This window comes from Coffea arabica, chromosome 6c (genome assembly GCF_036785885.1).
Source record: "Coffea arabica cultivar ET-39 chromosome 6c, Coffea Arabica ET-39 HiFi, whole genome shotgun sequence".
NCBI lineage: Eukaryota > Viridiplantae > Streptophyta > Magnoliopsida > Gentianales > Rubiaceae > Coffea > Coffea arabica.
In genome coordinates, this window is record NC_092320.1 from 52,872,309 (window position 1) to 52,938,556 (window position 66,248).

Genomic DNA, 66,248 nt, shown 5'->3' on the forward strand with positions numbered 1-66,248 from the left:
GAGGTCCTACAACTACTCCTGTAACATTTACCCCAAATGATTTTTTGTGAGAACCCGAAATTTTTTTATTTTATTTTATCGAATATTAGTAGTTTGTTTAAATATTTATTTACTCATTTTTCTCCAAACTATTTATTTCGATCATTTAAAATCCATTTATATGGAACGACGCCTCTTTTATATTTTTAAAAGCGTTTTGTTGGAAAAATTCACTCTTCGAAAACTCGTTTAGTTCGGAATAACGAGTGCACGTTTTTCGAGAGTGTATTAATATTGGAGAATTAAGAACGATCAATAATAGATTAAGAAAGGATAATTGAGAAATTAATACTCAATTCACGTGAGAACTCGTAAAATTATTATTTTTAAACCCCTAATTTTGGCTCAATTAATTATCTATTTGGATTTTTGCGCGAATATTATTTTCTATCCTTATTAGACCTAAATATATGATTTTATAGTTTCGTTACATTTTTAAAGTGTCTCGTTTCAAAAAATTATTTTCTTAGAAGCTTGTTTAGTGAAAAAGTGAAAACGTGTCTGAAAACTTTAGCCAATTAGGAGTACAATAAGTTCAAAAATTTAAGACATATACAATGGTCCTAAAATAGGCAATTTTAGGTTTAAATATTGAAGTGATAGTTAGTGGTACGATCGTTATAAGAATTTCTCAAAGGTTTCAATTTTATTGCGCCTAAATTAGAAATACGTGTTTGCACGTGCGCGCTTAATTGAGGGACTTTGGACCATTATTTTGGGACAATTAAGAATGAATAATATTTATATGAATGTAAGTGCCCTAGAGGTTTAGTGCACTAGTGCAACAAACGTAAGAGAAATCGAACACAAAACGCGCCCGTAGGGCACTAGTTGTAATTGATTTGACGTATTTAATATATTAGACGTCAAGCGTCTTATGTACGCAAAGGAACCAGCAATCTCATTTCATTTCTGCAAAGCTTCATGGCCGGATAGCAGCAGCAAAAGGGACAACCGAAACCTTCAACATTTCTTCTTCCAAAACTCATGCAAATCACCACCAAATCTTCTAAAAATTTAGCACCACTTAGCCTAAGTCTTGGACAACATATTTAGCTGGAAAAGGGAGGAGCTTTCACGGTTCTTCAAGCTTCAAAGGGGCCGAAACTTCTGTCCTAACCAGCCATCAAAGTAGGTAGTAATCAATCACCTTAAACTTGTCTTTTGGAGTTTGATTTATGCATTTGAGCTAGAATCGTCACTTTAGTAGCTTGTATTGTTGGGAAAATTGTTAAACGTGGGCTCTATGAACTTCCACTTTGGGTTGATGGCTGTGATGATGTTTGATGATGGTTTTGTTGCTGAATTAGAGCTTAAGGAAGTAGATTAAAGGTGCTTTGTTACCAGAAACGTTATTGAACTCTTGAAACAAAAAGTTCCCATTTTACCCCTGCTCTATTCGGTCATTTTAATGCAGAAACTGAGGATTTAATGGCCTGATTATGCTATTTACATGTTTTAGCAGTTGTGTACAAATTTCCGTTGAAAAATACTGAGTTTTGGTGGGTCAAACGAATTTATTTCCAAAGCTAGTAATCTGGGAAAATGGTTTCGTCGTAACCCAGACTAGTGTTTGTATTTCATCCATAACTCCGTACTCCGATGTCGAAATCAAGTGCCGTTAGTGGCATTTGAAATTAGACGTTCCCATGTTTCCAACGGTGTATAATGCACATTCTGGTTTCTTGTGTGTGAGCCACACCATTCATCTGAAGTCGGCTGTCCTGTTTCTCCGTTCTGCCGAAATGATTTGATGATGCTGCAACTTTAGGCTTAATTTTGAGCTAGTTGCATGCTGAAACTTGAAACTATTTCTTCTGTGAAATTTTACCCCTGTGAATGTATTTTCTAACACTATCAACCATTCCCAATTCTGAATTAAATTGAGGGAGTTATGATCAAAATACGGCGACTGCCTCGTTTTTGAAACCTTAGATTTGGACAGATTGCCTTAAGGATTTTTCCAAACTTTGGTTGATTGGTTAACCACCTTTCCGAAGGTATTTTTCCATGAAATTTGATAGAGAGATACCCTTAGTGTGGGAGTATTATACTGCAAAATTTGGTGTCAATTCAAGTCCGTTTCGACACTTAACAAAAGGTCCAAAGTCGGAACCAAATCTGGAAATTTGTTAACAGTCTTGAAATTTACCCAACTTTGAGCTACCATATCTTGGTGCTCGAAACTCCGATTCTCGATCTGCTTGTTCTGCCCTAAACCTTACTTGCACCTCTAATTGAGCTACAAATTTCAAGGGCTGGTTTGCAACGAGTGAATTCTGCTGAATTTTCAAAATTAGCAAAAAACCAACCCCGGCTCAATCCTGGGTGATTTGGAACAGCAACTTTAAGCTCATTTTTGAACACCTTCCACTTAGATTCATGGAAAAATGTCTTCTAAGAACTTTTAGTACTTTGGAAGAGGTTTCCAACGGTACCAAGTTTTCCAATTTTCGACATGTGAAATCTGAGATACGATTTTTTCAAAATATCGTATCAAAACTGAAATTTTCTGAATTTCAAGGAAATGGAGTTTTTCAAGTATTCCTTATTCCTTCGATAATACTTGAACGTTTATGCTTGATTTCCAAGATAACAAAACTCGATTGCTCTTGTACATTAAGAAACTCCACTTGAACCTCAATTTACTAGTAATTGAGGTTCATTTTCATGAAATTTCCCCAGATTGTACTAATGCACAATCTTGCTTGATAATTGGGATGTGTGAATGATAATTCACTATTAAATGCTCAGGCGCTCAAGAGGACCTTCCAGAGGATCTCACGGGAGACGCCTAAACCATCATTTGAACTCGCTACTTGAATCACTGTGAGTGTCAAGTGCATGAACTTGTTGTTAAGTTGTTATCTGTTTCTTATCCGTTATGTAAATTTGAAATTTTGAGACGAGGGTGTACTTTATCGCACTCGTTCTCTTTCAAATGAAATTATATTCGAATTTTGCTATGTGAATTCGTATCCAATTTGTACATGGTAATGTGGATGTGATTTGTACTTGTGATCCGTATATGTGATCCGTATTTGTGATTCCTATTTGGAATCGTCGATTTGAGCGTTGCTCATCGACTTATATTCGTATTCGTATTCATATTCGGGGGACGCCCAAAACTCGTTGGCTAACTTTGCGAATCGAGCCAGCATGGGCTTGGTCGATAAGCTTAGCAAACCATGAGATATTCGTAGAGCATGATCTATTGGAGAGATCTTGCTCGGCATTACTCGTGCAGTATTGCCATGATATACTCGAGTATTATCAAAAACTTTGATGAGCGGGCCCGGTAAGGGGGTGTAACGGTGACGGGATTCGAAGAAAAGTGGTGTATCTACGGATTTGATACTTATGTGGTTGACGGAGTGTCAACGTGAGATGTGATCAAGACTTCGACTCGACTACGTGGAATTTAGCTCCTGAGAGCCACAGTATCCTTGAATTGTTTCTGTTTATTTTTCCTATTCGAAATGTGAATTATTCGAATTTGATAGCCTTACCTACAATGTAATTGTTGTTGCTACTTGGATTATGTGTTTGCATGTGTGTTTTCTTGGCCTCACTGAGTATTGGCTCATCCTATTAGTTTGTTTTCCTTAACAGGTTGGATTGGAAGATTTTGGTAAAGCCGACTAGATTATACTTTTGATTGGAATCGGGGCTGTAAATATGTAGTCGACTTTTAATGGTTGCATTTTGGAACTTGATGTATCTTTTGTGAACATGATGTAAGATTTAAATATTTAGTTAAGGAAGTGACTTTTCTTTATTTTAACTCGTAGTATTTGGTATGTATCGTTAAGTTCGATTTGATTTGTCTTGAGTCCTGGCGAGAGTTGGGCAGGCGTCCCGCGGATACCCTTGGGTTCGCCCTTGGGAGAAGTGGGGGGCGTCACATTTTTCACCTCTCACACTTTAATGGCCTTATCAACGCTGCATTTACTATTGTAAGAGCTGAATTAATGGTTCTAGATCTTTAAGGATGAAGAAGACAGAGCTTTTTGCCGTTACAATTCAAGCGTTCATCTTTAGCTTTAGTGCACTAATATTGTCTAATGCATTTCAATTGTGCAATCAATTCAGCTGAACATACTCGAGGGCAGTTCATTTTGCTTTTCTAACCACTTTGCTAAATCAATGACAAAGCAGCCAAATCATTAGCCCCCAAAGGATATAAACCATGCGAAATTAGGCTGTATAAACTCATGCATGCCCCTACAAATTTCAGATGAAAATCACCCAAGAATCATACAACTCCTTTATGTGTGTATATATATATATATATATACACTAGGAAATGAAGTCTGCTCGATACGCGGGATTTGGGTGCCTGTGTATATACAGGATACTAAAAGAATTAGATACGAAGTCAAATTATTTTAGATTAAATTAAATTGTTTCTTTAACCATATGCTTGAGAATGAGACTAAATTGACGAAACAAGTGTATGTAATACTAAACAGTTTCCTTCAAAGGAAAAAAAAAAACTAAACAGCCCCGACACCAACATCAATTTTCAAGACATCTGTCAACAATTTTTCATTGAAAAACTGCTCTGCAGACAAGGGCCATGCAACCATTGGCACACCACAACATACGCCCTCAAGAGTTGAATTCCATCCACAGTGAGTCACGAATGCTCCCACAACTGCATGCTCAATAACGGTAGAATTTGAAGCAAAAGGCATTCAAAGAGATGCAACTGAAACTAATGCCCAGACATGAAACTGGCATTAACTTCTTCCACTAATGTTCTGGCAAACCATGTTCTCCAAACCTTAATTGAAAACTAAGAGAGGTTCAAGTAATTACAACAACACAAGGGCTATTAGCACTTGTACCAATTGCTTGAAAGGTCACTACAACAAAATGACATTCCCAAAATGCCCATCCCTAGTTAATTCTAAACACTAATTATCAATAAATCACCCTCTCTTGAGTTTAATTACTAACTAAGAACGTTTACATAAATTCAGTTAAACAAATGCTGTTGTCACTTGTACCCACTGCTAAAAATACAATTAAAATAATGGTACATTCCTAGAATACCCTTTTCTTTTGCAAACAACACTTTATGGGCATTCACCACACAGAAGACCTTATATGCCAAAGCTAAAAATAAAAGATGTATCAACAATTGTACTCTATGCTATAACAACACTCCAAATAATCTCATAACCCCAAAATGCCCCTACCCTTGCGGTTGAAATCCAAAAGTTATCTTTGCCTTAGACTCATTCTTATATAGTATAAGGATATATATAGGAAACAGGCTATGGATGTGCTCCATTATATAACATGAGCTCTCCAGGGCAAACATATGTTGTGCTATATAAAGAAGACCACTCTACACATGAGACCAATGAAGGAAACAACTTATACCAAACATTAAATGCACTTCTTTTGAGGAAACACCAGTTATCCTACAAGCTTTAAATGCCCTTTTTATTAGCTAAAAATCCGTGAAACTTATAACTCTAACCAAAATGCACTCCAAACTTTTGTACATTAATATCATATTTTATCATCCACCATGAAAACTGTAATACTTATTAGCTATTAAACTTCACTCGATATCTTAAAAGTGATTAGATAGTTGTCATGTTTTTTTGTCCACCATATCTCTTGAAACTTAAGCATCTAGTTAAAGATGCACATGCATAAGATGAATAGTTTGTTCAACTAATGTATGCATATAAATGCCAGCCTAAATTTCTAATATTCATAGTGCAAGCTATAGACTTTTCACTACACTTAACTTATTCAATTATAGTTTTCTTCATCCGCAGAGACTATATTCACCCTTGCAAATACAAAACAACTATGAATACAAAGATAACAAATATTTTCTAAATAATGACTAATGCCATTGCCTAATCTAATGATGAAATTAAAAGAACCAAATAAGAACCATATTGGTAAGCAACGGATCTTTTATCCCACTTCTTATTAAATTACTATTTCTTCTTTATAAATATATTTTAGCTCTTTTTTGTTTCTATAAGATCCATTTACTATTAACTAAGTAAAAAATAAATACAACAGTCTCAAGAAATTAATACATGATAGAAAATTAAAAAATATAGCAAAAAATTCATTAAAAAACTCATTTTTTATGCATTTTGATTTTTGAGTTTGTTAAAATTTGTGTATTACTCAATTAATAGTTATTGGATTTTAAGGAAAAAAAAGAACTAAATTATGATGTTTGTGGAGGAAAGATAGTAATACAATAAAAAGTGGACAGAGAGTAGCACATGAAGTAGGACAGAAAATTCATTACGATGTTGGTATCTATAACATATCTTCCACAATAATGACAATTCTATCATCTTTAATCTTTCTCTCCTTAGACACAGTTATTAGAATCTCCCTATCAGATTAGGCCTCCATTTTTTGTGTTTTAACATTATTGAGTATCCCATAGTAAGATTCTACTAGTCCAAACACTACATACTCCATAAACAAGAATCATGACCAATAAAATCCAAACTCCAAATGCTTTAAATTGTACTTTTAGTAGAAGACTAAACCAATACTACATAAAGTAAGTCACCTTGCTTAAAATCTTTTTCTTATGTACTATCTGAAACTCTTTTTGGCATATAATATCCCCTTTCTATATATAATATCTGCAATGCATCCTTACTACCATCTTATATTTATTATTTTACCAATATTTTCTAATTATCTAATACAACAACTACTAATCAATATAGCACAAAATAAAACAAAAAAGCGAACAGGTACCCAAGCCCCGTGCAAGACCAAGTAGTCTGAAGCACAAGTTCTAGAAGCATTAATGGACTTGTCAAATGTGTTATGAAATAATTAAATATTGTGGATGTATATCACATTTATCTCATCTCCTAAATAGTAACAAGTTTTTCATATTCTTCAAGGTGATACAGCTATCATGACTTTTGAGGTGATAGAGATTGCACGACTTTCAATAAAGCTATACGACTTTTGATAAAGTTGCAAAATTGTCGATAAAACTATCACGTCTTACGAGAAAATTGTATCACCATCTTGAAGTAAGTTATTTGCTATACTTTTCTCTATAAACAGGGGTTATCCTTCTTTATATCAAAGTGATAGAAAACTGAAGTTTCATTTGAGTGAATGGAAGAATAGTTCTTTTTTACTTTTCCCTTTGCCTGATCTCTTTAATTTTCTTATTTTCTTAACATATTATCCACCTCATAAAAAACTCAAATCCTATATTATATTAGCATTAGTTTTATAATACATTATTAGTATGAGACTCTGTCGAAATTTTGTCGGTGTCAAATCAATTAATAGACATTTTTTTGGGTAATTCTTCTGGTAAATCTCGAGATGATATTTCTCACCTTTAACTCTTCATTTTTATTATGGCTAACCTTACAAAGCAAGAGTTTGTCCCTCTTGATATTTCTGCAAGAAATTACTTATTATAGACAATGGATGTGAAGATTCATCTTGAATCCATGGGTTTTAAAAAAATCATTGCCAAAGATAATGATGCAACAAGGCAAGGCTATGCAAAAGTTATGATATTCCTCTGTCATCATCTTGATGAAGGATTAAAAACGAAACATCTAACGATCAAGAATCCACTTGATCTTTGGAATAATTTAAAAGAAAGGTTCAACCACTTGAAGTTGGTTATCCTTTCAAAAGCTAGATACGATTGGCTTCATCTACGGTTGCAAGATTTCAAAACCATTAGTAAATATAATTCGGCCATGTTCAAATCACCTCTTAGTTAAAGTTATATGGTAAAAATGTAACCGAGAAGGATATGTTGAAAAAAAATATTTTTCACCTTTCATGTCTCGAATGTGCTCCTACAACACCAATATTGAGAGAAAAGATTTAAAAGATATGTTGAACTTATTACATGTCTTTTGCTGGCTGAACAAAATAACAAATTATTATTGAAAATCATGAGTTCCGACCAATTGGTGCTAGTCCATTTTTTGAAGTAAATGTGACTCAATCTTTGAATTATAGACATGACAATAGTCGTGGAAGAGACCGTGGATGTAGCCACAGTCATGGACGTGATCATAATAAATATGTGTCTTGCCACTGTGATCATAACATGACAAGAAACAAAATAATCGCCAGAAGTCGATTGATAAGAAAAATAATAAGAAGAAAAATTATGAAAATAAATGCTACAGATATGGTATGTTGATCCCGTACCTGTCGTATGACTGAGCATCTTGTTGAACTTTATTAGACATCATTGAAAATAAAAGATAAAATGCTTTTGATCAAAAGAATATTTGTGATGATGGTGATATCTATATTGAACTGGATTTGCTAATATTAGTGTAAATTTTAAATGGAAAATCTTGTTGTCAATGGAGTATTTATAAGGAGGTGTAGCAAATTTTTGCCTTGTCAGCTCATTTTTTGTAGGTTAGACACTGCTTTCGTTAGGCGAACCAAGTTGCCAATGCTTTATCAATGTAGGGTATTCTCATATTGGAGAGGAGATTTATCCGGCAATATCATCATTACCTCTGCTTGCTAGAGGAGTCACATGTCTAGATAGGTTAGGCATTGCGTCTATTAGGAAGATTCCGCACAAGCAGATAGGGGTGTAGACCTCTGTATCTTATGAAGCATCATCAATTGTAGTCACCCAATTTATATAATAAAATGGGGGTTGGCATCCCTCCCCGTGGCCAGGGTTAGCCCAAAAAAAAAAAGATGATAAATATTAATTTAACACATTTTGAAGTGGCCGATTTCTTTAAGCATTCTGAAGATGCAAAATGACCATCCTAAAGATGCAAAATGATGTGACATATATCCGATGAATGTTTAAATTTTTGTTATTTTATTATTTTTACATCTTTTATGTAATTTACTTTATGAGTTATGTAATTTATGAACTTTATTAATGTTTAATTTTATTTTCTTTGTTATTTTTTCTAGAGAAGAAATGGATGCCAAATATTTGGAACTAAATAATGATGATGACGAAATTTATCTCATTGACAGTGCAACTACACACACTATATTCAAACATGAAAGGTATTTTTCCTATTTAGATATGGGAAAAACAAATGTCAATACCATATATGGTAGTGCTAAATTGATTGAATGTTCCAGAAAGACACTATATCTTTCACTAAAGGAACTATAATTGTAATAAATAATGCATTATTCTCTACTAAATTTCAAAGAAATTTGTAATGTTTTAAAGATATCCACAGAAATGGGTATCATATCAAGATAATGAATGAGACAAATGGTGAATATTTATTAATTACAAATATCACTTCTAGAAAGAAATATGTATTAGAAATCCTTCACTTTTCTCTGACTTATATTATACAAATATAAGTACAGTTGAAATGCATCACCTAGTAGATTTCGCATGACTTTTTGATTTCGCATGATTGCTTTAGACATCCTGATTCCATAATGATGAGGCAAATAATTGAGAATTCATATGGCCATTCATTAAAAGGTTAAAAAGTATTAAATTCTAATGAATTGCCATGTGTTGCTTGCACTCAATAAAAATTAATTATTAGATCATCACCAGTCAAGTTAAGAATTGAATCTCCATTTCTAGAATTAATTCATTGTGATACATGTAAGCCTATAAATCCACCATGTGGACCATTCAAATATTTTGTAATGCTAATTGATGCATCAACAAGATAATCACATGTAGGTTTGTTATCTATTTAAAATCTAGTGTTTATGAGATTGCTTGTTCAAATAATTAAATTACAAGCACAATTTCCTGATTATCCGATTAAGAGAATTCGTCTAGATAATACTAGTGAATATTTGTCATATGCTTTTGACAATTATTATATGTCCATTAGAATAACTATTGAATATCCTATCACTAATGTTTATACACAAAATGATTTAACCGAGTCATTTATTAAATGACTGAATTAATTGCTAGACTATTGCTAATGAGATCTAAACTTTACTATCTATTTGGGAATATGCTATATTATACGCAGCAACACTTATGAGAATTAAACCGACAAGTTATAATACTTATTCTCCCTTACAATTAGCATTTGGTGGTAAGCTCAATATTTCTCATTTGAGAATTTTTTATTGTGCAGTTTACGTTCCAATTGCATCGCCTCAATGTACTAAATTGAAAGAGTATAAGTCACCTTTTATAATTAAATATGTTTAACCGTTAACTAGTGATTTATTTACTGCAAGATTTATAAACTGTCAATTTGATGAATCATATTTTCTGACATTAGGAAGAGAAAAGGATCAACTGAAAAAGAAAATTACTTGAAAAATATCATTAGATTTTCTTGATTCTTGTACAAAATAATGTGAATTGGAAGTTCAAAAAATTATTCATTTGCAAAAAATTGCAAATCAATTATCAGATGCTCATAGTAATGCCAAAAGAGTTATTAAATCATATATTATTGTAGACAATGTTCCAATTAAAATTAACATCCAAAAGGACAATTACAAGTGCTAATGAATCTAAAGCACGCCTAAAATGTGGTAGACCTTTTGGTTCTAAAGATAAAATTTCTCAAAAGAAAAGAGAATTAAATAACAATAAAATCAAGGAGTCAATAATTGATGAAAAATTTTAAAATACTGCTAGTGATAAAATTTAACTTACTTAAGAGGTTGCTCCTAAAAAGCATATCCCTGAGGATGATCAAATTATAGAAGCTTCAATAAATTTTGTTACTATAGGAAAAATTTGAAACTGAAAAGAAATAATTATTGATGATATTTTCGCATATAATGTGGCACTTAAAATTATGAAAGAGGATGAGAATCATAAACCTCGATCGGTTGATAAATGTCGGCAAAGATTTAATTGGCCGAAATGGAAAGATGTTATCCAATCTGGATTGGACTCATTGGTTAAAAGAAAAGTTTTTGAACTTGTAGTCCAAACATCTGAAGGTGTAAATTCAGTGAGATATACATGAGGGGTATTTATAAGAAAAAGAAATGAGAAAAATAAAATTATAAGATACAAAGCAAGGCTTGTAGTTCAAGAATTTTCACAAAGATCCACATTTGATTAAAATAAGACGTATTTACCTGTAGTAGATGTGATCACATTTAAATATCTTGTGAACTTAGCGGTGCATGAACATTGAGATATATGTCTAATGGATGTAGTCACTATTTATTTATACGGGAATCTTGATAACGATATCTACATAAAAATTCCTAAAGGATTCAACATGCCCGATGCATATAAATTAAATTCTAGAGATATTTGTTCTATTAAATTGCAAATGTTTTTGTATGGGTATAAACAATTTGAATGTACGTGGTATAACCATTTCAGTGAATGTTTAATTAAAGAATGTTATACCAATGACTCGATATGTCCATGTACTTTTATAAAGAAAAATGGGTCAAATTTGTAATTATCGTAGTGTATGTTGATGATCTTAATTTAATTGGAACTCTTGAAGAGTTCCAAAAGGTTGTTGAGTATTTGAAGAAATAATTTGAGATTAAAAATTTTGGAAAGACTAAATTTTGTCTTAATTTATAAATTGAACATTTGGAAGGTGAAATTTTTGTCCATCAAACTACTTATACCCTGGAAGTATTAAAGCAGTTTTATGTGGATAAAGCACGACCATTTAGTACTCTGATGGTCATCATGTTTCTTGATCCAGATAAGGATCCTTTTAGACCAAAAGAGGAAGATTCGAGTGTGTTTGGATTGTAAGTTATTTGTCCAAATATATTTGCTTACATCACCATTACAATTTTCAATACATCTTTTTATCTTCCCAATTACCTTTTTATCTCACATACATCACATCACAAAAATTGCTACAGTAAAAATATCTCAAATAACTTACAATCCAAACACACTCGAAGATATTCTTGGTCCTGAAGTACTATATTTTATTGCAATTTGTGCACTAATATATCTTGCTAATTGTACAATATCAAATATATTATTGGCTATAAATTTATTAATAAGAATTAGTTCCTCTCCTATAAGACAACATTGGAATGGTGAAATTGATGTGCAGCAGATCCAATCTGATAAAATCTTGCATATTTATTTACCAAAACATTGTCGACTGCAACGTTTAAAAAATTAGTGAACAATATTGGATGCATCGGCTAAAAGATCTCAAATGACATTTGAATTAGGGGGAGAAATTTAAATACAAGAATAGTGTACTCTTTTTCCTTCACTAGGATTTTTTTTCCACTAGATTTTTTTCTAGTAAAATTTTAATGAGGTATATTCTTTGTGTAATAGACATGTAAGGGGGAGTGTTATGAAATAATTAAATATTGTGGATGTTTATCATATTTATCTTATTTCCTAGATAGTGACAAGTTTTTCACATTTTTTGAAGTGATAAAGTTATAACGACTTTTGAAGTAATAGAGATGGCACTACTTTTAATAAAACTATTACGACTTTTGATAAAATTGTATAACTGTCGATAAAACTATCACATCTTATGATAAGATTGTATTACTATCTTGAAAAAGTTTGCTGATGCACTTTTCCTGATGCACTTTTCCTTGTAAATAAGGTTTGCCCTCCTTTGTATCAAAGTGTTAGAAAATTGAAGTTTTATTTGAGTGAATGGAAGAATAGTTCTTTCTTACTTTTCTCTTTTCCTGAACTCTTTAATTTTCCTTACTTTCTTAGTATATTATCCACCACATAAACAACTTAAATCCTATATCTGTTGTAAAACTAATAAAATGAACTACCATAATAGGAATTGAAATATTAGAGAAATTAGTAGAGAAATGAAGAATTATCTTCTTATTATTCCAACTAATACAAAGATCTTCACAAAGGGTGTCAATGTACCTCTATATATAGGTACTACAAGATTAAAGGTACATTAATTCTATTAAACACCCATTACTATAAGAATATGAAGAAACTTATGAAACGATTTCTCCACTACATGAATAGATTTATGGATTGTAACTTCTATACATAACGTAACCATAAATCAAGAATTAATCCTCTTGGGAATACAAAGGGACATCCATACTTTTAATTGTTTCATAACACTCCCCCTTGGATGTCCATTACATAAAGAATATGCCTCGTTAAAACCTTACCAGGGAAAAACCCATCGGGACAAAAACCCTAATGAAGGAAAAAGAGTACACTATTCTTGTGTATTAATTTCTCCCCCTGATGCAAACATCATTTCAGATCTTTTAATCATTGCATTCTGATATTCTTAAATTGCACTGAGATATGGTACTTCAGGACCAAGTGTCTCTTCATCTTCCTCTTGCGGTCTAAAAGGATCCTTATTAGGATCTAATGATCTGACAACCATTGGAATACTTAATTTATGTGTCTTATCCATATAAAATCGCTTTAATACCTTCCGGGTATAAGCAGTTTGGTGGACAAAAATTTCACTTTTCAAATGCTCAATTTGTAAACCAAGATAGAATTTTGTTTTTCCAAAATTCTTGATCTCAAAATCCTTCTTCAAATATTCAACATTATTTTGAATCTCTTCAGGAGTTACAATTAAATTAACATATACAGCAATGTATTATAAAATTTGATCCATTTTTCTTGATAAAAACACATGGACATATTGGATCATTGGTATAACCTTCTTTAGTTAGACATTCATTGAAGCGGTTATACCACATACGTCCAGATTGTTTGAGACCATACAAAGACCTTTGTAATTTAATAGAATAAATATCTTTATGATTTGATTTGCATGCTTCAGGCATGTTGAATTCTTCGGGAATTCTCATATAAATATCATTTTCAAAATTTTCATATAAATATGCAGTAACGACGTCCATTAGACACATATCTAATTTTTCATGTACTGCAAAACTCACAAGATATCTAAATGTGATAGCATCCACTACAGGTGAATACATTTCATCATAATCAAATTCAGGCATTTGTGAAAATCCTTAAGTTATTAGCTTTACACCTTTAGGTATTTGGACTACAAGTCTAAAAACTTTCTTTTAACCAATAAATCCAATTTAGATTGGATCGCATCTTTCCACTTTGTCCAATCATTTCTATACCGACATTCATTAACCGATCTAGATTCATGATCCTCATCAACTTTTATAATATCAAGTGTTACATTTCATTAGACTCTAATTAAATTTTCTATGATTTCATTCTCTTTAGGAGTAGCCTCTTCAAGAGTTTGAATTTTGTCATGACATTTATTTAATTTTCGGAGATATTTGAAATCGATTTATGCCTTATTTAGATAGGCCGACCTCAAATTTATTTGTAACACTTGTGCATGTCCTTCAGGGACATCAATTTTAACCAGAGTATTTCCTGCAGGAATAGTTGATTTAATGACTCTTCTGGAGTCGATAAATATATCTGACAATTGATTTGCAACTTTTAACAAATAAAGAATTTCTTGAACTTCTAGTTCACATTATTGAGGATCGAGGAAATCCAATTTTTCAGATCATTTCCTTTCGGTTGGTTTTTTTCCTCCCCCTAATATCGGGAATCGTAGTTCATCAGAATAAATAAATTATTTAATATATCACCTATCAATATTTTACGATATTTAATCGTGAAAGGTGATTTATATCCAACATAAATTTTAAATTTCTTTTAGAGCCATATATAATATAAAGAGGGTATGTATAAATACTTGTCGACTCTCAAATATTCTCACTTTTATCAAATCATATATCCATTGGGATCAGTAAACTTCTGGTTTACTGCAGGTGATAATTATAAATCAAATGAGAATGAAGACAACTATATCGATAACCATTTCTCTCTCGAATGATTATTATGATATAATTAACATTTATCTCACTTGATTTCTAAACATGATCTCTATTATTGTCTCATTTAGTGTCTCAATTTGATATCCATTTCGACGGATATTCAAATTCAATAATTCTTTCGAGACATGATAAAAAGTAGTACTTTATTCATGATAAACTTTTCTCCTACAGGAAGAATTATAGTAGTAGTTCTTCTGGAGTTTTCAATCACTTAAACACTACAACTGATTGTGTTTGTCTCTCTCATTGGAATATAGTGTATATAGTAGCATTTATTAATGAGACACATATCATTGTCACCATAATTCTTATGGGACAAATATCATCACCATAATCCTTTGATCCCAAATATTTAACATCCATTTCTTCTTTAGGAAGAAAAGTCAATTACTATCATAAATTAAATCAAGCATCATACACCTTCAGGATGTTTAAAGAAATTGGCCATGTGAAGATGCTATTATAATTTTGATTCTTCATATGTACTTCGAGACATTTATCTTCAGGATCCTTACTTTCTTGTCCTCATCATTATTATCCCACTTCAAGTGGTAATTTTTTCTCTTGTCATGGTAAAATATATATATATACCAAAATTATAGTCATGGCAGCAACCATAACTAATAAATTAAAATTTAGTCGCATCCACTTATAGGAATGGACTAGAACTAGTATGCAATAAGTACAAAATACTTCTCAAATTTTCTCTCAATATTGCTACTACAGGAGCATATTCGAGAAATCAATTATGGAGAATATCATTTTCAATATATCTTATGAGTAAAATTTTCTCGACACAATTTCAACTGAAAAGTAATTCTGAAAATTGCATAATTATGTTCTTGTAGCCACAGGTAAATTTATCATACCAGGCTTTTGAAATAATGACCATCTTCTAGTGGTCAAATATTTTCGTTAAAGAACGACCATCTTCAGGTGATCGAATTTTTTTTTTAAATATTTCAAAGGACAAGTAAATCCTCAAACATAATTGATTTTCTATAATAGCATCTCTAAAACTCAATGCATCAAAATATAAGTATTTATAAAAAATAATTATAAAAATAAATAAGTAGAATTAAAAGGAGAAATATTATCTCAAAAATGTCAAACAATATATGTTTTTGTTTAGTGGTTGCTCAACAGTAAGTACTTGTATTTTACGATAATTCAAATATTAACCATAAGAAATTGAATAAGTTTGTGGGTCAGAAATTTACCTCAGAAGTTATTTGAAGAAATGCAGGCAGAATTTTAGCAAAATCTCATGTTTCACTTTTGTTCAAAGTAGAGCTTCCGTTTTCACCTTTTGCTCAAAAATAGAGACTCATGCTGATAACGTGTTGTAAAACTAATAAAATGAACTACTATAATAGGAATTGAAATATTAGAGAAATGAGTAGAGAAATGAAGAATGATCTTCTTATTATTCCAACTAATACAAAGGTCTTCACAAAAGGTGTTAATGTACCTCTATATATAGGTACTACAAGATTAAAGGTACATTAATTCTATTAAACACCCACTACTACAAGAATATGAAGAAACCTATGAAACGGTTTCTCCACTACATGAATAGATTTATGGATTGTAACTTCTATACATAATGTAACCATAAATCAAGAATTAATCCTCTTGGGAATACAAAGGGACATCCATACTTTTAATTGTTTCATAACAATATCATATTAGCATTAGTTTTATAATAAAATGTGTTTTGTGGGCTTGTAGCATTTAGTCATTACAGGGGCCTGTATAGCATTTAGTCATTAGGCATTTAGCATTTAGTATAGTTTGGCAGACATTGTAAACAATAGTAATTTTTTCCCATATTTTTATAGTATTGGAGTTTTAATTTTGTTTCTCTGTGACAGGTTATGGCATAAAAATTATTCTAAAAAGATTTTTTATTTAATCTTTCATTTTGTTTCTTTTAGTGTTTTGATCCTTATCACTAATTGACTCGTGAATACTGCAAGCATTGTCACACTTTGGACAAGTTCGGTCTCGCATTCTTTTTTGTCTGGGTAAAGTTAGGAATCTTGGTGGATAGTATTTTTTTTTTTTTTATTGAGTAGTTATTCAATACACTAGCAAAGAAATGGTGTTTGCGTCATTTTTATTTGAATAGTGGTGCATGAACTTTTGTTGATGTTGATTATTAATTGGATTATGTATGAGTAAAACCGTTAGAAAGAACTGTAGGTGTACTTTTTTTTTTCAAATGTTTAATTCTTTTCATATTGAGAAGAATGTAGTTTTTTTCTTATGTTCTATTTTTACTTGTTATTTATTATTGGAATATTTTAAACCTGTTTCTTCCTTGCTTGATTGTGGGTTTCAAGTTGTTTCTTAAAGCACCTGGTCATTCTTCCAATTGTTCTCTTGTTTTAGTGTCCTTCTGAGTTTGACTTGTGGAATGAGATATACTTGTTTTATCAACTAAGTACAATCAATCAATATAATTATTGTTTCTTTAATGAATTTATACTTGTTTTTATCAACCAACTTAAAAATAGAAAATTATACAAAAAATAATCAATGAATCAATATAATTATTGATTCTTTTTCAGCGTAATTTTGTACGTGTGATCATTAGTGCTTATCACTTAAAATAATTTGGTGTGGATTCATCCAAGTAAATTTATGTATCTGCAAATAGAAATGCAAATCAGAAAGACAAATGAAAAAAGAATCGGCTGATTTTGTTTTTGTCTTTACAAACAATAATTGGTATATTTTTCTATTCTAAGGAAATGTCATATAGGAATTGGCCTATTATGTGGGAGTTTATCTCTTACAATCATTTCTTTTGGGTTCCACACATTGATGCCTTCTTAGTGTTCTTGATGTCTTTCTTTTATGCATACTTATTTTATTTTATCAACCAAATAGAAACAGAAAACCATATGAGTAATGATCAACACATAATGGTTCTTCTTAAAAAATGAAAAAAAAATTAACATTTTTTTTTGAATCGATTTGGCTGGTGCAGATAACGTAATTAGATCTGAGATTGTTGATCATTTTAAGGCTCTTGTGGAATGGATTGGTGGTATGCTATTCTTGAAGATCAATCACTAAATCATGGATGTTATCTGCATATTGAGGTTCTTCCCAAGTTTGTTAGATGGGAGCTGCATATATGTACGTACATATATACATCATATACCTAATGCATAATTTTTGTTTTCCTATTTTGTGTTGAAATGTGGAGATGGTTTGTCTAATAAGTAATTTTAGTGATAAAGTTTGTAATTTTGATTATTTATATATATATTTTTTATCTAATACTTGCTTAAGAAACAGTATCAAATTAAATTTCATTAACGAATTGTTAAAAATCATCCAACACGACTTAATTTACATTATTGTTCAAATTGCAGATTTAACATGCACTAGAAATAACATATCTATAATTTAACAGATACAATTATTTTATTTCAGTGTGTAGTACATGTTGGCAGCTTTTTATATTTTTCTTCAACTGTCTCATTATTGTACTAAAGTTGCATTTGAGGATTAATTTTATGTAATAATTGTCTTCTCTCCATCTCTGGTTTTCTTTCAACATGACCAAAACTATGCCAGGATGAAATAATTAGGCAGTAATTTATATGCGGTTGACAATCTTCCACGAGCAATTCATTAATTTAATAGTTAACTCTTTTCCTGGCAAACTTAGGCAGAGCATAGCCACAAGTTAATTAAATAAAGAATTGGTTTGGCTTAAGTTTTGGCCTATATGAGTGCTTATCTAGTCTGCCAAATATTTATTTTACTTTTCTGCTACTATCAAAAAAATATTACTTTTTAGCTGGACTGCCCATATTTCCCTTTCAATCTTAGTCACTAAATTTCCAAATTAAAAATTTTTAGTCACAAAAATTTTTCTTGAGCCAAAATCGTCAACTAGTAACAAAAACTTGCAGTTTTTGGTACTCAACTAATAAAGAAGGCATACATTTTTTGATAGCTAGATTGTGTGAAACTGACACTTCTGGTCAAGTGTTGTCTATTTTAATTAATTGATTGACCATTTTAGCTTAAAAAATTGTTCAAAACAAAATATTTTCAATAGGTCAGCTACCATTTGCGCCATTTCCCTAATTTCTTTTATGTTCTTTATTTAGAACATGAAACTTAAGGTGTACAACTTGGAACTGAAAGTTTACTCCATGGACTTTTTGACCCTTAATTCATTCTTTTTTTGTCCCTTCGTCTAAGTGACTCTAATTCTTTCTTTCTTTGTGTGTGTGTGTGTGTGTGTCTGTTTTTTTTTCTTTTTTTTTAATTGGTGTAGAAAAGAGAGTAATATTCACTTACCATCAGAAGATTAACTATAGCAGCAGCTTTCATTCCAATCTGGAGCCATTTTCTCTTAGTTCTGACCAGGAGCGGAGCCAGGAAAAAATCTTAATGGGGACAAAAATAACACTAAAATTTTTTATCTACTCTTTTTCTAATTTTTTTAAGCAAAAAAAAAAAAGGTCTCATGCATAAAATCACCATTTCACAAGTTAAAATATTTATCAAATAACCCATTTATTAGTTATTACATTAACTAATCAATTTTCAAATTTCTTTAAAATAGTAATAGTCTCATGCTCTAGAAATATATTTGCAAACAAATTTAAAATAATAATAATAAGAAGTAATTGTTTAGAACCTAATTTTGATGGTCTCCTAAAGTTGGTGAAAAGAGTTGCAAAATGTGAAGGACCCAAGTCCTAGAAGATCAATTGATTCTAGTGCAATTTCTAAATGGAATGAAGTGATCAACAGAAAAAGTAACAAGCTTTGGTTGTTGAAGAAAAAGTGGCTCTCGTATGTATGTTGGGGAGTGGGGACAACCGAGAGCCAAAGGAGGAAAGGGAAAGTGGGGAGTGGGGACAAATGAAGTAAATGATAATTGGATGAAGTGATAAAAAGAAAGAGTAGTTGGCTTGGGTGTGGAAGAAGAGGAACCGGTTGTGAAGGGAAATGGGGGACCACAGAAGTAAAGGGAACTTAGGGAGTGGGGACCAAAAGAAATGATTGATATAATTGGTATTTGACCCTGTTGGGGGGAAAATGGGGACTAGAGGAGGAAAGTGAATGATATAAATTTTGTGACCCATTCTTTCACATTTTTTCTAAAAAAAATTCTGGGAGCACTTTTAAAATTATGTCAAAATTATAGATGTATTATAGGAATTTAAGGGGGGCAGTGGGGCCTGTGCCTCTAGTGCCCCCTTTAAATCCGCCCCTAGTTCTGACAAAATAGTGGTTGGTCTCAGGGATGCCTTTCGGGTAGAATCAGATTCAGAAATGCAAGTAAAACTGTGCACTTGAAATGTAAACCTTATGGTAATAATTGAAAAGCATTATGTTTATCAATCTTTTTTCACAATATATTATTTGATAATGCAATTCAACACTTAAATTTAATATATTCAGACGCATTTGATAACAAATAATTATACATCTGAATTAATTAAGTATTACTAAATTTACTAGACAAAACTCGTTCCCAAAAATAAGCGATAAACTATTCACTTATCACTGAATGTGATATACAGTAAAATATATTTGATTTAATGCTTAACAATTCAATAACTTAATGAATTCAGACTTCATACTTCAAATTCCAAACTTTTATCAAATGCACCCTTAGTTTTGTCGAAATCTTGCTGTTCCATATGACTTCCAAAATGTATTCTAATACAAAACCATTGCACTTCCCAGACTACTGAAATACACAACTGCCCTCCCTAGAGTCAGAAGCAAACATACTTCCACTGCCAGATCCAATATGGCAAACATAAGTAGCATCAGCTTAGCTCGTTGTGGAGAGGCCATTTTGATCATAACACGATAAGTCCATTGAACGTGTGCTTGTAATCTTAGCGAACAAAGACGCTATAAAGGAAGAAATACATCAAGAGTCCTCCTAAGAATTCAATTTGTTCAACTTTCCACAATATTTACATCCTTTGGTACAGCAACCTAAACGACTAATTCATGAATTCCGCACTAATTTACAGACAACAAACATGGTCGATAAACATTGAATTCCTTCACTCGTGCTACAATATTGAGTATACCCGTATGCATTTCTTTTCTTCGGTTTCTGGCTTCTTCTGGCTTCTGTTAGTCCCCTTCTTCAGGAACGTAACCGACATGCTGACACTATATTATTTTAAAGAATACAACAGAAATGTTTCAGATATCTGAAACATACAATTCTTTCTTTTATACAATGCAGGAACTCAGTTTCCCTGCAATTCATGGTTTAAAGCTTGAGCTCTAAAATCATGGACCAAAATACCAATTTCTCAGCTTTTCTGAGATTCTTCCATTTCAATTCAGGACATATAGGATGACACTATGCCAGCAGCCCTGCCGAACTTTGGTAAATTTGATCAACATGGGCAACAGGCACATAAACTGCATCCTGCAGTGTGCTGTGCGTACGGCCGTAGAAAAGATATACAACCATTCCAATGAACAGCCATACTGATACTCGGATCCAAGTTGCAGAACTGCACGTGCAAGCATAAGCATGAGCAGCAGGATGAAAATAATACAAACAGCAGTCATTAGCTATGAAGCTGTTGACACATTTTGCTATAAAAATCAATCCCTTTTATATCTTGGTGACCAACAAATGAAGGACCAGAGACAAATTCCAAATGCTGAACTTGAGATTCCAAAGACAATAATTTCATCGAAGTAAACATATAGAGAGTCCAGTAACTGGGGAGTTATTAACGTGAGTATTGAAGATCATAAATATAAGAAAACCTGAGTAAAACTCCACTAAAAAGATATCAAGTGCTTCTTGATGGAGAATCGTGACTAGTGAAGAGCCAAAAGAATAAGAACTAGCTAAGTACTCACCCAAGATTAATCAACAAGTACATGTTGATGAGAATGCAGGCAATTGGTAGCAGCGGGACAAATGGGCAAATGAAACCTGAGCAAGGGAAAGAAGGAGAGACTTTAAGACACTTTAACTCCCACAGACGGCTTAAGTAAGATATCAAAATCACTACAGGCCAATATTTTTGAAGAACCGAACACAAACAGAACCATGAGTTCTATTTTATGTTCAGCTCTTCAAAATCTTCTATTTCCATTTACACAACATCACCACTAAATCATGTCCCATAAATGAGCTTATTCATTTTTGGCAAATATTCAGAGAAGAACCAAGCCATACTATGGCAATAATGAAAGCATTAGATACGCAAATCATCTCTAAGTGTTTGATCCAGCTAACATATAACAAGAGCATACCTCCTGAGTGCCCGAAATTGTGTCTAGCTTCATCTTGGTCTATGAAAGTCAGAACCACCAGACCAGATAAAAGAAGAACGCCACCAATTCCACAGATTGTATACCGAAGATAACTGGCAAAAAATCAGTGGGTTATGAATTACACAATTGTATGATAAAAGCCCCTGTGCACTCAACCTTCTCCAGTATTTTTAACATTCCAATCATACTTTTCTGGCCTTTCATTGAGTAATTACATAATCAACCTTTGGATATTACAGTATCACAAAATTACCCACCTTGGGAGGCCCAAATTTGAAGCAGCATATGTAAGCACAAGCAAACCAACACAAGTAAACATAATGGTCCAGCCAGCAATTTTCCTTCTGTTCTCCTCATTTACAACAACTGTGAAAAGCAGAAAACAATAATCAATATATGGAAAGTCAAATAGAAGTACAGGAATGACTTCTCTATATATCAAAGAAATAGTCTCACAAACCAAGCTTGTTAACCCAAAGGCGAGAAAATTTTGGATCTTCAGATCACTTTGTAATCTCAGTAAACTCTCTGACTAGAATTTGGAAAAAAAAAAATTACATTTCTGACAAGAATGCTGAAAACTTACAGCAGCATTTTGCATCTGATTTCTCTAATAGAGGATGTTCAGCGGCTCCCTGCTTGCAAACTAAAAGTGAAGTGCTTTCACAAGAGGATATGTGAACTTTAGGATTCTCCACTTCAATTATCCCATTATTACTGCTACAACCATATTGCACAGCTACTGAATCTATTGCATCCTGAAAAGATGGAGGAAGTGGAACCACATCCGGTGGAACGTATCTGAGTATCAGCACAGAAATTGCCACCATTGTAAATGCAAGAAGTGTGCCAACACTGACCTGCAAGAAACTAAATCCATCAAGAAATGCAACTCCACTATACAAATTAACTCCAAAGTCTTATGAATTCAGCAAGTACTCTGTCCAGAAGAATTAGGTAAATTGGGTCTTGTGGTTCTTGTTCCGGACATTTGGCTAACCATGAGGTAATAGTAAGTTCTTGCATGAAGAAATGAGTTCAGAACAGTGACACAAGCACATCGATTCTGCATAACACACCCACCTGATCGTGCACACGAATAGAGCAATCCTGGAAAATTATTATTTCAGAGCAATAATAAGCATACCATTCCTGCCAACTGATCGACATCCATGAAGAACGCTAAAGTTCCAGAAAGCAAGCCAGTCACAACAGTGCTTTTGACAGGAACTTGCGTCCGTTTGCTAACATCAGAAAAAAATGAAGGAAGCAATCCATCACGAGCCATTGCCATAAGGATTCGAGGCTGAGAAATAAGACAAGATATTATTATGTTTTTGTGTGCAAATGGGCCTTTTTTTTAATATACAGAGATAGAGAGGCATAGATAGTAGCTATACCAACGAGGCAACCAGTAAAAGATAATAATCTTCTTAACAATTTGTATCGACCGAACTAAAATGTGAACATCATAAAGGTGCAACTTTAAGAGTTGGCAAGTCAAAAATCATAGTTATACCTGAGGCAACATAGAACCCATCAATGTTGAGCAAAGAGCAGTACAAGCTCCAACAGTTATTATATATCTGAATAGAAACAAAACAGAGAAGTATTAGGTAAACTTCAACATGGCAAGATTTACCTCACATGCCTAATATCTCAAAAAAAAAAAAAAAACTGATGCGCATTGATAATGTTACAAAATAAATTTACATACGCTGCCCAGTTGATTCCATGAGCAGCAAATGCTGAAGAGATAGGAGTGTCAGGATCCATTGAGTAATAAGGAACCAAGCCAACAATTACCGCAGAGACCAACATATACAGCGTGCAACATATAGAGAGTGCGAAGCCAATCCCCATTGGCAAATCTCTTTGAGGATTTTTAACCTATTAGAAAGTTAAGAGCTCAAAATAGAATGACATGACTCAATAAATCTTGCTGAAAAAAAATACCAAGCCAAATCAAAAGTACCTCTTCAGCTGTACTAGCAACTGAATCAAATCCAATGTATGAAAAGAAGACAGTGGAAGCTCCAGCAAGCATTCCATCAACCCCAAAGGGGAAATACCTAACAATCCATAAAAGATGATGACAAAATTGATTACAGACACTTTAATGAAACTGTAACTATAAAATTCCTTACCCAAGAGGAAGTTCATAACCCGGCCATCCAGTCTTGAAACCCAAATATCCACCAACTACAATGACAAATATCATTGCACATATGTTTGCACAAGTAACAATTCCTTGTACCAGTGTACTCTGCCAAAGTATTTTGTGTAAACAAGATGAATAAAATCAATTCGAAAGAATAATCTAGGAACTACTCAGAAGATATACCTCCCTGATTCCAACACATAACAGTCCAGTGACAACAAAAACTAGAATTGTTGCACATGGGTCAACTACAATATTAAGCCCAGGGATGGTTTGACGGGCAAGAAAAACAGGGAGACTATCTGCACCTCCAAAGAGCAATGCCTGTCAAGTGAAAGAATAATTAATCAACTTGCAGAAAAGAAGACAGGACCAGCATACTTCTGAATCCCCAATCATCTAAACACATGATCAATAAAGGCGATGAGACGAGTAGTGGAAGACTATTCAAGCAATAAGGATTTCATTTTGTTACTCATTATTCAGGCCATAGGCTTTGTCCCTATAACACTAGTCCAAAGAGACACTAAAATGATTATAAATGGAGAAGAGTAATAAGACACACCACCAGAGTATTATCCTACTGAAGGAAAGGTCAAACTAATATATGCAAGCAATTCATACTTATTTAATTATGATGTGGTTGCAAAAATGAGAAGTGAGCAGCTGACACCAAAATTAATAAAATTGATATTACTAGACTGGCTCAAAAAACCAAAATAAACCAACTAAAGCATAAGAGAAAGCATAATACCAAATTAGGGGATATGCCACGAGCAACTGCAGAGCCTCCAATGGTGTATTCCAATATCAATGCCCAACCGATCAGCCAAGCAACCCTGTCAAATATTTGGTTTTGAAAATCAACAACCAAATGATCACAAACCTCAAGAGGAATGACCAGATTGATGCCATTGACATTCTGATTTTCTAAGCACCATTTCGATGTGCCATTGACATTCTGATTTTCAAGAGAATATTTTGCAATTTCATAATCTAATTATGCTTATTAAAAACTTAATTGAAAAGAAGTTACGTCCAAACTACTTTATTTGCAAAATAATGCATAATTAAACACCTACAAGCATGAAGAAATTACCCTTCCCCAACACAAATGTATGAATAATGATAGGCACTTCCAGCTGATGGACAGCGACTAGCAAGCTCAGCATAGCAGAAGCCAGAAAGGGCAGCTGCTATACCAGCTATTAAGAAGGAAAAAGTGAGGGCCGGCCCAGAATGCTCCCTGGCAACTGTACCAACAAGAATATATACCCCAGCTCCAATGGTTGAACCAACTCCTGAAAATTGAAGAACCAAGCAACATGAACAAGTTCTAAATCATTAAAATCAATCACTTCATCAACGCGTGTAACCCAATAACTAGCTGCAAAATTTAACGTTGTTTGAGTATATTACGGTAAAAATTCAATTTTGAGCATCCATGTTTGTCAATATGGTCCTTGGTAAGTATGAATCAATATAAGTCAGTACAAAAAGCTAAAACAGGATTAAATCAGCCAACAAATAAGCTCTGAACAATACATGATCTAGAAAAGAAAAAAAAGTACAGGAAAAAAGATTCAAAACAAATTTAAACTAAAGAAAAGACGTTCAGAAGATTTTTATCAAAAACAGTTACCTATGGCAATGAGATGAGGAACGGTCAAAGCCTTGGCTAACTGATGATGATGGTGATGATGATAAGAAGGTTCACCAGAAGCAGAAGATGAAGGCTTTGACTCAGCAGAATCAACCAGTTTCCTCCTTATTAGACCTTTCAACAATCCTCCTCCTCCTCCTCCTCCACCAGTACCACCATATCCATTCTTTTGCGAATCAGAAGCAACAAAGCCCATCACTGTTTGCCCAATTGGGTACCCAAAAATTCAATCTTTTCCTTTCTTTTCAACCTTCAGCCCTACAAAACATTCAATTCCCCAAATGGGTTTTCAAATTTATGGTCCTTTTCCCAAGTTCCAACCTTCAGCTCGGGGATTGCAAAATGAAAATTCAATCTTTTAACCAAAATTTTCCCCTTATGCTGCAAGAAGAAAAGGGTTGCTGGTACACGGTTAGAGAAGGAGAATTCTGCAAATCCCAGAGGCCCAGAAGAGAGATTCGGCAGAGATTCTCCGTGTGTTAGGCCCCGGGAAGCAGACGCGAAGGGGGGTGGCGGGAGGGGTTGCGGATAGATTCAGCAATGCTTACATAGAAGAATCCAGCAAAGAATCTACTTTAAGCAATGATGTATTGAATTGAATTTACAGGGGAACTTATTTTTGCCCAATTGGGTTGTTTCTCTGTGGGAAGAGATCAATTATTAATTTATTAGTCATGCTATGTGGGGTCTCTCTGACATGAGTTAGTGGGCAAACGTCAGCATGTTTGTGACAAAAAGGAAGCCTTTGGAATTATTATATGTCGTCAAACATTCAATGGTTTTAGATTCAAATGGCACTAAAAGTAAGATGTTCACCACGTTGTTCAAACAAAGCAAACTCACGTGTGGTGGGCATAAACGGGTGCTTTCCTAGCAATAGTTTATGATGCAAAGCGTCTCATGAATGGTAGTAGCATTTTTTACGACTCATGGGGGTGAAGTTGGTTGATAAGAAAAAGATTCTGAGTTGGAAATATGATACTCATAAATTCTGAGACTGGATTGGATAAGAGAATCGGATTCTCAAAAAAGAGGCATGGCTCAGTTAGACCGAATGCTGCTACCTTTCCTGAGGGCAGCGAGGGTGAACTTGGATTGGATGAGAGTTTTGGATTCTCGAAACGGACACTCATAAATAAGAGATGGCAAGAGTTCCTTCCCCACTCTAATTTGGTTTTGGGTGGTTTTGTTGTTGTTGTGTTGGGGAGTTGGGGGGATTTTTTCTTTTTTCGTTCTAAATGGGATCCTTCACCATTATAATAAAGTTTTAAAAAAAATAAATACTTAGATATAATTTTAAAGATATATACATTATAAATACACATCAATAATATGTGCATATATATATATATATTATGATTTATGAATTAAAAGTATCATAATTTGTACGAAAAAAAGATGATTAGACTATTTTTAGTTTCTTTGAATTTTTTCATATTTTGTAAGTTGTTTATCAAAAATAAAATGATGCTTATAAGTTCATATTTGTTATTAAATATGGAGAAATGAATTCAAAATATCAAAATAAAGTTTATACTGATTTCATGTTAAATATTTAGCTAAAAATTTAAAAGAATATTTACAAAATTATTATTGATATTACATATGTAGATAAATAATGTCAAAATAAAAAAATAAAATTATAATTAGCCAATAGTAGCGGTAAAGGCACTAGTGGGAATGGGGGGCAAAGGAGAGAGAGGGAGAGCTGGGGGAAAGGGAAGTACGGGACGGGGCGAGGGTCAAGGAAAACTTTACAACATGGGCGTTCTATTACCATTCCTACTTATAATACCTGTTGGCGGAACCAAACAAAAAACCAATAATTCCAATTGGTCGCCCTCTTCCTACACTCTCGGGCTCAAGATTCCATTCTTTTTCATTGGCAAATTTTTGCATGATTTGCTTTCAGTGCAAAAAAGATTTAGTTTAAAATTTGTGCAAATTCTGTTTATTTCTTTAGGCGTATAAATATGTGAAAATTCTTGTTGTCTTATAAAAATATAGGATCCAATCTTATTAAAATTTTGTGAATCTTTGCAAGATTTTGGTGTTCGCATACGTTTATTAAAACATGAAATTTGTAATTTTAAAGTGATTGTAGAAATGCACAAACTAGAAATAAAATTGACAAATAAATTACTTTTTTCTATGAACTGACTTTGCTTGACTTGTGTGCGAGTAGAACTGTAAACGAATTGAGTTAAATTAGATATTTCATGTTTGAACTCTATTCATTAAACTACTCGAACAAGGTTTGTGTTCGATCGATAATTTTCGAATTTGAAATCTCCATTTGTGTTCGCCTCATTAATTAAAATACTAGTTTGAGTTCGAGCTCGGGTTCGCTTCGTTTAACACAAATGAGCCAATCTCAAATAGGCTCAAGAAGTTCAAATTCAAGTTCTTTCTCTCAAATAATCAATAGATTCAATGCTAAACGAACCACCTAATCCTAAATTTTATGAAATGATAATTAGGCCTAAATTCGTGAACGATCGTTTAAATTCGCAAACAAGACTAGTGTTCGTTCGATTACTTATCAAGTCAATGTTTTTTTAAACTTGACTCCTATAAAAGTTTCAACAGGTCGTTATCGAACGCAAACAGCTTAAATAAGTTGAGCAATCGAACAGTTTGACTAGCATAATAGCGCTATGTGCGAGAGAGCGAGGATGGCAGTCCAATCGCTTAATAGCACTATGTACGTTTGTATGTATCATACGGATAAAAAACTGACCTAGTCTAGGCTTAATTCTGGAATAAAATATACTACAAATGGCATAAACGTACAAAACAACAAAAACTTGGATAAGCATGAATTCACAGCCTCTTCAGTTTGGTATGGAAAATTAGAGAATTAATTAATAGGATTGGAACACAAGTTAAGTTGTGCCGTGAAGAAAAATTGTGCACTGGTGTGCTGGCTAGGATGAATATTAGCTTGCAGCTTGAATTTATATGTTTGTTCTTCGATCCTCAAGATTCCTTGAAAATTTTGTTAAAAAAAATACGAATCTTATGGGTGCATTCTATATTGGAGATATAGCTTAGTATTCTTTTTTCCAAAATGCCACAAACAATTGTCCTCATTTTAACTCGGAATGCAGCATCATTTTCCCCTCTATTACTGAGAAAAAAAATTATCATAGAGATGCATGACTGTGTAAGCTTAGTTATGGACTAGGCTTATTCTGCAAATGGCAAATACGTTTGAGAGCATCAAATAGCTTGTATGAGCTTTTCTGTGTAGCTTGAGTATATCGACTGTTGCAACACTAAAGTAAAATTGGCAGAGAATGAATTGGTTATCGCTGCAATCTCCTCGTGTCAATCACCAAAGTACCCGCATGAGAATTCATTCTTCGAAATTATAGTTTTTTTTTCACTTTATAAGCTAAACTTTTATTCTCTACTTGTTGCGCCATTGAACTCCAGAAGTTCAGATCACAAGGTCCATACGTAATAATAATGGCTTCGGAAGTATGATTGCTAGGATCTTTAAGATATTCCCAAGTTTGATTGTGGACTAGAATTAGAGGAAATGTGTACATGGAAATCATGTCCAAGAATTTCACAGAAATAATTGAACAAGATTTTATGTTGTTTCCTTTTCTTTTTAATAAAAGGCATATCACAGGGCATATGCGGATGTATAATCCGGCCATCAACCATATTTGTACAATATGAAACTAAAATTTTGCACTCTTGGAGCCTGTATTCTAGTTCTTTTAACAGCTACAACGTCTAGAATAAGCAACTCTTGTCAGCAAATTGCTGGGTGAAAATTGGTTTCCAGACACATTTTGATGCCATCTGGAACATGGTTCAAAGACTCGACCGAGACAGAAATGACTCGACCGGGTTGTCACTGGAATGGGGTTTTTCGTTCCAATATCGAGACGAAATAACTCCGAAATAATGAATCGTCGCGAACTCAGCTGAATCACCCAGAAATCAGCCGAAATGACTTCGAGATGGATAGAAATGGTCGAGTCGCCCTGAGTCATCTCGAGTCAACTCAAATTTTTATTATTTTTACTAATTTTTAATTATTTTTGTTTATCATATTTTTTTACAATTTTTAGAATATTAAATGTTTCAAAAATTTGCATCTAGTTGAGACCGTGACTAATATGTCAAAACTGATGTGACACGGTTCGGACCACAACCGCAACTTTGAACCATGATCTAGAAGGGAAATCCAAAAAGAAAATGAACACACTGGAGGATGTTTGTGTGCAAGGGTTTAGCTATAGACGATCCTAAGTTCTTTCTCAACCCAATGATTTGTTGAAAGGAATTTGAAGGAAACAAATATGAGTGGCATTTATCAAGATTGCATTCTTGAGATCTAGGCTTATTTTTATATTTCTATTTCACTAACGTCGATACATAAGATTAATTTCATTGCTTGATTGTTTTTGGGCTGCAAACCACTACCGATTGCAAAGTCTATTGTTACCAGATTTAGAAGTTTTCATTATGATTGGAAAGTTGGTACATTATTTGTATATTGTTATAGGAATCCAATCCACCTTTCTGCTACGAAATAGAACTATAGGTTTACTGGTTGATTTCCGGATTAATACCTGCTAATTCACCAGTGAAATCATCGTCTGCTGGTTCAACCTTATTCTTGGGAGCTAAGAATCCGGGTGCGTTTTTCTGTTTAAGGTGCCTTTCAAATAATTGATCTTTGCCTCGCATGACATCTCTCCATGGTTCAGGTTCACTGGCCGGGTGGTCCAAGTCTGCCGATCCTCGAGAAGCATAGCCCCATGATTCACTGGCCTGCTTTTTGAACAGTTCATCGGTTTGGCGATCCAAGTCCCATGGTTCACTACCTGGCTTTTCGAATAAATCATCTCCGTCTCGAGTGACATAATCCCATGATTCAGGTTCACTGGCTGGGTGCTCCAAGTCTGCTGGTCCTGGAGGAACATAGCCCGATGGTTCACTGGCCTGATCTTTCAACAATTCATTAGTTTGGTGATCCGAGTCCCATGGTTCACTAACTGGCTTTTCTTCTAAATCATCTCCGTCTCGAGTGACATATCCCCATGGTTCGGGTTCACCGGCTGGCTTCTCAAGTAGTTCACTGGCTTGGTCATCATCATGTTTCCAGTCATCAACTGGTTGAATGCGGTTTTCAGTGAGGAGTGCTGATGGTGATATTCCTTCACTGGGATCTAAAAGGAGTCTACTATGAGCAGAACCAATACATAAAAATATTAGAAGCAGCATTCCCATGCTAGCAAGATCTCGTGAAGCCATAGAGTTGCCAAACTGAATTGCAATGACATATCTGTGAATCTTTAGCCTTTACATAAAGGGCACAATCAGAGAGTTGTTCAGTGGTTAGAGGGAACTGATTGCGTGACTCGATAAAAGCACGGGCTCAAAACTGCACCAGTAGTCCTGTTATTATGCAGTCATGCAATTTGTGTGGAAAGTTATCTACAAGCACAATGGCTGATATTACTGCCCACAAGATTTGAGATTAATGCCTTCCAATGAAATTATTTCCATTGCAACAGCATCAGGAGTGTGACACTAAGAATTTAAGAGGGAACCCTCTTACAAGGAACCAAATTCTTGCATCTCACAGGACATTAATTTATTTACTCACGGGTATTTACATGAAAAACTGCAAGTACCATCCAGCTAGTTAGTCATTGTGGGAGAGAACATACTAGCTTACACAAGTAAGCGAAGCATGCCTTAGAGAATGCTATCCAGGACAAAAGCAATGACACTTTGTGGTCTGAGACTTCTGTACATCAACTGCATCAGATAATTTTACAAACAAGCCTTCTTCCTAAACACTAAAATAAGAATGACCCTATGTCACTACAATTTGAAGACAGGAAACAAAGTAATGAAGGCTAACTAGCGCAGCAACAGAACAGAGCTCACCTTTCAGAACAAGAGCTTGAATATTTCTTTCAATGTTAGCTCTATTCTAACATAAGACAATTAAGGACAGGCCAATACACATACACTCTGCAGTCCCTAAACACTGAATAATTTTGTTGTATACTAAATGTTTAACACGTTTTGTAAAAGCTTACAGAAATTGGTTGAAATTGACTATAAAGCACCAACCTCTACGACCCAGTCACAGTTATGTTATGCGCATGTTTCAAGCATGCCAAAGCAACCAAACATCTAAAGTCTAAACCCACTATATTACTCCAAAAGAACAAGTAAATCATTTATTAAAACTAACCAATGGAAACATCCTGCAGTGCTCTTAAGCTTACAATAAAATCACGGAGAATTTGAAAAGCTACAATTAGATTTCTTGACCCTTGTCTGCACCTGACCCTGCACCGCCCAAAGCTTCAGCCATCATTTTCTCCCTGTTCTGTGCTTGCCTTTCTACGGCTACCATATAGAGGCCTATACAATTGAATAATCAAGAAACACGGATGACCAATTCAAAAGGATGGAAGAAAAAACACAATTGATAATTCGCAATAAGCAAATTTTTTTTGAGGTTCCGCACATAGCATGTGGTATATTCTTTATTGTCCAAGTACTCCCTCATGCTCATACCAATTTAATTCAAGTTTGACCTTCAAAACCGGGCTTAACCCATCAACTACAAATTTACAAGAAGTTCTGGTATACTTCTATCGTGCACAGACTAATGCCTTGTACTGCCAACTTCAAGACTTAAACTCATTTTTTTGCTTAACAATTATCTATGAAACTATAACATTTAATAAGCAGTAATGCATATGTTACTAGTTTGTTTTCCTCTTCTGCAACCTTTAGTCATGAGATCAACTTACTTACAGCTCATATTCATCTCCAAAGACTACACATATGATCTCAAAAGATGGTACATCAGTGTGTTTCTAAAACACGTACAACCGTAAGCCATCTAACCTATAACAACTGGTTATCACATTTAAATCAAATCTTAGGGATCATAGTATATCATCTACTATACCACCTTAAGTACATTGTTAGATGCACTAGATCTTTGTTCAGAAATTCTCAGGCAAACACAATAGGATAACAGGACCAGCATACCGATTGCACTTCCGATTGCACAGACCCAAAGAATCCTTGAAGACCATTTATCACCAACAACCCCTCTATTTCCGAATCCCATGTCTCCCTGCCAAAACTCTGTGTTTTTGAAATTAACCAGCAGAAGTGACCACTGAAAAAACAGAATACAAGGGAAACAGCTTAGACTAAACTTATGGTAAAATTATGCATGAATTAATTTTTTGCACTTAAAAATTTTAACAGTCGAAATCTACAACCCAAAGAGGTGTTATTTGAAAGTGAAAGTTATCAGTAATGGCAACAGTGATGAAGCTAAACACAATCAAAATCAGAGAGAAATAATGGGTTCAAGACCTTAAGAGTTATCTTTAGCAACACTTAACGCAAAAGTGTAACAATTAAAGACAGACTCAACCAGAAGTAAGCAGAATAAAATATTTTATCAAATGTTTCTAAGGACCACCATACAAGAGAAAAAGAGAAGGGGACAGATATCTTTGCCAGGTTATATACTGATAGCAATGCCTATTGGTTATTGCATGTTCTAGTTTATTATTAACTATGTTGACTAAAAACATGTATATTTTCTGCCTTCTCCTTTTAAGGTTGGTAAAATCATGTATACATTCCACCCTTGAAATTTGCAAAGTATAAAAAAGAAATTATGAGAAGCTGCCACCTCGCAACATCATGTAAACTTGGAACTGCAAAAGGAAATTCGCACAAGGAGATGAATAACATCAGAAGGATCAGCAAGGTGCTAAATATAGCAGATACAATATAAACACCAAGCAAAAAAGACCACATGCGGCAAGCAACAGATTTCCTGAACACAGTCACGGAAAGAATGAATACCAAAAACTTAAGCAAATCAAGAGGCTTGTCGAGAAAAAAGCAAGGCAGTTATTCAGCATTTTCAGCCAAACTGCTGTACATGAATGCTCTCAATAAAGATCACAGAAGCCTAAAAGAAACCATTTTCCTTAAATAGAAATCCATAATAAACAAATTAGTTTAGCATTCCTTACTTGAATCTATAATTGATCTACCAACATCTACAACCCTTGTAGTAAAGCTGCTGCCATGGCAGTTAAAATAAAGTAAATTAAATATTCTTGAAAGCTGTCATATCCCATTTTTCACCTATAGTAATCAAAATTGAAACTTACTTCAAGAAAGAACCCAAATAAAGTTTAAAAAAATGAGTAAGACGTTGAGTAATTCCTAATTCTCCAGCTCAACTGCAGTCTATCCTATGCACCAACAAAATCCAAAGGTCCACAAATATATAACAATGCTATCAAGTACAAAGGAACAACAAAACAAAGCCCAGATGAAAAAATATCAAGGAGAATATGGTGGAAGTCAGAGATTTCAGAAATTTTATCTTAAGGAAACTCACCAGAAACGGTGGAAGAAGACTGTCACTAAAAATTCCGGTGGATTTCTGGTGAGCTGTAACCGCCGGCGAACACTAGGAACTTATGGGTATATGTAGTGCGGTGTAAGTTGGGCTTGTTCACTGGACCTTCGACCCTTTTTCGTGTCATTTCTTTTCGCTGAAGTCCATCCCGAAGGACCCATCACCATGTTTTGGCCAAGTGCATTTGACTTCTTGGCAATGGCCCAATTAAAAAAGCTGTATAGCGTGCCATTGAAGCTCATTGAGATGTTCCATTTTGATACCAATATATATACACACACTATATGCTTCTTCTTTTTTTTTTTTACCCCAAATAAAATATTAAATGTCTTTTTGACCAAAATAATGTTTCTAAATTTTTTTTTCTTTAACATGCATCTTCACTTTTCCTCTAGATTATAAAGAATGCCATAGGGTCAAAACATTGTTAAGAAAGAAAAATACTTTGTCAAAAAAAGAAAGAAAGTGTTAATTAATGTTGAATTTGTTGTGATTAAGCCAGAAATAAATGAGAAGAAATATGAAGAGAATGTGAATATGAAGACTTTTTAGGGTTTTCTATTGTGAAGGAATAAATTAAATTGGGAAAAGGGGAATATCCCTTTTTTTCCTGTTATTCAATGTTAATCGAGCTGAGTTGAGCTCAAGCACCTAATAATTGAACTCGACTCTAACTACTAATCAAGCTAGCTTGAACTTGCTCGATTAGTAGTTCCAGTTCAAAAGACGTTTGAGATTGGCTTGTCAAACTCGACTTCAAACTCGAACTCGAGTTCCAAAATCGAGCCGAGCTTAACAACCTCGAGTGAGTTCGAGACTTGAGCTCGAACATCTAGAAATGTCTATCCTGTTAACAAAATTTTCAAGCAAATTCACAACTAAATCTATAGTTGAAATAGGTGCAGAAATCACAAATTCACATTACAACTTTTCTGCATTCAAAGTAGTCAATCTAAATACATTCAAGTAGTTCACAATTCAAGTAGTCCAAAAAAAAAAATCGAATAGCTTTTGTTTTGGATTATTTTTTAATTATCAGAGTGGATTTCGATTTACATAGTAGTGAAATTGGGAAGACAATTGAAGGATCTATTCGTTCATTCAGTAGGGAATTTTTATTGGGAAATTACCCTATTGGAGATACACTAGATTGTGAATCAAATAATTTCTTACCATGGTTGTAACTTGTGACATGATAGATCCACTGGATTGTGAATAAAATAATTTCTGACAATGGTAGCAGCTTAGTAGACTAATTTCACTTTGTACTCCTGGATGCACCTTTTTTTCCACTCCCGAATACCTTATTTCACTTTACATCTTAAATTTCATATTTAAGACACTCTACACCTTAAATTCGCAGATTTGTTTCACTTAAATCCAATTGACACAATATTAGTAAAATCGATGAATAGAAGACCATCCACATAATGCCTTTTTTTCTTTTTTGCATGATTGACAGAGATCATAAAATAATGGTAAGATACTACCACTTAGTAGATTGATTTGAGGCATATGTTGTTCGCACGGTCTTCTATCTTGTTAGTTTGCTAACACTATTATTGATCGGACATATTTTGAACAAACCTGAAAAGTTAAGTGTAAAGTTATCAAAATTGAAATTTAAAGTATAAGGTGAGAATGTGGCACAAGTTGAAGGTACAAATTCAAATTATTTCTAACATGTATACAGCATAGTGATGATTTTGCTGTAATTTTCATAGGGTCGATCTTTCAGTGTTAAACCAAATTGTAAATGTTGCCATTACATGCACTAGATAGTGAAACCCCCCCCCCCCCTCTTTTTTTCTTTAGAGGATACCAAACTCATCTCCTTCAACATGTTGTAATGGCATAGCGAAAAAAAAAAATCAGAACTTACAGTAAATGGTTACAAAGACAGAGAGCCCAGAAGCTCAGTAATACTAGCTACAATTAACAAGAAGTAGCCTATGCTAAAAGCCTGTGTGCTATACACTATTTACGAAGGTAGAATGGGGAATTCCCACTCATGAGCCAAAGTCCAATTTTCTTTGTTGGGAAAATGCTCTTTTCATCCCCATTGTTTGGGGTGTTGGACAATTTCGTCCCTAAAGGTTTAGCCAAAACACATTTCATCCTCACAATTTTATAGTTTTGACCAATTTTATCCCTAAAATTTCATGCAAACACATTTCATCCTCATAGTTTCATAAATTTGATTAATCAAAGACAATTGATGGATTGTCAAGCAATTTGAATGGAATATCATCACTTGATCATAGCATACCCGTTAGTAAAATACAAAAAACATTGGATCAACAAAAATCATTTTTTTTAATTCACTTCTTATTTTTCAAAAAAAAAAAACAAAGAAATTTTCAGCCACCATTACCTTCGTCTTAATCACAAATTGAACAAAAAAATCGAGAGGAAACGAAGCCAAGGAGAAGATACAACCCCATTAGAGCCAATTGGAGAAAAGTTTCAAACAATTCCATTGGAACCAACTGGAAAAAATACTAACGTGAAAGAAAGAATTGTTTAGATTGTTATTTATTTGCAAAATTTTGATTGAAAAGGGCATTAAAGATGAAGATAATATTATTTTACACAGCAAAAAATAAATTCGATGTAATGTGACAACAGCAGTCACAATGGCCAGCCATAGCTGTAACTACGTTGCAAGAGTAATGTAGCCATCTAAGGCAACTAGAAATGACAAAGAACTAGTACCCTAAGTCCCACGATCCAGAGCTTCAGCAGTTTCGCATTTGTACTGACATGAAGTTGAATATTTCTAGATATTATAGGAGTGCTGACCTGTTCAATCTACTTTAAAATAATATAAAAAACTTACATCCATCAAGTTCACTACTTATCAAAGAAAAGAAACCCCCATCCTCTGCCACACAAAAACCACAGTCTCAAAACTCACAAGTCAAAGAAGTTCAATTCCACCATTCATAATGTGGCTACTGCAGAACAATCTCAAACCATAATGTGAATGCATAAGTCAAAAGATTAAATATTACCCCAATAACATTGGAAAATTCTGCCCCAAAAACTCATCTTTTACAGCCTAGCTTAAGAGATTCATGCATTGTCGCATCGGCTTCTGAAACTACTTCAAACCCAAAGAATTCTCACAAAAAAAAAAGCTGTAAGCACAAACAAATAAATAAGAAATACTGAATTCAAAAGCCTAAAGCACTAACTCATTAACACTTCCAAAAGAAAATTCCATAAATTGAACCAAACTATTTTCATCCTCAGCAAATTCAAGAAAAAGAAACCTGCTTCTTCAACCCTATGCTTTCTCAAGCTTTTATCTTTTATCTTTTTCTCGACTAATTTCTAGCTAATTAACAAGGTTTAGGTCAAACTTCCGCAACTAAAAGAAGTTCTCTATCCAATTCAACTAAAATTACAGCAATTAAGCACAATTCACACCAAAAAGGAAAAGAAAGAAAAAAACCCTAATTTCAGAAAGTACTCCAAAAACGTATTGCTTATATGTAGACAGGTTAGGATAAAGCTTACGTCTTTGGGAGGGGATAGCACGAAGAGAAAGTCGAAGAGATTGAAAGCGGCGGCGGCAGTGGCGGCGGCGACGGCTGCTGCTGGTGGTGCGAGAAAGAAACAGAGTACAGTTGGGGGGTTTTGTTCGTTAATTGGTGTAATCTGATGTGAGTGAGAAGAGAGACAGTACTAGTGTGTGAGTGCGTGAAAAGAATCCAACGATAAATACTTTGACTGAGTAAGTCGTCGTCGTCTGGCTAAAGTGGGATTTCCCCTTTTTTGGGAATTTTGATTTGACCGATTAACCCAAAAAGAAAAACAGAAAAAAGAAATACGTGATAGATACACTGGATTGTGAATTAAATAATTTCTTACAATGGTGGTAACATGATAGACTAATTAACATATATAGTAAATGTGTGAATGCAATTGTCCAAATTGAACCCAATTGCTGATGTGGCGCTCTTTCATTGGTTGATTGGTGGTAGTTCTCCAATTGATTCCTTAACATATATAGTAAATGTGTGAATGCAATTGTCCAAATTGAACCCAATTGCTGATGTGGCGCTCTTCCATTGGTTGATTGGTGATAGTCCTCCAATTGATTCCAATTTGATAAGTTGTCATCCTCTGATTCGCTGATTGGTGGTAGTCCTCCCAATTGCATATGAAGATGGTGATGTGGCGAGTTTTGATTGGATGAAAAGTGATAGTCCTCTAATTGCATGTAGGATTGTGCTAAAATTTTGCTTCTTTCTTTTTTATCCAACAAATCACATTAACAAAAATTTTGGATTCCTTTTTTTTTGTTGTCCATCAAATCACATCTAATTACCAATTTTTTGCAATTAATTGTTAATAACTAATTTAATGTCCTGTTTTTTGTCATTTAACATATCACGTTTAATTAACAATTTTTTTGCAATTAGTAGCAAAAAATTGACTTCTTTTTTGTGGTTGCCCAAAAAACCACCTTTAATTATCAAAATTTTTTTCTGGCTGTCCAACAAATCACATCTAATTACCAAATTTTTGCAATTAATTGTTAATAACTAATTAATAATGTCAAGTTTTTGGTCACCCAACAAATCATGTTTAATAACAGTTGTTTGGAATTATTAAAAAATTGGCTTCTTTTTTTGTGGTTGCACAAAAAATGCGTTTTATTATAAATTTTTTTTCAAATGTCATAAAAAATGTCCTCTTTTATTTTGGGTTGTACAACAAATTATATTTAATTATCAATTTTTTGCAATTAATTGTTAATTAATTAATTAATTAGCAATTTCACTTTCTATTGCCTAATAAATAACATTTAATTGCTAGCTTTTTGCAATTATTAACACTTTTTTTCTGTTGCTAAATGAACCACATCTAATTACCAACTTTTGCAATCAATTGATAATTTTTTTTTTGGAAGTGAATTGTCACTTTTTATTGCCTAGCAAATAACATTTAATTACTAGCTTTTTGCAATTATTACCACTTTTTTTGGTTGCCAAATAAATCCCAATTATTTGTCAACTTTTTTGCGATTAATTGTTGATCTACTTATTACCTTTGGAAGTCTTTTATATTGAAGAACTTTTTACCTTTGGAACTTTTTTTTGCATATGGTTTGAGGATTTATGGGTTTTTTGCCCTTTTTACTTTTGATCAATCAAACGGCATCGTATGCTGATGGATCTTCAATCCTTTTTCTCCCGCTTTTCTCTCTCTCTCAGTCAAACGCACAACTATCAGTCAGGGTCAAGAACTCTTGAAGACCGATCCGTATTACTGTTATCCTCCAGACAAAATTCCATCTTCGTGAGACCCATAGTTCTCCCCTGAATTTCTGGCATTTGATTGTACTTGAAACAGGTTGTAATCTCAATTGGGGTCCAAATTTTTTTTCTTCTGACAGAGTTGATGGACGATGGGCTCAAGAATGCAAAGCGACTGGTAATCTTCCTCTCCTCCCTTTGTCGATTTCTCCCTCCTGTTCTCCTTCATCTCCCTCTCTCCATACCTCAAGTAATTATAGCTGATTTTTTCTATTTCTCTGCCATTTTGCCTGATATTTCCTTGGCTAAAAACAATCAATTCTTCCCCCTTCTTTTTTTTTTATCCTTTTCTGAAACAACGAGGAAGTGAAAGGTTAATATTTCATCTCCACTGTCTATATGAATTTGTAGAATACAGATATGGTATTTTTCTTCACCTTTCTTTCCATGATTAACGTCTTTGTTTCGTTTCAGTTTTATCATTAAATTTTTATTTTTAGTTTCAACAAAAACCTTTTAATATGGTCGGAGATGGTGAATAATTGATGATTAGCTGGCTTGTAGATATTTATTTACTTTATTTTTTGTACCTACTTGGTGTTTTATTGTTCCATTTTTCTTTCCGTTTTTGCCTTTCTTGGATTTCTTCTGCAACAGGGAGGAAAATTGGCCACTCGTGAAAGACAACTGCTGAGGGGAAAAACGTAAGCTTTGTCCTATCATTCTAATTTAATTTTTACTTTAAATTGCTCTTTTCAGAGCTCAAATGATGGTATACTTTTCTTTGGCCTTTGGTCTTTTCAAACCTCGTTTGAGTTTTCTTTTTAGTCATTTTTTTGGTGTCTTTCGTGCAGGTGTTTTGTTGATCTCTTGCTCAGAAAAGAAATCCATATGGTAACAAAAAAGATTCACTTGTTTAAAATAGATTTCTTCATCTTCAAAATGTCTTTCTATTTGCTCCAGTTCTTCCGATTCCTTTTTCTTCATTGGGTTTTCAACATTTGAAGAATGAATAAATTTCTTCTCTGAGAATCAGGAACTTCCAGGTCACATTGGTCATTGGCCAAAACTTTGAGTTACAAAAGATCGTGTGATGCTATTCTTTTGATTGCTTTGTGTTGAAATTTTTTGTTTTAGTACATAAATTGTCTCTTGGTAAAACCTCTTGAATATTCGTTTTATGAACCTTAAGTGGATATTAAACTGAGTATCTTGAGCAATATATTTTTTTGTTACAATGGCAATCTAAATGGTTTTCCTATTTGTAGGTGGTTAAAGGTTTGTCCAAGACGAGGATTCTCAAATATTATATTCTAAGCACCTGCTTGAAATAATAAGTTACGGTTTTAATAAAACACCTTAAATTTTCTATTCCTTGATCAAAAAAAGAATTAAATTGCTACATAATTGTAGTTTTGCCTCTTGAATCATGGACTACGATGTTTAATAGCTTGGAAATTCTTATTAGGAAAATCAGTTTTGGTTGACTTAAGTCTATATTTACAAAACATTATTTTCTCTTAGATTTGTAACATTTCAGTAAGATTAAGTCTGGAAAACTGAACCTTATGATAGTTTTTTTACTTGTAAAAATGAACTTAATTGAGATAAGCCTAAACAGAAAATTTTGTGACAAACATGAAGACGGTATTCCAATTGATAGGTTCAAAAAGGTGAATGTGATGCAGACCTTCAATTTATGTTGAAGTTTTTTATGCAGGAAAGAACTTAAAGGAAGGGCATGTTACTTTTGAAGAAAATTTGGTAGAACTCCTAATTTGTTTTAACTGGATGGATAATTTGTACTAAATATAACACATTTAGATGTTCAAATATAAGGACAAGATGCCTCTACTTTGAGATAAATGGCATACAATTCTTCCTAGAATTTGAGAATACAATCACTTCTTTGACACATCCAACTATTTTTGGAGAGGTGTTTTGGAGTCATCTTACCTCAGATTTTTTATGAGAAAAATTGACAGAAAGACCTCAGAGCCATCTCTTTCCTATCTTTTGTGTAAAAAAAAAATTTCTCCCATCTCCTTTCTGTGCAAAAAGTTATTGTTTTCCTCTTTGCTGGCGAGTTAAAGTACTGGGAGTTACAAAACCAGAGGCCTTCCCTCAAATTCCTGTATCTGCAATAGAGGAGTTTGGCTCAATGCTAGCAAGACTAATCAATTCCCATCAAATAATTTTCCATATCTCAATCCTCTCCAACTCAAAGTTTCTATTTGAAAAGTCCATTCTGTTCTTATCTTCCTTTCTTTCTCTCTGAAAACTGCTGGCTTCTCCACTCTTGTTCTATGTATACTTTTTTCTCTTGATTAAATTTTATTTTATTCTCTAATGAGTTTTATATGTTTGCTACGGGTTGAGGAATAGGGATTTGATACCAAGTATGAATGATTGGAATTTCTTTGCTCAAGTAAATACTTTTAGGATCTCTGTTTTTCTATTTTTTTTTTCTTTCGTTTTACCCGAAGTCAATTGTAATCTTCTCCTATCTTTACTCCTCTTTGATAGATGTTCAAGAAATGGACTATGGAGAGGACAGTCTACCTCTTATTGAAGTATTTCCTAAAATTCCAGTGTAAGTCATGATTAAGAGGTTGTCAAGTCTTTTTAAGCAACTACATTCAGTAATTATCCTTACTGAAGATCCAATATTTTATGCTTTCACTTTTTTGCATTGAAACTTGTGATTATTTCCTTAGATGAAATGGTTTAATTTCTTTCTTTTTTTTCATGTTCATAGAAATTTTTGTTTTCCAGTTGATATTGCCAATAACTCTTTATAAGTAAAAAATTCAAAGTAAGAGGGTGTGGATTGACTGTTTCTGTTAAACTCTCTTAGTTAGTTGGTAATGATTTTGTCATTTTTTTTCTTTTTGCAGCCAACTAATGCGCTTTTTGGACAACTTTTTATAGCTCAGGTGAGTGGAATTTCATCTTGGGGCCTTTTTTCCTTGGATTTGGATCAAAATTGTTTGATTAACGACTAGAATGTCATGTTTGCTTTGCTAAGCATGCTATCTACATAATTTATTCAATGCTTAGGGTTAAATTCTAGGTTGTTAATGGTTGAAGTAGTTAAATTTCAAACCATGTAAGGTTTGTGAACCATTAAATGAAAATATTGAATTCTTGAAAGGGCTGTGAAATCAAAAGGGTCTTACTCAGAAAGGAGAGGAAAACTTGTGATATTAATCTACATATCATCTTGCTTCATGTAACTATAGACTTTTATTTTAATGTAAAAAAAAGCAAGGAAAAAATGGTGGGTTGTATATTTCATTTACAACTGTTAATAATGTTGAAGAATATGGAGAATAAGTTCAATAATTTTCTCTGAATCATTCTCATGTTATTACCATGAGGTTGTTTTAATTATATTCTTCATTTGGCGGACGCTTGTTTACACTAAATTTTTGTTAGATGAAGGAAGAGCGAAATAAGGAGGCTACTTTTCTTATTTCAGCCTTCAAGGTATGTGCAGGAGTTATTGTTTCAGTGTTTTTGTTCTCTCTTTGCTTTCTTTTTTTTTTTCAAATTTATTTAGCAGTTTATTCTTTGCACAACTATTGATGGATTTTGGGTAAGTCATTGGAGGCTGTTTATGGATTTCAAGGTGAAGAAGTGGATAAAGAATCTAAACTGACACCTTATGGTGAAAAAATTAGTCGAGGTATGTGGTGATGGAAATATCACAATTAGCCTGGCACTATTGTCTTTGAGCTACTAGAAGATGATCAATGTGGTTCTTTACAAACTAAAATTGAAGGATATAGCAGTCCAGATGCCAAGTCAAACCCTTTACAAGACCCTCGGACTAGCTTTGGATTCGGAATGCAAGTCATGGTTTTCTTTTGAATTGATGTAGTTCAGAATTTGAGTTAAATAGGTACTTATTTACCTTATGCTATCCTCGGTTACTTGTTACTTTTTCTAAAGAAACTTAACTGATACAAATTCCCCAATTTATTCGACCAAAAAAATTTTTGCTTTTGTTTTTAATTGGACCTATAATACAAATTTCCGAATTTAATCGAGATCTAAGAATTGTTACATTGCAACCCTGTTTCTATTTCAAAAAGGCATATTTGTGGAAGCCTTATGGAATTGTATTAATAGTTTCTGCATTAAAAGCTTTCAGTTGATCTTGACTTTACTGATTGGTCCAAGATTGCATGTAATGATCTTATGCCTTTTCTTAATGAAGATGATGTAATCCATGGGAACTTCAACTTGCTATTTCATTGATAGTTTAAATAGTTCATATCAAATTGGTCGGTGGCTTACATTTTTTCTTGGTTTTAAGTATTCCTGTTAGCTTGATTTTTTCTTGAATTCCAAGTCATTCTGTCCACTCATTGCCTTTCTATCAAATGATGGAAACCACATGGATGACTTGATTGCGCTTGTTTCCAAATAATGTATAGGTATTACTGTCATTCTTGATGAATAGCAAGTTTTCGCCTAAATTCAACGTCTCTTGGTTGAGGACTGCATGTGCTGAACCCTCTTAGGATCATTTGCTTTCATCCCTCAAATTTCTAAATCCCTTTGCATTTCCTTCACTCGTTGTTTTTTGAATAATCACTTGTTGCTATCAATCATATAGTGCTTACTGAATTTGCTTTTGAAATTTTGGGAAGAAAAGTGAGAAAGTTGATGAACTGCTTGAGTTGGCTGGCTACTACAAGACTTTTCTCATGAATTCTTATCAAGAAGCAAGGTATGGTTTTGCAACCACAAACAGTGTGGATATGAACTATTTTACTATTTGCTATCATTTATCTTTCCCTGGTATAGTGATCAATAATTGTGAGATCGATTGGCCTCTTTACTTAATCAATAATTTCTTTTTCATATTTGTTTCCCATGGAAATGTTAGTTCTTTCATTTTTATTTCTCAAATTTCAATATTTTTGGCTTCAAAACTTATCACATATTTCGTTCCTATTTTTACATGGTGTCATTCTTAATTTTGTCTAATGTGTAAAGTTTTGGTTTCAGCATACAAGAGCTTAATTTACAGTTGATTTTGACACATACAAGGCCATGGCAATAAAGAACGTCATCACCATTGCATGTGCATATCAAGCATAGCTACCAGCAAATTGCATATTTTATAGCGGAGAAAGTAGTTTTTATTTGCTTCTTGCTGGGCCAATTCTAACTCAATTTATACTGTAATATTATATTCCTTTTAGTTCCATCAGAGTAGTTCATTTATGACTCTGTCTAGATTATATCTTTAATGATACATAAAATTCATATGGCTTAAACATAAAATTGCATTACCTCTTGTGCAGGATAAAAACATGGCAGTAGGAGATTATTCGAATAAGCTCTAGGAAGAGGAAGACAAATAAACTCTTGAATGATATTCGGCATTGTAAAGAGATTGAGAAATGCAAGCTTGAGCCATAGTTAGTAAACACTTAGTATCCAATCATGCATACAACTTATAATAATTTATAGAAGTTTTTTTTTAACTATGTTCTTGATTAATATAGTTGGCCTTGATTCAACATATTTGGCCAATATAGTTTTATAACTTATTTTAGTCATTACTCCTAATTATGGATTATCTATTTTGTTTTAAAAAAAACTATTATAATGGGCTTTACACTGGGCATACTACCTATTAATTTCACACCGCGCATTCGCGCGGTGATCCCCTCCTAGTTTTACTTTATACTCTGAATGCACCTTTTTTTCCCGCTCCCGAAGACCTTATTTCACTTTTCATCTTAAATTTCATATTTAAGATACTCTACACCTTAAATTCACATATTTGTTTCACTTAAATCCAATTGACAACACTATTAGTAGAATCGATGAACAGAAGACCATCCCCGTAATGCTTTTTTTTTTCTTTTTTGCATGACTGACAGGGATCATAAAATAATGGTAACATACTACCACTTAGTAGCTAGATTGGTTGAGACATATATTGCTTGCACGGTCTTTTATCCTATTAGTTTGCTAACTCTGTTATTGATCTGACAAATTTTGAACAAATCTGAAAAGCTAAGTGTAAAATATTCAAAATTGAAGTTTAAAATATAAAGTGAGAATGCGGAACTAGTTAAAAGGTACAAATTCAAATTAATTCTAATGTGTATATAGCGCAGTGATGATTTTGCTGTAATATTCTTAGGATCGATCTTTCGGTGTTAAACCAAATGGTAAATGTTGCCATTACATCATTTACATGCACTAGATAGTGAATCTTCCTCTCCACAAACTCATCTCCTTCAACATGTTGTAATTAAGAAATTGTAAAGGCATAGCCAAAAAACATCAGAACTTACAGTAAAATGGTTACAAAGACAAAGAGAGCCCAAAAGCTCAATAATACTAGCTACAATTAACAAGTAGTAGCCTATGCTAAAAACATGTGTGCTATACACTATTTACAAAAGGTAGAAGGAAGAAATTCCCACTCAAGAGCCAAAGTCCAATTTTCTTTGCTTCTGGGAACTGCAGTCCAAGAAATTACATTATAATTCACCTCAGCTACAAGAAGCTCCACTGCTCTTCGAGACAACACCTGTGCAGATTTGGACTCAACTTCATTACCAACATCCAAATATGATACACCGTAACAGCAAGTGTAACTCTCTTCATTGTCTTTCCACTAAAAAAATTCTGGATTATATGGTGACAAGGCCAATCCAGCTCCTCAGTCCAACACAAGGTGATGTATATATGAGACACAATTCCACAATCTTGCTCCATATGGCTGAAGAGATGACCACCAAACTGAATCAGATATAGCAACACTAGGCAAGAAGTTTACAGCAGAGATAAATAGATTAAACTCAGCAGTATGCCTCCTAAGATCCTACCCACTGGCCACTTCCACTGACCATCACAAATAAAAACTAGCTACCTTAACTTGCTTACAACTACTCAAATGCCTCACAGTTCTATGAGAGAAGCAATCCAACAGAGGCCCCACAGGGATGCCAGTTATCGGATCATAGAAAAGTGTTCAAACCATTCCCCATCTTAGCTTTGATATACAGCAAAGCCAAAGGTCTTAAATGCAGCAGTTTCCTCCAAGAAATAGGTTTTTTTTTTTAAAAGATTAACAACATTGGCCATCAGAATATATTTTCATCTTCATGCTAACCACACACATTTTTGGTTCTTTTTTATTTTAGATATTCTCTCTGTAGTCTAAAATTGAAGATCCAGGGAATATATTTGTTCAACAATTTAATACTATTGTTTTAATTCTAGGATTGCCTGGATAAAATATCCACTCCATACTCGTCTATGCAATTAACTAAGGCGAATTCCTTTCAGGTTCAACGCTTGCAATAAAATATGGTATATTACTCGTAGAGTAGCAGTATCGCTAACGTTCTTTCCATGCTAGAATCCAATACTTTTTCACATGCTTTGATCAAGTTAACTTGAGAAGACGCGAAAATATTAACAAAACTTGAAGCACAGGTAAATCTTCCATCAAAAGGAAACAATTAGCCTTTAGATCAAACTAAAATTAATATGGCATCTTTAGTCGAACCTATAACGCTCAAAAAGTTTATAGAAATTTACTTTCACGAATGAGTGTTCAAAGTGATGCTTCAAACCACTAATGTGTGGAACCAACTCCTTTAGGCCACCATATTAACTGTGGGGTGGGAGGTCAAGGGTTCAAACTTTGCCTCTCATCAATGTGCCTCTATATGAGGATTGTTCTAAATCTATACGGATGGGTGGTGCACCCGTCTGATCTAATGGAGGTTCAGTTCCCATCAAATTCCCTCCAACTCAATTGGACCACTCCATAGAGTAGGTTCCCATAGAATAGGTTCCCCTCTTAGGAGTAAGAGTAGGTTAGGCTAAACTAGATGTGCCGTTCCGCAAAAAAAAAAAAAAAAAAAAAAAAAAAAAAAAAACTAATGCGTGGAGCGTCTATAGAGAATTTGATCACCAAGTAAGTAGTTCCTCCAATGTTATGTCCAAGTTAGTGGACATGGGAAGGGATGAAGAAGATTAAAGATACAATCAAATATCTGTGGATCCCATTGATTCAATAATGAATAATCAAAAAAAGATATATTAATTAATCAAAGGTCCAACTGATCACCACGCCTGTATTGTAAATATGCAGATACGAATAATCTAGCCAAAGTATAGGGATTAAACCTAACACAATTCCAAATAGAAAAACTTCAATCATTTCAATTTATTTGAAAGAAAAAATCTTGTTCCGTTTTTAAGTAAAAGGTTTCATGAGTTTAACGAGCATGTTGATAGAGATGAAATTGAAAGAGTTAATCTATTTGTCTATATGTTACTCTCGGTAACATATCCAGTGGAGACGAGGTGGGGCCTGTAGCTCAGAGGATTAGAGCACGTGGCTACGAACCACGGTGTTTGGGGTTCGAATCCCTTCTCGCCCACAACCGGTCCAAGGGGGAAGTACCCTTCCCTCTGGGGGGTAGAATGGTGGGGATAGCGAACCAAAAGCTATGGAACTTGGGTGTCGGTCTTTTGTCGAAATGGAATGGCTTTTCTTTTTATTTTGTGAATGGTGGAATCATTACACATAGTATGCCCCAACCCCATCAACCTATTTTTTGTTTTACGCTCCGTAAATCTTCCTCAGCTAGGCTTGGCTTGGGCAGAATAGCAGAGCAAGTACAAGTATAAGTAGCAGAACAAAAAAGCCTTCTTATATCTCGCGACAATTGTGACCTCTCGAGAGAATCGATGACTGCATCAAAGATGCACTATTAGTACTAGTACATCTTAGAATTCTTAATTGTCTAGTTGTAAATAGCTCCAGGGCTATGGAACAAAGGATTATCCTGGATCTACACCGAGGTATTAATAGTGATTTTCAAATCTCGCAGAATGTGATACGATGAGATAGAATGCAAAGACAAGGAACGGGTTACCTACTCTTAATGGACAAAGCGAGCCCCTTTATTCTAAATTAAAGAATTCAAAATAAATCAAATCTCCCCAAGTAGGATTCGAACTTACGACCAATCGGTTAATAGTCGACCGCTCTACCACTGAGCTACTGAGGAACAATGGGAGATTAGATCTCATAGAGTTCAATTCCTGTTCTCAACCCATGACCAATATGAGCTAAAAGCTTCCTTCGTAACCCCAGAACTTCTTCGTAGTGGCTCCCTTCCATGCCTCATTTCAGAGGGAAATTCAAAGTGGCTCTATTTTATTATATTCCATCCATACTCCAATTCCATTCATCTAATATCCCTTTGGTGTCATTGACATAACATATGTCGTTTCTAGTCCATATTTCTTGTCTATATATGGAAAGTTAAAAAATCATCATATAATAACCCAAAAATTGCAATAGAAAAGAAATAAGGGAGGTTTGTGATGATTTTTCAATCTTTTCTACCAAGTAATCTAGTTTCCTTATGCATGAAGATAATCAATTCGGTCGTTATGGTCAGACTCTATTATGGATTTTTGACCACATTCTCCATAGGGCCCTCTTATCTCTTCCTTCTCCGAGCTCGGGTTATGGAAGAAGGAACCGAGAAGAAGGTATCAGCAACAACTGGTTTTATTACGGGATAGCTCATGATGTTCATATCGATCTATTATGCGCCTCTGCATCTAACATTGGGTAAACCTCATACAATAACTGTTCTAGCTCTATCATATCTTTTGTTTCATTTCTTCTAGAACAATCACAAACACTTTTTTGATTATGGATCTACTACCTGAAATTTAATGCGCAATCTCAGCATTCAATGTGTATTCCTGAATATTTCAATTATTCAACTATTTCATTTTACCAAGTTCAATGTTAGCCAGAATAGTCAACATTTATATATTTCGATGCAACAACAAGATGTTATTTGTAACAAGTAGTTTTGTTGGTTGGTTAATTGGTCACATTTTATTCATGAAATGGCTTGGATTAGTATTAGTTTGGATACGGCAAAATCATTCTATTAGATCGAATAAGTACATTCGATCTAATAAGTACCTTGTGTCAGAATTGAGAATTTTTATAGCTCGAATCTTTAGTATTCTCTTATTTATTACATGTGTCTACTATTTAGGCAGAATACCATCCCCCATTCTTACTAAGAAACTGAAAGAAATCTCAAAAACGGAAGAAGGGGTGGAAAGTGAGGAAGAAGGGGATGTAGAAATAGAAACAACTTCCAAAATGTAGAGGACTAAACAGGAACAAGAGGGATCCACCGAAGAAGATCCTTCTTCTTCCTTTTTATCGGAAGAAAAAGAGGATTCGAACAAAATCGATGAAACGGAAGAAATCTGAGTGAATGGAAAGGAAAAAACAAAGGATGAATTCCACTTTCACTTTACAGAGACAGACTATAACAATATCCCATTTTATGATTATGAGGATTCTTATCTGAATATGAATAGGAATCAAGAAAATTGGAAATTAAAAGATAAAAAAGCTGCTAAAAGAAAGGAACTCTTCCGCTTTGAAAAAACTCTTGTAACTACTCTTTTCAATTATAACTAATGGAATCAAATCAAATTTAAATAATAAAAAATAGATACATAAGTTAAATAGAAGAAAAGATAAGAAGAGATGTGCCCGCCACCTATATATTTAATAGCTTCTCCTATAAAGAAATTAATAACACCAACACCATTCGTAATTCCATCAATTATCCTTCGATCAAAAAAATGAGTTAATTTAGCCAATCCTCTTATTCCTCCAGTGAAGGATCTTGTATAAAAAGAATCTATGTAAGCACGATTATACGACCAATTATATATGCCATTTATAATTTTGTCCCAAAGAATTCTCTTAGGACCTCTTTTAAGAATTGAATTAATTAAATCAAAATTTTGTAAAGAGCAATAGGGGGGTTTATATAAAAAGGATGCTATAAATATTCCTAAATAAGATATACTAACTGAAGATACTATATCTTTCAAAAATTCGTACCAATCCATCGAATTACTCAACCTTTAGTGCAAAAGATTTATAAATGGAGTTAACCATTTAGATAATATATGTAAATCTACTCCTTCTTGATTGAAAGGAATTCCTATAGATCCAACGAACAAAGTAAATAGACCCAATATAAGTAAAGGGAATAACATAGTATTGTCTGGTTCATAAGGATAGGAATAAAACTTTTAATTCTCAAAATGAGTAATAGTAATAAAGAGATGTGTCACATTTCGAACATGCTACAACCCCAGGTCGCGAAGAGCCGACATCGAGGTGCCAAACCTTCCCGTCGATGTGAGCTCTTAGGGAAGATCAGCCTGTTTTCCCTAGAGTAACTTTTATCTGTTGAGCGACGGCCCTTCCACTCGGCACCGTTGGATCACTAAGGCTGACTTTCGTCCCTGCTCGACGGGTGGGTCTTGCAGTCAAACTCCCTTCTGCCTTTGCACTCTAGGGCCAATCTCCGTTTGACCCGAGAAAACCTTTGCATGCCTCCGTTACCTTTTGGGAGACCTATGCCCCATAGAAACTGCCTACCTGAGACTATCCCTTGGCCCGTAGGTCCTGACACAAGATTAGAATTCTAGCTCTTCCAGAATGGTATCTCACTGATGGCTCGGGCCCCTCCCGGAAGGAGGCCTTCTTTGCCATCCACCTAAGCTGCGCAGGAAAGGCCCAAAGCCAATCCCAGGGAACAATGAAGCTTCATAGGATCTTTCTGTCCAGGTACAGGTAGTCTGTATCTTCACAGATATGTCTATTTCACAGAGCCTCTCTCTGAGACAGTGCCCAGATCGTTACTGTGACGACTTGAAAATTCACCTCTATTTTTTTTATAATTTCCTCTTATTTTGAATAAGTTAATTTATAATTTCTTTATTACTAATTTACTCTCTTAATAGTGGTAATAAATCATAGAATCGAGAGTTTTACTTTGACTTTTATAGATAGAGCAAATTAAGGTTTTTGTGCACTTTGGTCGTGTGATCACTTGGTGAGGTATGTATACTAAATTTGGTGGATAAGAGTGAGTATTAGATAAGAAGAAGTGTGTGATTAGAAATGCTATTAATAAGTTAAAACATAAGTACAAGAGAATTAAGAAAAATAGGCTTGAACTGACACAACTTGACCAATACTTTCTTACCCTAATATTCTTGTTTTTATTTCACCTAATCCTCCCTAAATTAACCCTTAAGTCAGCCACCATTATTGACTAAGGAAAAGGAAAGAAAAGAAAAAAAATAGAGAAAACTTGGCTTTGACAAGTGTCAAAGATCCAAAAGTTGTTGACCAAGACCATTCCTTTCTCCTTATCTTTCTTCTTGGCTAAATTTTCTTCATTTCTAGCTTGTGTTGGCCAAAATTTTGGGAGAGAAAAACAAGAGAGGAGAAACCTTCCATTTCCACCTTGATCTTGCTTGTTTGAGTTGAAATCTCAAAACTAAACCGATTAAACTTATCTTTTGGTACTTAGGAAGTTAAAGAAAGTGAAAGTCTTGGGAGAAAGAGCTTGGTTCTTCACTTAGCAACAAGTATTGAAAGGTATAAGATGATTCACTCCCTTTCTCTTGCTTAATGTTGCTAAGTTTAGTATAGAAGCTTTTAATCTTGACTTGCTATGATTGATTGTTTAGTTTTTGATGGTGAAGTGACATGTTTAGCTAGGGTTTGCATTTTTTCAGCTTTGATTATTGTTTTTTACCTAGTAAATGATGTTGTTGAGTTAGGATATGGATTTGTTGAAGTGATTAATGGTTTGGTTGTGACTTTTTAGAGTAAAAGTTGAATTTTCAGCATTTGTAGTGATTCTGCCCTGTTTTTGAAACCAACTTGAACTGCATATTCGTCCATGATAAAGGCCAAATCAGTTCTTGCTCAAAACATAACAGTTGTAAGGATTTGAGTTAGCTTTCTACCCAAAAAATTTCAATGCAATCAGAGCACTGTAACTCATGAAATGACTAAAATACCCCTGACTATCCAAATGCTCAATTTAACTGACAGTTTTCTGTTTTCTCTGAGATTTTAATTTTTGACCCTGAAAATGCGAGAACTAGGTATCAATGTTTCATAGGAAATGTAGGTCTATGTCTTAGTTTCGAAACTTCATACAATTTACCTCGATCCGATATACCTAACTACAGTTATGACCAAAACACCGAAGGATAACCAATCTGCCACCTATAATTTCTTCTCTAAATTAGTTTCCAGCTTTGATATCCATGGTGATAAGTTATTATTTGGCCTCTTTGGTTAGTTTTGAGGCCTTGACTAGATGTATGTTGTTGGTTATCACTTGTGATTGAATTGGAGGTTTGTTGACTTGTGAATCCAAGTTGTACTTGGATGGAAAAAGTAAGAAAATAGCGGAAATGCTGCCCAAATTTCTATTACTTGCTCTAATGAATATTAGTGAGATATAAGATTTGATTTTGGGTAAGTTGGATCTTAAGTTACATATGTATCCGTGAATGCACTTCACTAGTAGTATATGAGTTATTTTTAACCAAGATTTGGTATCAACTAAGATGAAAAATGTTAGTTTTATTTCAAAAATTTTGAATTACATTTGCTCTCTTCAATTTGGGATTGGTTGTTCTTTCAACTACTGATTTCTTGAATTTTCTTCCGTTATGTTTGAATTTGAGAATGACTAAAGATTTTCCATGATTTGCAAGTTCAAATGTTATTATTTACTCTAAAATTGTATTTTCATATTTGCACTAGTAATTTCTAGATTTTTTATGGTTCATCTAGATTTTGATTAGTTGAACCATAATACCTTCCTTTGACTGATCTAGGTTTCTTTGGTAATCCGGAGTACAACCCAAAAGGAAACTTTTGACATATCTCTTGCTCATATTGGTGAGTGTTCCTTGCATGTGTGTGCTTTAAATGACTATGTGAAATGTTGTCTGTTTGTTAAATGCTTTTCGATATTGCTAAATGGATTTTCAATGGGCGAGTGTGTACTTTATCGCATTCGACCCAAGCAAAAGTGCATTTTCAATGATTGAATGCTTCTTGTGCATGATGTAAGCCCTTTTGGCTGAATTGGAGCCTTGCCCTTCGTTGCTAGTTGACTCGAGCTAGAAGTGGACTCGGTTGGGCGGCTGGTGACCTTGGAACAGTGTTTTGGTATACTCGAATATGACCACGAAGATTGGTGGAGAACTGGCCAGTGAATTGGCTAGTGGCGAGAAATGAAATTAATGAATAAATGTCAAGAACACTGAAAGAGTTTTCATTTGCAAATAAAAACGTTTTCTAATATTGGAAGGATAAGGAAAATGGTTGGCGAATGAATGGCTCCAAGGGAGCACGTATCCTTTTACTTGAAAATATTGGATATCTATGTGAAGTGTTTTGCTCAATTATTTGAACTCTTATACTCGCTACTTGAATATTCCAAGTTTTTACATATGAACAACTTGCTACTTGAGTCTGCATGAAGTTTTGGAACCTCACTGGACTTTTAACTCATTCCTTTAGTTTTGTTTTCCTTACAGGGGGTACGAACATAGGCGTGAAGTTAGAAAGGCTAGTTTTGTCTAGATTTTTAACGTTTGTAATTCTACTAGCGCTAGTGCTCGATTAGGGTTAAAAGTACAACTAGAATTTGAAACTCTTGTTATATTTGGATATGTATGAATGGTTGAGATAGAAATGAATGTACATGTACATTCCAAATTTGGGAACTGTTATTTCATTTACTCTTGAGGTTGAAAACTATTCTATTTGAAATGAGTGAGTGAGTCCTGATGAGAGTTAGGCAAGCGATCCGCTAAACCCTAGGGTACGCCTTAGGGAGAGATGAGGTAGTCACAGTTACGCCTTTCGTGCGGGTCAGAACTTACTCGACAAGGAATTTCGCTACCTTAGAACCGTTATAGTTACGGTCGCCCTTCACCAGTGCTTCGGTCGCCGACTTCCCTGTTATTAGGTCACCAACTTCTTTGACCTTTTGGCACTGGGTAGGCGTCAGCCCTCATATATAGTCTTGCGACTTTGCGAAGACCTGTGTTTTTGGTAAACAGTCGCTCGGGCTTGGTCACTGCGACACCCTTTGTGAGGAGGCACCCTTTCTCTCGAAGTTACGGGGTTATTTTGCCGAATTCCTTAAAGAGAGTTGTCTTGCGCCCCTAGGTATTCTCTACTTACCCACCTGTGTCGGTTTCGGGTACAGGTACCTTTTTGTTTACAGTCTTTTGAACTTTTGCTGGGAGTATGGCATGGGTTACTTTAGCGCCGTAGCATCTGGTACTCGAACATTGGATTGAGACATTTTCTCTACCCTTTCTTACACTGAAAAAAAGGGGCACCTTACGTTTTTGAACCGATAACCATCTTTCGATTAATCTAGCTTCTTCCGTCCCTCGAGACTGATAAACGGTAGTACAGGAATATTCACCTGTTGTCCATCGACTACGCCTTTCGGCCTGATCTTAGGCCCTGACTCACCCCCCATGGACGAACCTTACGAAGGAATCCTTAGGTTTTCAGGGCATTGGATTTTCACCAATGTTTGCGTTACTCAAGTCGACATTCTCACTTCCGCTTCATCCACCACTGCTCGTGCGGAGGCTTCTCTCTAAGGCAGAACGCTCCCCTACCGATGTATTTTTACATCCCACAATTTCGGCAGATCGTTTAGCCTCGTTCATCTTTGGCACAAGAGCGCTCGATCAGTGAGCTATTACGCCCTCTTTCAAGGGTGGCTGCTTCTAGACAAACCTCCTGGTTGTCTCTGCATCCCTACCTCCTTTATCGCTGAGCGGTCATTTAAGAGCCTTAGCTGGTGATCCGGGTTGTTTCCCTCTCGACGATGAAGCTTATCCCCCATCGTCTCACTGGTCGACCTTGACCCCTGTTATTTTGAGATCATATCTAGTATTCAAAGTTTGCCTCGATTTGGTACCGCTCTTGCGGCCCGCACCGAAACAGTGCTTTACCCCTAGATGTCTAGTCAACTGCTGCGCCTCAATGCATTTCGGGGAGAACCAGCTAACTCTGGGTTCGAGTGGCATTTCACCCCTAACCACAACTCATCCGCTGATTCTTCAACATCAGTCGGTTCAGACCTCCACTTAGTTTCACCCAAGTTCATCCTGGTCATGGATAGATCACCCAAGTTCGGGTCTATAAGCAGTGATAATTGCCCTATGAAGACTCGCTTTCGCTACGGTTTTGGTGGGTTCCCTTAACCAAACCACTGTCTATGAGTCGCCGGCTCATTCTTCAACAGGCACGCGGTTAGAGCCTTGGGCTCCTCCCACTACTTTGGAGCTTACGGTTTCATGTTCTATTTCACTCCCCGATGGGGGTTCTTTTCACCCTTCCCTCACGGTACTACTTCGCTATCGATTACCCAAGAGTATTTAGCCTTGCAAGGTGGTCCTTACTGATTCACACGGGATTTCATGTGCCCTATGCTACTCGAGTCAGAGCGTAAGCTAGTGATGCTTTCGATTATTGGACTTTCGCCATCTAGGGTGCAGTATTCGGGCTGCTTCGCCTAGCAGCACGACACTTGTATTGCTCTTGCACAACCCCGTTTTCACGATTTAGGCTGCTCCCATTTCACTCGCCGCTACTACGGGAATCGCTTTTGCTTTCTTTTCCTCTGGCTACTAAGATGTTTCAGTTCGCCAGGTTGTCTCTTGATTGCCCATGGATTCAGTAGTAGTTTGAAAGGTTGCCCTATTCGGGAATCTCCGGATCTATGCTTATTTTCAACTCTCCAAGCATTTTGTCAATTACTACGCCCTTCCTCGTCTCTGGGTGCCTAGGTATACACCGTAAGCCTTTCTTCATTTGAACCTCGCCCTTCACTTTTATTTTAAGGCGATGCCATGCTAAGGTACTGCTAAAGTGTTCATTCTTTATAGGACGGGCAACTGTTGATTCTGATCGCAGATACAAACTACCTAGGCATAAAACTAAAGAAGTCCAGATTAAACTGTTCCTTTTTTTTTATTTCAACCTAACCTATATGAACACTAAGAGACTTAATTCTATTGAGTTTGAGTCAACTTTATTAGTATCAAATATAGTTAGAATTCAGAAATCCATAGAAAAATTAATAAATAATTAAACTACCCCATTTACGAGATAAAGAATAACAGATAGAATCGTTGAAAATTTTGATTTTGATAAAATAGAAAATAGATATGGGACGGAGGATTTTTTTAAATAACTCACTTCCCTAAATTAGGAAGATTTTGAACATATAATGAAAAGATCACTCGCCCTTTTTGAATTTGAATTCAAACGTGTGGAATCCATGTTCCCATTTTACTCGGATTGACTAGAGGAGGTGATCCAGCCACACCTTCCAGTACGGTTACCTTGTTACGACTTCACTCCAGTCACTAGCCCTGCCTTCGGCATCCCCCTCCTTGCGGTTAAGGTAACGACTTCGGGCATAACCAACTCCCATAGTGTGACGGGAGGTGTGTACAAGGCTCGGGAACGGATTCACCGCCGTATGCCTGACCGACGATTACTAGCGATTCGGGCTTCATGCAGGCGAGTTGCAGCCTGTAATCTGAACTGAGGACAGGTTTTTGGGGTTAGCTCACCCTCGCGAGATCGCGACCCTTTGTTTATAATTGATTGGACAAAAATTATAGATATGACTAGATAGCATTGAATCTATTTACATGTCAACACTATGACATGTAACGGATGGAAGGGCAGAGGCCTTTGGCATCCCAATATTAGTTCTTCCCAAAATGCATTAAGGCACAGCAGTTGACTAGACATCTAGGGATAAAGCACTATTTTGGTGTGAACCGCGAGAGCGGTACCAAATCGAGGCAAAATCTGAATACTAGATATGACCTCAAAATAACAAAGGTCAAGGTCGGCCGGTGAGATAATGGGGGATAAGCTTCATCGTCAAGAGGGAAACAGCTCGGATCACCAGCTAAGTCCCCTAAATGACCGCTCAGTGATAAAGGAGGTAGGGGTGCAGAAATAGCCAGGAGGATTGATTTCTAATAGATGGTGATGACACTAATACAATTCTAGTTATTGACATGGGAATTACTGATCACGCTTTCGCTAGATCGAATTCTAAATAATAAAAGACCATAACCTGAGACTGTCCCTTGGCCTGTAGGTCCTGACACAAGGTTAGAATTCTATCTCTTCCAGAGTAGTATCTCACTGATGGTTCAGCCCCCCGGAAGGAGGCTTTCTTCTCCCTCCACCTAAACTGCGCAGGAAAGGTCCAAAGCCAATCCTAGGGAACAGTGAAGTTTCATAGGGTCTTTCTGTCCAGGTGCAGGTAGTCCGTATCTTCACAGACATGTCTATTTTACCGAGTCTCTCTTCGAGACAGTGTTCAGATCGTTACGCCTTTTGTGCGGGTCGAAACTTTTCCGACAAGAAATTTCGCTACCTTAGGACCGTTATAGTTACGGCTCTCAAGATAATAATAGAAATACATGTCCTACCGAGACAGAATTTATAACTTGCTATCCTCTTACCTAGCAGGCAAAGATTTACCTCTGTGGAAAGGATGATTCATTCGGATCGACATGAGAGTCCAACTACATTGCATTGCCTGAATCCATGTTGTATATTTAAAAGAGGTTGACCTCCTTGCTTTTCTTATGGCACACCTCTCGTCCCACCAAGCCTCCTTTCTCCTCGGTCCTCAAAGACAAAATGTAAGACGGGTGCCAATAGTTCATCACGAAAGAAGGGACTTACTATGCCGATATCACCAACTAATACTAATCTAATATATATATATATGTATATTATTTGATTCTATATCATATATTTCTAATTCTAATTAGGAGTTCTAACTAATGAGACATTCTCCGTTTTCATTCATAAAGATGTAATTAATGTTGTAATGTAAAGTAAATAAATCATAAAGGCGAAAATTAAGACGACAAAAAAAAGTATTGACCGTTCAACTATTCAAAATTGCATTGGAAAGCTAACAGGGAGATATATATATATATCTAAGATAATATATTCATCTATATTGAATTGGGGATACAGAAATGATAAAATCATATTGGATTGAACCAAATGGGGGTTTCCTATAGAAGATAGATAAGAAATAAAAAAAAAAGAAAATAGTTTTTCAAGATAGGAATCGGTATCTAATGCATTCAACGATTTTAGTATAAAATAAAGGAAAGAAAATAAAGCAACGACATCACAATGAAATTTGAATCTCAAACCAAAAGGAAGGGGATATGCCGAAATCGGTAGACGCTACGGACTTAATTGAATTGAGCCTTGGTATGGAAACCCACTAAGTGATAACTTTCAAATTCAGAGAAACCCTGGAATTAATAAAAAAGGGCAATCCTAAACCAAATCCCATTTTCCGAAACCAAAGGAAAGGTTCAGAAAGTGAAAAAAGGATAGGTGCAGAGACTCAACGGAAGCTGTTCTAACAAATGGAGTGGACTTACTACTTAGATGCTTTCAGTAGTTATCCGCTCCGTACTTGGCTACCCAGCGTTTACCGTGGGCACGATAACTAGTACACCAGAGGTGCGTCCTTCCCGGTCCTCTCGTACTAGGGAAAGGTCCTCTCAATGCTCTAACGCCCACACCGGATATGGACCGAATTGTCTCATGACGTTCTGAACCCAACTCACATATCGCTTTAATGGGCGAACAGCCCAACCCTTGGAACATACTACAGCCCCAGGTGGCAAGCCAAGGTCCTGAAAGGGTCACTAATGAAATACCCCACTTAGAAGTCTATTTACTCCGCAATTTAGACAAAAATAGAATTGTGATGTTGGGATCTTGGGTAGAAACAGGTGATATTTTAGTAGGGGCTCTGACCGCGTGCCTGTTGAAGAATGAAATTCCGAATATTTTTAACGACGAATAAATGATCAACCTTACTGTAACTAGAATCGTCACGACCCCCCAACTCTGAATGTTTTTAGTCCTTATCACCTTCACTGGCATTTTTAATAGAATCAAGACTTTCCGTTGATTTATTTAGCCCACACCAGCATTCGAATTCCTTCTTAAACAACATCGAATTAAATCACCATCTTTCCATAGACTTTTCTTGCCTCCTATTTGCATGAAAATACAATAGATGAATAGTCATTCAATCCAAAATTTATTTATTTGAATTTGAATATTTTATTTTCTATATAAAATAAACATAGAAATCCAATCACTAGAATTTTTTTAGTAACTAATAAAATAGGGAGTTTGAGTATTGAAAAAAATTGTTTTTTGTTTTGTGGAAACTCAGGGGTAATATGTTACTATACATGAATATAATATGATGGAGCCTCTTTCATTATAAATATCATGATAAAGAGTACTTTCTCCTATGTCGTGTCAAATTCACATCGAAAAAAAGAAATATTTGTTTTATTCTATAAATATTTTTTGCGTAAAATCTTGTCTAATAACTAACTAATAATAAGTAATAACTTAAGATTTTATTCCATCAATAGGGAACGAAAAAGACAATATATGGGATAGGTATAAAACGGCTTGCTTGGGAGAAACTGTAGAATATAAAAGAATATGCCAACCCTAAGGATCCAGAGGATTAATTGTGGATCCAAGACAGTAATAGAAAGATTTGATTCTTAGATATTTTATTTAATTTAAAATATTTTTCATCTAGATGAGTATGTATTTATCTAAAATAGATGCAATAGAATCTTTGTATTTGGCTCAATCTTTTAATAAAGATTGGGCCGAGTTTAATTGAAATTTGACTAAGAGAAAAAAGGTAATTACAACTCTTTCTCTTTATCCAATTCTTCCACCGCTTCAAAATTAAATCGGATTTCCTTCCGTACCTCACAAGCTTATGGAATTGTTGATCCTGTAGCGGTTGAATGAAAATAACATGGATTTCATGAAAATCCACGATTTGAGATTTTATGTCTGACTTTAATATTCTATTACATATTTATTAATATAGAAGTAATTCATAATCATCCGGTTAGGATCAATCTAAACCAGTCCATTATGTATACAATTCAACATGCCAACTATTAAGCAACTTATTAGAAATGCAAGACAGCCAATAAGAAATGTCACGAAAATTCGCTAGATCGAATTGTATTAGTGTCTATATAGCTAAACTTTTATAAGTAAAGAGTTAATTTTTATAGATCGGATCGAATTGTATTAGTGTCTATAATTGATTTCTTCTGTGTAATACTAATCGATAGGGCCTCATTGGTAAGTGCTACAAGATCTCGTGCATTGGAACCCATGGTTATGGATCCGAATCCATTGGTGTGGAACATTTTCTTTTCCAAGTGAAATCCCCTAGTATATGAAAGAGTGAAAAGGTGCTTTCGTTGTTGTGGAATAAGAAGCCTTCGTATCTTAATGCACGAATTTAATTTATTTGGAGCTATTAGAGCAGGATCCACTTTTTGGGGAATATGAGTCAAAGCAACACTACAAGAAAATTGGTCATCAGTGACAACTTTTCTCTGTGACGAAAAAAAGTTGTCATAAAAGTAGATCTTTTATTGATGACTTTCTAACTCGTCACAAACCTCTAATGGGAGTCAACTCATTTGTGACGACTTATAAATTCCCGCCAAGATTTAGCAAGAGCGCGGGAGTGTTTAAAACACACAATAGTGACGACATTAAGAACATCATCACTATTGCTTGGCCTATTTACAGACGACTTTTTGTTGTCGTCACTGATCACTAAAAAAAAAGTTATTAGTGACAATATTTTGTAGTGATGACAATAAGTTGTCACAAAAGGAGCTTCTTTAGTCGCGACACCTAAAGTTGTCACAATTGCATCAAAGCAACTAAATGTTTAGTGACGACCCGTTATTTTCGTCACAAACTACACTGCAAGAAATATGGTCATTAGTGACAACATTTTCTAGTGAAATCCGAATCGGTAGAGTGACAGTGACGATATTAGAAGTTGTCACTATATAGATCATTTTAGTGACAACGTTTTTCAAGGTCTCCTTGTCACAAAACGTGGTTGTTTAGTGACGACAAGGAGACCTTGAAAAACGTTGTCACTAAAATGATCTATATAGTGACAACTTCTAATATCGTCACTGTCACTCTACCGATTCGGATTTAGTGACAAGAATTAATCGTCACTGTTTAAAGTACTTATTTCTAAGTCATTTTCATTAATTCTACTGTGTCACCCTAACTTTTGCGATTTAGCCCCAAATGTTGTAAAAAATTCCATTAATTCCATTATGATACCTTAACTTTTACAATTTAGCCCCATATGTAGTACACCGATTTCTTTAATTCTATTATTACTCCCTAACTTTTGTAATTTAGCCCCATATGTAATTCACCAATTTCATTAATTCTACTATGGCACTCTAACATTTGCAATTTAACCCCCATATGTAATACACCAATTTTATTATTTCTATTATGGCACCCTAGCTTTTACAATTTAGCCCCTATTTTTTTATTAGGAAATTACGAATGGTATCTTGATAAATTATGCATAAATATTTTATAATTTTCTCAAACTTAAGTAATAATTTGTTATAAACTTTAAAGATATATCTTTCATTACAATAGTTATAAGGCAGGCAGGTCTTTTTATCAATGGAATAAGAATTTTTTGCCAGATTTATCCTTTGTACTACATGCCAAGTAGTATTAGCAAAGGAATAACAAAGTACTACAAAGTAATTAACAAAATAGCCTTCAGGGAGTGTAGTTTATGGGCAAATGAGCATTATCTATTCAAAGTACCAACTTTTTATGGGCATTTTACTTTCAAACATATAATTTATGATAAATTTATAAATGTTTGTAAGTAAAATTCAAAAAGTGTTACACTGATTTCTTACAAAACGAAAACTGGCAGGTTATCTTTTCAACATAAATTAAATTTTTTTAAAAAAAGAAATGGCCCATAAAGTACCAACTCTTTGTGAGTTTTCTCCATTACATGAACAAATATTCTGCTCTTTATGGGCATTTCACTCTGAATCATTTAATTTATGTTAAATACATAAATGTTTGTAAGTAAAATTCAAAAAGTGTTGCACTAATATTTTTATAAAAGGGAAACTGGTAGGTTTTGTATTTAACATAAATTAAATATGTGAAAGCAAAAAAAAAACGAAATTACCCATAAATCTATGTCTTGCAAATCTATACTAGTAAAATAGTTTCAAACAAAATTAAACATTAAAATAAACTGTAATTTATACACATTAAAATATCTGTAATTTATACACATTTTGCAACTACTACTTTGTGTTTTCTCTGTAATGAATTTTTTAACTATTGAGAACTTAAGTTTTGTCTTGCAAATCTATACTAGTACAATAGTTTTAAACAAAATTAAACATTAAAATAAATGTTTGAAAAAGAGCAAAAGTACATTTATCACTTGCAGTAATGTAACAATTTAATAATAATTTGTTATAAATATAAAAAAAAATCATACATTTCCTATTTATCTTGATGGCAACATGGTGGAAAATAAATAATTATGATAATCTAAAAATAGAGGTAGTCAATGGTAGAATTTAACAATAAAACTGAATATAAACTATTTTGATTGTTCGATCAACTATTGGTTCTTTGGTTTGTTAGACTGCAAGTCATACATAATTGATAACACCATAAAATGAGTACCAAAAAGATTTTGATAAAAGAATGTTTATTTTTTCAAATCATAAACATATTTCTAACAACATTTTTAGTTTGTCAATTATTTTATTGTATAATAAATTAGAAAAGTCCTATATTAGTTTAAAATGTTAAAAAAATTTTGCCCAAACACACTAAATTGTCATATTCTATTATTTTAATACAACTTGAGAGTAAAAAAAATAAAATTCAAAATAATAAAAAAACTTAATTACATAAAGATGAGAAAAAGAAAAAAGAGAGAGGTAGGAGTAAGGACAAACAAAGTGTGATTTTCTTGCATCTATATAGGAAGAATGTGTGTTATTTATACGTACAAAACAAAGAGCGGCAAACTAAAAAATTCAAGAGGCATGGCGGACAAAGGAATTTTGAGGAAACGACATCGTTTGCTTCACTAGTATGCACTCTATGTCCAAAACACTTAGCCAAAATTTCAGACACTTTTTCCCTTTCTCTCTGTCCTTCTCACTTCCCCGAAGATGAACTCCTCTCTTTCAAGCTCGCACTACCAAATCCATCATGAACTGAAGTTTGCCATTGTCATCAATTTAGGCAACTTTATCAAGTTCGCACCACCAACATACCTAATTCAGCTGTTACACTGGCTTGGTGGCAAGAAATAAAAAATTAGGGCTTGAAAATTTGGGTGAAAGCTGGAGTTTAGAGCTTGAAGCTTGGGAAAAATGAGAAGTTAGGGATTGAAGGTATAGTTTGAGGTAATTTCAATATTATGTGTCTGATTTTGCAATGCATGGTATATATTTTTTGTGGGTACGGCTAGTTGCACCTTCTCTGTTTCATCAGATTTAGTTTTTAGGTTCAATCTTGTTAGTCTCTGATTTAAGCATCAACAAGTTTTGAATCCCTTCTGTTCTGTTCTTATAAATTTGTTGGATTTTCATGAATTGATTCACTGTTAGTGATGTTTGGCTAGAATGCTGTGAATCTTGATTTGGGTTCTAGCAAAATTTGGTCAAATTCGTCAGGTCTCTTTGGAAGTGCTCTTTCTTATAGCTAAGAATAATGAACGAGCTGATCCATTTTGGCTTTTCATAAAATCTGAAATCTGAGTTATTTTTAAGAGGTGAACGCTTCAGTCTTGATTTGGTTTTTTGGTAAAAGTAAGAAAGATTGTTGCTTTTCATCCTTTTGTGGAGTTGGATATAAACGGTTGTTTTAAATGAAAACTTGCAGTTTACTTTTTCTCATCCCATGTGTCTGCTACTTCCAAATGTACTTTTATGATTGCTGCTCCCAAAAGTTATAATTTTCTTTCATTTTTTCTTCTTTTTCGCTGGATCGGTTAAGTAATGGATAAGAAAAGGGTGATGTTCCCCTTGTTTGCCATGGTCATTCTCGTCCAGTTGTGGATTTGTTTTACAGCCCAATTACTCCAAATGGGTTCTTCCTCATCAGTGCGAGCAAGGGTAATTGCTTTTGCCAGAATTATTTAGACATATGAATTTGAACACTAGTTACCGGTATTAGTTGAGCAATCTAGTTTGTTGATACGAATTTTACTAGTTCATCATATTTGTGTGTACGCTTTAGCAGTCTAGTTTCCCCTGCTAGTTAATGGTTAGGAGAAATATAATGAATGGATTACTGCTTTGACGTTTGATGGTCCAACTATCCAAGCAAATGAGTATTCAAAAGCATTCCCAGTTAATTGCTACCAGAATTAAAAGAAAGGAAACAGATAGCACCGACCTAATCTCTAGCTTTTCCTTCATATTCACACTTACCCATTCTTGTAAATTGAGCATATCTTGTTCATTTGCAGCTTCCTGAGCTAACAAATTTGTCCGACCATTAGGCTTTTGGGCATTCTGAAAGGATATGTACTTCAGTCTCAATATCCTTGCTCGAATCCTTGGCAAATTGAATTCTTTGGTTTTCTTTATTCTGAAAGGTTTTCTTTATCGTTAGGTCCTGTTATTTTCATAACCAAGTCCAGTTTCTCTTTCACTTGCTCAATATTCATGTCAAAGTCAGCTTATAGGCAGATGTAGCAGGGAGTTCACCATTCCAATTTGAAATTGCAGCTAATTGTAAAAAGTTACAATAATCTTTCCAGAAAGAACCTTTTCGGCCATCTCTTTTTATTTGTCTATTTATCAAGTCCTTTGTCTTTAGTTGCACCTACACGACTTGTTCGAATTCTCATAACTACCTTTAAGATTTTTTTAATTTAAACCTTTTGGTCCATGATATCACGGTCATTTGTACCAATTCGTACTTGAAACTAGCTACTGTTTCTAGCCATGAAATATACAGCTAGTCTGTTGCTATCATGAGTGTAAGTAACGTTTGAATGACTGTGTAAGCTCCTTTTTGTAATCTCCAGACCCCAAATACTTACTCGCAATCAATTTTCTTGATGTCTGATTACTTTTTTTCACTTGTTGGGGAGGTCTCTTTCTATTACATATTGGGCAGTATATATATCGTAAGCAAGTGTGATTCACTGAGCTACGATATTGAGGTGTGGCATTTTGGCCTCTCAACTTGCTATGGGTTTGTGACCAGTAAAATGAAATGATATTTTTTAGGTCTGGTATGATTAAGTGACTTGCCAAGACACTTACCAAGGGCTTCCAAGATTTACTTGTGAACATTTATCTTTGTATCTTTTTTATCATGTTCCTAGTGGTATACCAAGAAACATTTATCCTGGTCATTTGACAATAATGATTTTCTCTTTGGCAACCTTCCAGATCAATATACATTTCTCATTATCTGCTGCAAATCTCTTCTCTCTTCTTGCTCCCTCCTTGGTTCTTTCATCTTCCAAGGAGATGCCACGTAGAGAGAGTTAAAGGATAAGTCTCGGAAGATTTCTTCATCAGAGAAGGCCTGTACTGGTTGGGAAGATGAATACGATATTTCATCCAAGCAGGTAAACAAATTCCGACCTTGTTACTATAAATTTGTCTTCAGAACAGCTATCATGCTGGTTATCTGTTTTTGTTTTCTTGTTT

At 34.3% G+C, this 66,248-nt stretch overlaps 2 protein-coding genes, 3 long non-coding RNA genes and 1 other non-coding gene across 13 annotated transcripts; 3 read left to right on the forward strand and 3 right to left on the reverse strand.

Moving 5' to 3' along the window:
* The first annotated feature begins 912 nt into the window (after positions 1-912).
* LOC140008907 (uncharacterized) lies at positions 913-3,817 on the forward strand. Of its 2 annotated transcripts, XR_011816189.1 has the most exons (3): positions 913-1,174; positions 2,794-2,868; positions 3,652-3,817. It is a non-coding gene; the product is annotated as an uncharacterized lncRNA (long non-coding RNA). The 2 variants fall into 2 exon arrangements; XR_011816188.1 differs by lacking the exon at positions 2,794-2,868.
* Positions 3,818-20,690: 16,873 nt separating this feature from the next.
* On the reverse strand, positions 20,691-26,593 carry LOC113692802 (cationic amino acid transporter 2, vacuolar-like). The gene is made up of 14 exons (XM_027211371.2): positions 25,935-26,593; positions 25,392-25,593; positions 25,047-25,131; positions 24,476-24,616; positions 24,279-24,397; positions 24,107-24,203; positions 23,849-24,021; positions 23,651-23,717; positions 23,279-23,437; positions 22,718-22,991; positions 22,389-22,497; positions 22,111-22,223; positions 21,712-21,787; positions 20,691-21,353 (listed from the first exon to the last, which is right to left on the reverse strand). The coding sequence occupies exons 1-14, from the start codon at positions 26,149-26,151 to the stop codon at positions 21,197-21,199; spliced, it is 1,989 nt and encodes a 662-aa protein (XP_027067172.1). The 5' UTR covers positions 26,152-26,593; the 3' UTR covers positions 20,691-21,196.
* An 8,670-nt stretch (positions 26,594-35,263) lies between these two features.
* LOC113691665 (uncharacterized) lies at positions 35,264-38,217 on the reverse strand. Its single transcript, XR_011816190.1, has 2 exons — positions 37,927-38,217; positions 35,264-35,991 (listed from the first exon to the last, which is right to left on the reverse strand). It is a non-coding gene; the product is annotated as an uncharacterized lncRNA (long non-coding RNA).
* A 1,403-nt stretch (positions 38,218-39,620) lies between these two features.
* Positions 39,621-45,129, forward strand: LOC113692619 (uncharacterized). Of its 7 annotated transcripts, XR_011816196.1 has the most exons (10): positions 39,621-39,849; positions 40,329-40,375; positions 40,526-40,565; positions 42,198-42,264; positions 42,569-42,607; positions 43,110-43,160; positions 43,303-43,359; positions 43,456-43,575; positions 44,335-44,409; positions 44,990-45,129. It is a non-coding gene; the product is annotated as an uncharacterized lncRNA (long non-coding RNA). The 7 variants fall into 7 exon arrangements; XR_011816191.1 differs by having other exon boundaries at positions 43,456-44,409; XR_011816194.1 differs by lacking the exon at positions 44,990-45,129 and adding an exon at positions 40,940-42,099 and having other exon boundaries at positions 43,456-44,892.
* Positions 45,130-48,661: 3,532 nt separating this feature from the next.
* Positions 48,662-48,733, reverse strand: TRNAN-AUU (transfer RNA asparagine (anticodon AUU)). Its single transcript has one exon. It is a non-coding gene; the product is annotated as a tRNA-Asn (tRNA).
* Positions 48,734-49,060: 327 nt separating this feature from the next.
* On the forward strand, positions 49,061-50,184 carry LOC113693278 (protein TIC 214). The gene is given in 5 exon segments (XM_027211838.2): positions 49,061-49,436; positions 49,554-49,587; positions 49,643-49,711; positions 49,748-49,809; positions 49,864-50,184. Coding segments are annotated over 5 exon segments (825 nt in total). The 5' UTR covers positions 49,061-49,097.
* Positions 50,185-66,248: the final 16,064 nt, after the last annotated feature.

Coding starts and splice junctions, on each gene's coding strand:
- LOC113692802 (XM_027211371.2), bottom strand. CDS start 26,151: ATGGGCTTTGTTGCTTCTGATTCGCAAAAGAATGGATATGGTGGTACT. Junction 24,617..25,046: donor GTGGCATATCCCCTAATTTG/GTATTATGCTTT, acceptor TTCACTTGACAG/GCATTGCTCTTTGGAGGTGC. Junction 23,438..23,650: donor TGGGTTCTATGTTGCCTCAG/GTATAACTATGA, acceptor CTTATTTCTCAG/CCTCGAATCCTTATGGCAAT.